Source organism: Hipposideros armiger, unplaced genomic scaffold (assembly GCF_001890085.2).
Source record: "Hipposideros armiger isolate ML-2016 unplaced genomic scaffold, ASM189008v1 scaffold_14, whole genome shotgun sequence".
NCBI classification, from domain to species: Eukaryota; Metazoa; Chordata; class Mammalia; order Chiroptera; family Hipposideridae; genus Hipposideros; species Hipposideros armiger.
The window spans coordinates 2,567,223-2,628,392 of record NW_017731364.1 but is presented as its reverse complement, the minus strand read 5'-3'; the positions used below and the strand labels follow the sequence as shown (position 1 = coordinate 2,628,392).

The window sequence follows — 61,170 nt, the reverse complement described above, 5'->3', positions numbered from 1 at the left end:
GGCGGGGACCACCGGCGGCGGAGCCAGCCCCCAGCCCCGGCCGCCGACTGGGAGGTCAGCCCGGAGGGAGGGCAGCGGGGAGCGGGGGACCCCGGGGAGAAGGGCTCTCGGGCTCTTAATCCCCCTGAAGGTTGCAGATGAAAGACGCTCGTTCAGAGGCCAAGGCGGTGCGGGTGGGGGCGGGGGCTGGCTGGGGCCGAAGCCTTCTCCCTGCTCTGTGGGCTAGGGCTCCCTGGCCAAGGACCCCAAACTGCCAACCCAGGGGCAAGGGGCTCAGGCCCGCGGGAAAGTTGCCCAAGCGCCCCCACAGGGCCTTCATGGAACTGCCCCTGCTCTGGGGATTGAGGGAAGGGTGTTCGTCCCTGCCACCCCAGAGAACAAAACTAGAATGTCAGGCACTTGACATATTCTTTAATCTTCGCAGAAGTCTAATGGGGTTTTTTAATTGTTGCTATTGGTTCATAAATGTGGAAACAGGCTTCCCCAAGGACACCCACCGTTAGAAAGCGGCAGAGCTACAGGGCTCAGGTCATGTCCTGCCCTTTCCACCTCACTACACTCCTCCAGCCCCTTTACCCTTCCTTGTTCTTCCCCATCCTCTTCCGCTGTTCTCCTGGGCTCCTTCAGTCCCACAAGCACAGAGCCACCCACCTGTGGCCCTGGCAAGTGGGATGGGGGTGGGAAGGAAATGTGGTGCCAAGGGTGCGGCCAATGTGGCAACAGCTACAGGCTAAATGCAGGGATGGGGCTGGGCAAGCATATGCCTGGATTGAATCTGAGCTGAAAGAATGTTCATGATGCCCCTGCCCCAGAGGTGGGGCTCACTGCTCAGAATAGAACCAAGCAAGTCAGAGCTGGAAGGGGCCTTCAAGATGATCTGATCCAACCCTCTTGTTTGACAGATGCAACTGAGCCCCATAGAGATGATGGTTCCTACTCCAGATGACACAGCTAGATGGTGGCAGAGCAGGAATGAGAGCCCGGGCCTTCAAATGGGGGCCTACTATGTGCCTGGCACTAGAATAGGTCTGCCCACATGATCTTGTTGAACGCTTCAGCCAACACTGCAAGGTGGAGATCAGCACCATCCATTCTAGAGATGAGGAAACTGAGGCTTGGAGAAGCTAAGCCCAAGGTCTCCCAGCTAGAAAATGGTTGAGCTGGTTTTGAACCCAGATCTTCTCAACAACTTCTCTTTCCACATCCCAGAATATTGGGGCTAAGGAGAAGAGATTGAGGGACGGAGAAAATGTCATGCATTCAATAGCTCTAGAGACACAAGAAGGGGACACAGGCTGGGAAAAGTTCCATCTTGCAACTTTAATCTAGATCAGCTCCCCAAGGCCTCTCTGAAGTGGCCCAAATCGGAGGTCCTTCCTGAATTCCCTTTTGAGAGTGTGTGGGGCAGGGGGGGGGAGCGGGGCGGGGGGAGTTGGCTGCTGGCCCTTCTAGGTTGTAAGGCCCTGGAGATACAAGAGAGGCCTTAATTAACAGGATCCCTCCAATGTCCTACCTGGGGAAGGGTGCAGCTCAGCTCCAGGCAGGTGGAAAGGCCCTATAGCTTAGCTGCCCCATCCCAGAGTTGCTCAGGGGGCACCAACCATGCTGTCCCACCCCAGCTCCACAGACAGATTCCATAAGCTTCATCCTCATACCGCTCCTGCTCCCCAGCCTTCTGGCCCTGCCCTACCTCTTCTTAGCTTCCCACTGATTCCATTCCATTCATTCATCCATAAATGCGTTACACAAAAATTGGTCACGTACCTCCTGTGTGTCAAAACTGTGCCAGGCACTGGGACTATAGCAGAAAGACTGCCCTTTTGGAGCCTGCAGTCTAGCAAGATGGTAGAATTAACCAAATAAATATGTAAATAAATTTATAATTACAAATTAATGTTATGGAGGAAAGTACCAAATGCTTTCAGAAGTTATAACCATAAGAAGTCTGTATGTATGGAATGATTATTGCGATGCTAGAGGCTAAAAATCATTGTTACTAATAATTACCCCAACAGGAGGGCTGAGGGCAATCCCTTATTTGCAGTCATGCCCATACAACCCCTGCAATTCTAGAGTGGGTCTCCAGTCCTCCCCCCAAGTGACTGCCCAGTCTGTTCCAGAGGGCCCAGCTGATATGGGTGGGAGTGAGGTGATTAGATGGTGGCCCCAATGAGAACAGTGCCTTCTGCTACCCAGCTCAGGGTTGGGGGTTGGGGCAATCCAGAGGTAATAAGAACTCTGGGAGAGAGCGTGTTTGCCCAGATAGGTCAGGGCTGAGGCTTGAGACAGAGTACTGGAGAGAGAGGTGGGCTGGGTCTGGAGGAGAGGGAAATGGGCCCAGCGAATGGGTGTTTGAGCCTCTGGCATCACTCCAAGAAGAAATCCCTCCCTGCTCTGCTTTCTGATCTGATCCTGCCACACACACTTACACTTACACACGTGCACTCTCCCTGACTCTTTAGGGAAGGGCTGGACCAGCCTGTGAAAAGTATAGCAGAGCTGGAAAAACCCTACCTGAGGTCAGACAGACTTGGGTTTAAATCCCACTTTAACCAGTTCCTTGACTATGTGACCTCAGGCAAGCTTCCTGGTACCCCTGAACCTCCTGCCGCCCCTCTGTTTGCTGACAGAACAGAAGCTGTTGCCATGTATGGCTGTGAGGATTTGATGAGCTCATGTACGGAAAGCACCAAACAGTACCTGATCCATGATTCGCCATTCATAAATGACAGCTGCCACTCTGATTATATAACATGATAATTAATATATAATTGCAATTAAAGAAACCTCATTCATGCCCTCTGGGCTCCCACCTGGTTCCCTGCGCCTCTCTGGGAAGTCACTCCCACGGTCGACCTCCTGTGAGAAGGAATTTTATAGGTCTGTGAAAATCATCTCTGCAACACCAGAACCTCTTGAGATCAAGGCCAGACACACAGTAGGTGCTCAGCATTGCCTTGGGTAGTTGGGGAGAGGTGAGGAGGGAGGATCTGAGAGACCCCTACATGTGCTGCTGGGGGTAGGTACAGCGCCTCCTGGCTCTGAACTCCAGGCTCTCTGAGCACAAGGCTGGTTGCCTCACTATACTATGTAGGTCCTGGCCCTGCTCTGTGGACACTCTTCACAGGCCGAAGGGCATGACTGTAAAGGTCTGGCTAGTTGAGTCTTCCCAGCTAGCCTGGTAGTCATAGCCACAGTCACCGAGGCTGGTTCAGCCACAGCAGGCTACAGAGCACACCTGGAACCCATTAGACCCGGCCAGAAGTTTGTTCCCTTTCAGCATAAGTAGAGTGGAGGGTTTGTTTTGACTACTTTAAATTGTGCAGATTTTAGGACCTGAGAATTGGAAGCCCCCAATGCCCTAATGGACAAACAGACCAAGAGACAGAGAGCTGAGGTAGCAAGACGAGAGTCCAGTCTCGTGATGGTTCCTTGTCGCTGTCTCTGTTTAGCTGGGCCTCTAATGCTTACTCATGTGCCTTATCTTCCCAGCAACCATGCAAGGTAGAAATTAGAGTCCCTGACTTCCAGATGAGGTGGGGCAATGACTTGCCCAAGGTCACTGGGCTAGTAAGTGGCAGGTCTGGCTTCCATACCAGGCTTGTCTGACACTAAGTTCAGTGGAGGTCTTTCCAGGGACCACCAAGGCTGTGGAGGTGGGGGGGCTGGGGGTCCTGGGTCACTGTCAGAAATAGGAGGCACACAGAGCTGCAGTTGCTCAGACCCTCACCCCAGCCAGGGTACAGGAGCCTGAACTTCTGCACTGGGCTCCTTCTCCCAAGTTGCCAGCTCCTGACCTCAATTGCCCCAGGCAGTTGTGCCCCCCAGGTCAGGGTCAGGTTGACCTTAGAGGAAGGGAGAGTCTGTGGGCCCTGGGCTGCCGCCAAGCCCTCATGAAATGAAAGGGAACCTTGTCCAGTCCCACACAGAGCCCATTCTCTGAGCATTCTCCAGCCAGCCTGGCCCCCGTGGACCAAGACCTGATCCCTCTGCGCCAGCTATTCATAAACTCATGGAAGAGCATCTGTTGCCAGGGGCAGGGCCCTTAGAAGTCTTCAAACCCAGCCTATAAAGTTTACAGTTATGGAAACTGAGGCCCGGGGAAGGGAGTGAATCCCTCAAGGCCACAAAGTGAGCTAATGACGGAGCAAAGACTCAAACCCTGTCCCTTGCTTCCCAGGCCTGAGCCTTTTCCCCAAGATCCTGGGCCTCACCCTAAATAGGCAATCCTGCCTTACCTCCCGCCCTCATAAAGACGTCCACAGCTGCTCTCTGAACCCCTCTTCATTCCCACAGAGGGACTAGTAATAAATGCTTTTGGGATTCTCCATTTCTAACTTTTCAATCATCTCAGCTATTCAAGAAGGGGCTGCATTCTGAGGTAACGAGTGCCTTGTCCCTGGGAATGGTCAAGCAGAAGCTGTATGCCCACTTGTCTTGGAGGTTGTAGAGTGGAGACCCTGCCATCTGAGAAATGGTCTCTCTAGACATTCCCAGCTGTCCTGGCTGGACTCCTCACAGCACTGGGGTGACCCAAGTGAAGATGAGGCCTCACAACAGCAGGGGACCCAGAGGGCCAGCGTGTCACCACAGCATGCATGCATTGACCACATCCTCAAGGGGCTGGCATCTAGTGGAGGAGACAGATTTATGAAGGTACTGTCTAAGATTAGTCAGCCATCCTTCCTCCAGACTTCTCACACTTCCTTCAACAGGGAGAGCCCATGCCTCAGGCAACAGTGGTTCTGGTCCCCACAAGAGCCACCCAGCAGAGTCCAGGCCTTCTTAGGCCTCTGATTTCCTTGTCCCCTGCATCTTGGGGCACGGACCCTTGGAGCTGCTTCAGGATATGAAGTCCTGGAGGAAAGCAAGGCCTTCTGGGAAAGGGAACCCCAGCTAGAGATGTCAACGGAGATCACACCAACCCCTTCTAGCTAGCCCCAAGCTGTGCCCTCAGCATGGCCCAGTCTAGTGGGTCTGTTTAGATCCTAGAATAGGGACCTGGAGAGGCCTGGCCCAATGCTTTCCCACTCCCCAACTACCCACATACACACTTTAGGGGTTTCCTGAGAGCTGGAAAAGGTGAGCCTGGGGGTGGGGTGGGGGGGTGAGCTTAGGGCAGAAGATGAGTTGGTCAAAGCTATTTTCCTGGGAAATATAACATAGTTGCAGAAAAATAATTTTCTAGGAAATAAATACACTGCTGCCCTGAGGCATTCTCTCAGAGGCACAGATCATGCCTCAAAGTCAGCCCCTTTTGCTGGTTGAAATATCTCAATGTATAAGAATGGAGGTCTGGGCCGGCCGAGTGGTGCGTTGGTTAAGAGCTGGCTTGGGATGCCAAAGGGCCCCGGTTCAGATCCCACATGAGGGCCAGTGACGCTGCACCCTCTACAGCTAAGATGATGAACAACAGTTCAACCTGGAGCTGGGCTGCTGTGAGTTGCCGGCGACGGCATAGGCTGCAGCCCCTGCTGCAGTGGGTTGCCATGGGCTACCGTGTGTAGCCAGCAGCCAGCATGAGCGGACAGCAGCCGCCGTGAGCGGCCGTCCAGAAGCCGGCGACTGATCTGCCTCGCCTGGGAAGAGCGCAATGATGGTGCCAACTTGGGCCAGCGAAGCAACGCCCTCCACAACTAGACTGAAGAGCAAATGGACAGCAACTTGTCTGTTCCCCTTCCCCCAATTCCCCAATAAAAATCTTAAAAAAAAAAAAAAAAAAAAGAATGGAGGTCTGGTTGAAATACAACTGGGTGAGACCCAGGTCCACCACCTTTGTGCTGGAGGGCAGCACAAAGGGATGTTGAGGGGCCTGTCAATAGCTACAGGAATCGTATGGGGATGAAGTGAGGGGCAAGCATGGGACATTGTGAGGAGTGCCTAGTGAGGGAGGGCTGAGGAAAGCAATGCTGAGCCTCTGGAGGGAAAGGCCAGTGACTGGCAAGACTAGGGGTGCGGAGGTTAGGACAGTGGCAGCTGATGTTCAAGTGCACATGGTTGGCTGTACTCTGCTGGCTGCATCCTCCTTCCACAGCCCAGACCTTTGGTGATAGCCCACAAGGCACAAGCCCAGAGTGTCCCGAGTGGGGCAGTGGGTACGTGGGACAACAGGGCAGGAATAGATACCAGCCATGGCAGGAGGGTTAAGTGGGAGCAGGAGGAGCACAGACATCTCCAGAGTCCTTGCAAATGCTGGGGGAGGGGGGAGGGTTGTGAGGGTTTCTATGTCACTGGTGTGGGAGTTGGGCCACTTGATTATTATTAATACTTGAGTATTAAAGGAAAGACGTGATCCTTGGAAGGCTGAGACTTGCGAACATCCAAGAGGTGGAGACAAAATAAACAACCACCTTTGACTGAGAATCTGCCGTACCAGGCCCTTTACATACATTGTATCACTCACACATACATGTCTCACTCACCTGGCATCACAGCCCTGCAGGGGAGGCATTATTATGCCCACTGAACAGATGCAGAAGCTGAGGATCTGAGAGGCTATGTGCCCTGCCCAAGGCCACAGTTATTAAACAGCAGAGCCTGGACTCTTAACGGTTGTCCTGCCAGCTCCAAAGCAATAGCCTTTCCTCTGCCAAGCACAGAGAAGGGCCCTAGTGTAGCATCAGGAGATGCCCAAGTAGGACTGAACGAATCCCGCACCCTCATACATCTAGGGAGATTGAAGCCTAGAGAGGTGAAACAACTTGTCTAAAGTCACACAGTTTCTCAGTTGAACCAGGGGAGATTTCAAGGCAATAAGAGTGTTCTGAATTGCTGATCAGTGGGGCACCCCTCTCCCCTCCATCAATCTGTCTCAGCCACCCTGGTTCAGCTCCTGGAGTTGTGAAGTTTTCTCAGGCCCCTCCCCCCCCTACATACACACCTGTTGTTTTGGGGGGCTTCAGGCAGGTCCCCCTGAGCAGGATGCCGCTCCTTATTTCATCCTTTCCTCCCCCAAGGCCCGTTGGATGATCTGCATCCCCTTCCCTGGCCTCAGCCCCCAAGGGACGCTGGGTCTCTGGTTTTTGTCAGGCCTGAGAGCTGGTGGGATTGATTTATGAGAGGAGCGCCTACCCCCACCTCACCCTGAGCCCTTGGTCCTCCTCCCCTTCTCCTCCTCTTCCTCTTCCAACTCCTCCTCCCCTGCCTGACTGCCTGCTCAGTTTTCCACAGAGTCAGGATTTCCCTGGGGCTGGGGGCTCCAAGCCAAGAACAACACAAGACCGGTTCCCCCACCTCCCTGCCCCTCCCATCCCCCTCCAGCTCACTCACCCGTCACAGTGGCCCCCTCCGTTGAGCGGAGGGGTTGAGAGTAGATGTCCAGGCCCAGCCTGACCCCCAAGGAGGGGCCAGAAGCCCACCTCCCTCCCATCATGAGCCATGGCTACCCCCCTTTCATTTCCTCCAAAGTGACTTTCTTCTAGGGCTGCCATTGAGGAGTGCACAGAGGAGGACGTTGGAAGTCCACATTGGAGTTGGGGGAAGACAGAATTCTGAGACCACATTGAAGTGGGGTGGGGGTGTCAAGACCGCCCCCCCCAAGAACAGGACCTAAGACCCACACTCTGAGGGAGCACACAGGTCAGTGAAGACCTGGGAATCCATACTGAGGGCAAAGCAGAGAGGATTCTGGGAGCCTCTAATGGCTCGGGGTGGGGGAAGGGCAGAGAGGCTTCCAAGCCCCCCACATTAGAGATAGGTGGGGACAAAGGTCTTCAGATGGTTAGTGGGCTCAAGGAGGCGTGAGAAAGGGAATCCCAATCAGTCTCTGGTTCCCTCTCCATGGGGTGGGACATGAATCACAAGGGGATAGAGACAGAAAGGACAAAGGCAGAATCCTGTATGATGCAGATGGTGTTGAAGGAACACCAAGCCAGACAGACCCCTATGCTAGGATCTGGGCAAGAAAAAGGGCGTGTGTGGGTGGCAAGGGGCACGGTGGGGGGAGTTTCATGGCTGGTATCTGAGTCCTGCTTCCATCCGGCTCTGAGACGATTTTGGCCCTTGAGGAGATATGGAAGTATGAGGGTGGGATGGCCAAGGAACCTTGTTTCCTCCCTGAGAAGGGGCCAAAATACCCAGACCACAAGAGGCAAACGACAGAGTTTCTCCCTAGAAAAGAGCTCTCTGGAGCTCTGCCTCTGGCTGGTCAGCCAGCTGGACAGGAAGCTACAACTGGATGAGGAGCCTACTGCCCTGCGCCTTGCCGCTTCTTCTCTTAGCCTGTCCCCCAGCCACCTCTCTCCCCAGTCCCCCATCAGACTGGGCCTTCATCCCTCTCCAGGCAGTGTGAACCCCGTGACCTCTCCAAGGTTGCCTCTTTCACACAGCAGCTCCTTTGATGAGTCTCTGAAGGCTTCGGTTTTCCTTCCCTGCAGGCCCCTGCCTGACCCCATGTGAACCCCCACTGCCCACCCCTCCTCTCTTTCCCACCAATGACTGGGGAGGAAAGGCATTCCCCAGATGGAGGGTGGCAGGGCGGGGGACAGCAGCTCTGCTCTGTGAGAAGCCCCCTCAGATACCTCCCCAGTTAAGATGAGGAATGAGAATCCATTTTTTAAGTCACACCTCCCCACCTAGCCTCAGCAGAGTTCATCCTTTACCCAGGAGCTAAGCATACAGCAGGGGACTTAAAAGGGAAACAGAAATTTTGAATGAATACTTGGTAAGATGTGGAGTCACAGGGATTGCTCTGCTTCAGAAGTAGAGCAGGAATAGGAACAGGGGCAGGGACATAGCAGGGTCACCAGCTGAGCAGTCCTAAAGAGTCTCAGTAATGGACCAGACCAGTTCTCTCTAGGACAAGCTAGACGGGTAGGCAGCTGGGGCACCTGGCTTCTCCCTCCTATATCAGAACAGGCAGCCCAGGGGATGGCAGAGAGGCGGCTGCCCACTTCGACCCATCAGAGCTCAGTCTTGGGCTCCTCTTGGGAACACACATCACATTAGAGTCCTGCCAGCCCCTCCCCCTAATCCAGGGCCCAACCTCCTCCACAATCCTTGTAACCCCCTCCCCCCAGGCCAAATCTAGCCAATTTGTTCTGAGACAGGGTTCTGGTTTCATAGCCTCATTTGAATGATTTCCAACCAGAATTCCTGCCTCCTCCTTTGCAAAACTCTGCCCTCCCCTCCCCCAGTTTCCCTCTGCCTAAGCGGCTGCCTCAGCCAAGGCTAGTGTGCAAGAAGGGATGGACACCCCCACCCCCACCCCACCCCCGCACACACTCGAAATGACACTGGCCATCCCCTCTCTCTCTCTGGGCACTCATGGCCTCCACACAGTTTGCAGCCCCAAAAGGGAGGCCCTGCAGGCTGGCCATTTAGCACTCTGTCTCGGGCCTGAGAACATGGTCACTTGGGCTCTGCTGGTTGTCCCCTCTGGGGCCTCAGTTACCCTACCTGTGCCAGGAGCAGATGATGTTCTAGAGCTGAGGCCAGAGCCCAGCCCTGCCTCCAGTAGAGGTTAGCTGCCAAGTTGGAGTAAATCCCCATCCCACTAGCCATCCTCGCCTGCTCCCAAACACATTCTCAAGCACCCAGAGCAGGAAAACCTCCGTGTTTCAGATACCATAGCAAAGGTATCAGGAGGAAGCTGTCCCTTATGCACAAGTAGACTTGTGAAAAAAACTACAGGCCGCCCCTAGAAAAATGAGGCAAAGGTCCCATTCCCCTACCTCTTTCCAGAGTCAGACCCCCGTGGGGTAAGAGAGCTCTTCCTCCAGGCCCTATGCCCGGAAGGCAGGTAGAAAAAATGTCTCCCTTTGTTTATAAAAGAGAAGTCTGAGGCCTAGAGATATTTAGCAAATTGTCTAAGATCACACAGCAACCAGCCACCTGACTGACCTGCAGACTGATGTGTCCACTATGACGGCACACTGCCGGGTCCGGGTCATCCTGGAGGGTACTCCTCAGCCCAGGGGGCCGGGTCCTCCTCCCCCCAGGGGCTGCTGAGCAGTCGTCTGCAAACCCCTCCTCTGGGAGGTGATCCTGGAGACGGGTCCCAACAATCTGTTCTGCAGTTCAGGTGTGTCATTTCCTGAGCCCTCGGGTTGGGGCTGGGGTTGGGTATGGCCCTGCTGGCACCAGTTCAGCATCTTTGTTTCGCACACGCAGAGCTGGGCTCCCGGCACAGGGCTGCATGTGGAGCCAGGAGCCCTGGCGCTGAGTCAAACAGAACAGCACCTCAGTCCTCCCCGTGCCACTCGAGTCTCTCACCTGCTCTTCCAGACTCTTGTGGTCCTTTTCCTCAAGGCTCCCTCGCTAAGATACCACTCTGGTCAAGTGTCAGAAACCCTGGTTCAAATACAAGCTCTAACTTTTACCAGGCATGTGACCTCGGGTACGTTACTTTCCTGTGCCTCGGTTTCCAGTAAAATGGGGTAATAGCATCTTCCTCCTAACCTCAAAGAGTGGTTGTGGGGATGAAACGATGTAAAATGTCTCATACAAGACATAGTCAGTCATCCCCTTCTCCTTCCTTCATATAGCCTGTGTTCAAGTCCAGTACAAGCCCAGTTTAGGAGGAGAAAGTGCCCCCAGCAGACTCAAAACTCCAGCAATTTAATACTACAGATACCTACGAAACCTAAGGCAAGATCCCCAGCCTCTGTTCTTCTATGTGAAAACATGTACACATGGTGGAGATTAAATGAGACAAAAGAGGTGAAAGAAAGTGATGGGGAAGGAAAAGGTGAAACCCCAGTTTCCAGCTTCCTTTAATCCATTCTCCACACTGAGGTCAGGCTGTGGGAAAAGGCCCATTCCTGGGCTGGGGAGGAACCCTCTCCCCCTCTTCCTTCCCAGGGCCATTCGAGGGTCTCCATGACTCATCCCCCACAACAAGCAGCTCTCTTTTTGCTAAGCAGAGAGCTGGGTGCCCTGCCTGCTGGCGCCTGGCCCAGAGAGGGAGGGTCAGGGGCCGTGGGGAGGGTCTGGCCTCCTCAGGGGTTCCACAGCTGACGCCTGCTCCCACCTGCACCTGCCGCTTCGTTCTGCTTAGGCGTTGTACATTGCCCACCACCTGAGACCTGAACATATGGGGGCAGGAAGCAGGAGAAGGCGTCTCAAGGCAGGTCCATGAGGTTGTGCTGGTGGTGCCCAGGTCCAGGATGCCGTTGTCCCTCCCTCCAAACCCACACTTCCTAAACAGACACAGAGCCCAAGTTCCTTAGTTCACCTTCCTCCAGAAAAAAAATGAAACGTACATACTTTATTACTTCTTGAAAGCATTTGTTAAAAGCCTTCTACATACCACATACTTTCTCTGCATGATCTTGTCTCATTCTTTCAGTGACCATGTGAGGTACATGTTATTAGTTGTTCATTTTACAGATGAGGAAACTCAGGAAGGCTAAGTGAGTTGTTCAAGGCCACGTCGCTCCCACGCAGTGGAGCGGAGGACCCACCGTTGGGTGCCTTCAGAGGTGGATCCTGCCTTCTAACTCAGCAAGGTTTCATTCCACCCAGTCTGCCTGACAGCGCCTTCCCAAAACCCCTTCTCTCCCTGAGAATGATATGCCAGCCTCACAGAATGCCCCTCTCCCGACACTGTGCCCCTAACATTTTTGTGACACCTATTAGTTTCTGACTCTAGTCACAACCTTCCAACCCTGGCATCTGCTTAGGTGTTGGGACTCCAGGGTTAGGCCTATTAAAGATACGACAACAGGGACAAAGGAGGAGCCCCCACAGTCACCAGTTGCCTTCTTCCTAGGCTGGTTATTTGGAAGGTGCTTTCTCTAGACATCAGGGCAGAAGAGCAGGAAAGAAATCAAGATGACTAGAATCATTCCAGGATATCTCAGTACTTCGGGGTGAGGATGGGTGGATAAGGACCAAGTTTTGGTGCCTGGTTGTGGTTTTGAGGGGGCAGGGCAGCATAGATTCTATATACCAATGTGGCCAAGAAAAGGCATAGATATATCTAGGGGAAAGGATAGAGACTATAATTTGTGGGTTTTCTTATTCTCTTTTACAGCCCTAAATATAGGAATTTATTCCTTCATCCAAACATCTAAGCATTCATTCATCCATCCAACCACCCATTCATCCAATCATCCAGCCATCTAATCATCTAGTTGTCCATTCATTCATCCTTTCATCCATATACCATTGTCTATCCATTCATCCATCCTACCATTCATCCATTTTTCCATCCACCCATACATTTATCCACTCAGCCATCCATTCACCCATTAATCTACTTATTCATCTTCTCATCTATGCTTGTGTATCCATTTGTCTTTCTATCCTTCCATCCATCCTCCCATAAGCTCATCCATTCACCCATTCTTCCATCTACTTACACATCCATCCATCTATCCATCCATCCATCCATCCATCCATGCATTCTCTCATCAAAACCCCTGCTTGCCTATTCTTGTATCCATCCTACCATTCATCCATCTACCTTTCCATCCACATATCCATTCATCTGTCCATTCACCTACTCATTATCCATTCATCCAACTATTCATTCATGCATACATTCACTTGTTTATCCACCAATCCTTATATCTATCCTCCATTTACTTTCTCATCTACCCATTCATTCATTCACCCATCCATTCATCCACTGTACATACATACATACATATACATACATACAGACATACATACACACATACATACATACACACATGCATATTTTACTCCATCCATCAATGTATTTACCTATTAACTCATTTATATAGAATTAAATAATCTAATAAAGTTCTTAGTACAGTGCCTGGCACAGTAAGCATTCAATAATGGTAATCATTGTAGTTGTTTTTACTCTAAGATTTTATTTGAAGCAGAACAGTGTGGGAGTAAAAAGCACCAGCTCTGGAGTTAGACTACCTGGATTCAGATCTTAGCTCTGCTACACACTCATTCTGTGACCTTGGACAAGTTACTTAATTTCTCTTAGCCAAGCTTCCCCATCTGTAAAATGGAAATGATAAGAGCACATTTCCATTGAGAGATAGAAATGTAGAGTTGTCCTGAAGATTAAATGAATTACTAAATGTAAAACACTTATAGTGGTGCCTGGTACATAGTAAGCCCTCAACACATTATTATTATTATTATTATTATTATTATTATTATTATTATCCATCCATCCCACAGGCATTACTGAGCCTCTGTCTTGTCCCAGACCCTGGCACATCTTCCTGGAAAACATGCATTATAAAGAGATGGTGCCTCCTTTAAGGAGCACACATGAAGGCAGAGAAGACAAACAGGAACATTTACAATGCAGTGTGATAAGAGCTTTCCCATGAAGGATTTCTGCAGGGGCAATGAGGGCCATTCCCCACACCCACCTCCATGTGTTCTCTTCTCTCTACAGCTCTCCTGAGCGATCCTGCCCACTTCCTCTCTGGCCTCCATGCTGTGCCAGGTCCTCCAGCTCAGACCTCACTCCTCAGCTCCAGATCCACATATTCAGTGGCTTTCTGGGCATCTCCTCTTGAAAGCTTCAAACTGAACCCATTGTTCCCCACAAACACTGTTCTTCTTCCTGTACTTTCAGAATCCGTAAATGGTGCCAAAGTACACGTAATTGCCCAGTCCTCACAATCACCCAGGCTCAGACATTTAGTATTTCTCCCCTCCCACATCCAATCAGTCACTAAGCATGTTGCTACTTATCTTTGCAAGATCCCTCCTACCTGTCCTCCAGATCACCTCTACAGCACCTCCTCCTCATCCCATCTCCATCCAGGACCTTATTACCCTTCACCTAGACCGTGGCCTCCTCGCCTCTATGTCCTCCAATCCATCCCACACCTACCTCACTCCATTTCCCAAAACACTGTTCTCAAGATGTCACTCTCCTCTTCAAAGTCCATCAGTGACACTTGGACTATTCCTATGTCACCCTGTCACTTATCTTGCTCTTCCACTGAACTGTAGGAGTCTCGAGAGTGGCTCACTTATCTCCATTGCCTAAGGCTTAGCGACTGGCAAAGAGGAAGCTGCAACAAGTATTTGTTGAGAGGATGCATTACTAAAGTAGGAGGTGAGAATGGAAGAAGGTGCAACTGGGGACTTGAGTAGCATAGAAAAGTCTGCACTAGCTGCTTGGGGGAATTTTATTGGAAATCAGCAAAACAAGAAAAAGATTGCTCAGAGACATCATGGAGAGAATGTTTGAGAGTAGGAATAGTCCAGCCAGGTTGGGCAGGGAGAGACATACACCCAGAAGGACCCCAGATGAGGAGAAAAGGGGGCTGGGGGGCCAGATTTTAAAAAACTGGGCAGCCTGGAGAAAGTGATGGGAGCCTAGGATATCAGACGTGCAATCTCGGAGGAGATGGCTAAGTGATAACCAGGATCAAAGTGTAGCCCACTGTGTTATTGGAGGCCAATAGGGAATGAAGGAGGAGGTGAGAGGTCAATGTCTTGGATGTGAAAGCCAAGGGTCTGGAGCCAAGAAGAATCTGGTTGGCCAGGTACCAAGTCCCAGGAGCCTGACTGTGAACCTGAGACTCAGAAAGGATAACAAAGGTGAGGATGGGAAGAAGGTAGTACAAAGGAAGATTTCAATAATGGTGGTGACTGCAAAAGTAAGTGGAGAAGATGTTGGGAGAACAATGCCTGGGAGTGGTGCTGGGGGTGGCTGCGGGGGAAGGAGTGGCAGGGTGTGTGGGAGGCAGGGGTGTCGGGAGAGAGCCAGCTCCTGTATCCCCCACATTCCTGCAGACGCACCCTTGCCTGGTCCCCTCAAGCAAGCACCACATCACTCGCCTGCCCCAAGTTCAGTGCCCAGAGAAGAGGGGTTCAGGGAGAGTTGTCTCCTACCTCTCTCCTTCTCCTTGTCAGGCTAGGACAAAGTGGGGAAGGCGGTCTTCCCCAGCCCCCCGATAGTCAGGGTCAGGGCAGCCACCTCAGGGGCTGATGTCACAGCAGGCCTTCAGCCAGATCCTGAGTCTGTTTTCATTCCTGCTCCATGAGATGGGAATAATTAATGAGAAACAGAGAGGGGCAGGCAGGAGAAGTGGAGGGACATTGCTGTTTGCCTGTCAGACCTGTGCCCCACCCCCAAGCTGGAACCCTATACCATTCCTGGACTGTATTCCTCACAAGTGCCTTCAGCACCTGGCTAAACCTCTACCCCCCAAAAAAGGAAAGCTGAGGCAGACCGTGCCCATGTGTGCAGAGCCCCCTTCTGGGGTGGTGGTGGTGGGGGGGGGAGAGTGTCACTTCGAAGTGGCCCTGGAAGGGCCTGGGTGTACAATCCAGGTACAGCATTTCTAGGTTCCCCCAAGGTATTCTGATGTAATAGGAAGAACACAGAAGCATGGATGGGTTAGGTTGGATTCGGATCTTGGCTTTGCCACTGACTGGCTCTGTCACCTCAGGCAAGCCATGTAATCTCTCTGAGCTCTTCAGTGGAAACAGGGATATAATGTATTGAGTATCATGTACTCAGACACACTTGTGGACAAATGTGCCTTGCAGCAGGGAAGAGGTAGAGCAGAAGACTATAGAAGTAGCACCCTACAGGGTGGCCAAGGAACACTGTGGAGTTGTAGAGCTGCTGGGGCCATGTGGCCCTCTGGGCTGTGAGCAGCGGCCCTAGCTGGGGATGAATTATGGGGAATGGAAAGCTTGGTCAATGCCATGTCCATGACTTTATCCCTTTCTCATCCTCTGAGCTGGAATGGCCTGTGTGCCCCTAGACAGCCCTGCTGTTACCTGTCCCAAGACCTTTGCATATACTGCTTTCTTCTCCCCTCTTGCTAACTGCTCACAGCCTCCAAGGCTTAATTCAAGTCGCCTTCTTGGACAGAATGCCTAGCCTTGATCCCTTCCTTAGAGCACCTAGTGTTTACCTAGCTGTAGCACTTACCTCATGACATCATACTAGTTGATTTATATGTCAGTGGTCCCCTCTGAGCTGTGTTTACCTCCAGGGAGTGGGGGCTGTAGTGTTCGTCTCCACCGCCCTTGCTCTAATACTCTGGGACTGGCATATAGAAGGGCTCAGTGAAGATATGTTGAATAAATGAATGAGTGAAAGAGGAAGTGAATGAAGATACACATACTAGTATAACCTTTGGGTCAGACACCCAAAGGTTAAAGGGACCTAAATGGTAATGGGGGGTCCAGCTCCCTCCTAGGCATCAGATAACTGGTTAGAGGGCCCCCAGCCTTGCCCAAGAATAACTTAGGTCCCTAGAGCTGTGATTTGGCCCCACATTAGTAACATTTACCTCAAATGTGATTATATACATTTCTTTGTGATTGTTTGAATAGCCTCCATGTCCCTATTAGACTAAGCTCTTTGAAGCAGCAGCTGGCTCTGTTCTTGCTCATCCCAGTATCCCTAGTGCCCAGCACAGTGCCTGGCACATAACAGATATCCAGTAACTATTTGAAGAGTGAATGAATATTGGAGGAAAGGAGCCCCCTCAGCACCCAGATTGAGGATCAGTGCGCTAAAGGGAGAAATGCAGAAACCAGGTTCCCTTAGCAACTTGCTGCATTCTCTACCCCTTAAGGAGCTTGTGCATCCTCATTGCCTTCAAACCACCCAGGCCCCAGCAGCCCTATCCTAGGGAGTGGGGCAGGGCCTAGGTTAAGCCTGTGGCAAAGTGTTCAGCATCTCCATGGGTGGAATGGGGTTGGTGGATTTCCCCAAGTGCCTTGGTTTATTCAACCTCTGCTATATGCCAAGACTATTCAGCATTTTCCTAACTGTTCCTATATTTTATTCAAACTTCACGCTCATAAAAATGGTAGCTGACATTTCTGAGTACTTACCATGATCCCAGCACATACTTTATATATATTAACTGATTTGATGTTTGTAAGAATCTCTGAAGTAGGAATGATTACTACACCTTTTTCTTGATGAGAGAGGGCGTGAGGCACAAAGACATGAACCTGCCCAAGGTCACACACTAGGAACCTGGGCTTTGACCCCAGGTCTGCCTCTATTCTCAATCTGCAGCCCTTCCCACTGCACTATCCCAGGCGCCCCAGATTTTCCAGGTTTTAATCCACAGTCTGGCTACCCAGGCTTAGATCTAAGGGCTGCTCCCCAGGTCCCTGACTGCTGGAGGAGGAGGATGTAGTCAGGGATTGAACATAGCCTAGAGAGGCTTGCTCTCCTGACCTGTCTGGACTCTCTGAGTTCAGGCATAGAGAGGAGCACAAAATGGGTCATTTGGAGCTGCAACCGCCTCTCCAGGGCAGATTGTATGGGGGTAAGGGAGAGCTGCCCCCCCCCCCTCAGTTCAAAACCCCCCTCCCACTGCTTCTCTTTTTAAGCACTAACTTGGAAATCTAATCTTCTGCCCCCAGGAGTGTATGTAATTAACTAAGACTGGGCTGATAAAGACCTCATTCCCCCCCCACACACACACACACACTCCTTATCTGCCTCCAGGAAAGCCAGACCCTCCTGAGTACCCTCATTCTCCCTCTGCCATAACCAGGTTCACCCCTCCTTGCACCCCAGCTCAAGGGTCTGAGGACGTATCCCAGCCCTCTCAGATGAAACACAGGCTGCTGGGTTGGTTAAGCTGCCCAGGTAGGAATGCACTGAGAGAAGCCTTCAAGGAAGGGGGTGACTTTTGTCCTTCCTTCTTTGCATCCTTTCCCCACCTCTTAGCGTGTGTGGGTAGGGAGGTGACCAGGGGGAGTCTTGTAACTGAGGATGTAAGAACCTGAGTAAGGGAGGCGACTTTGGGACCTGGTGCTGGTATGTCTTTGGTAAGTGTAGTGTGCCCCTGCCTGCTGTTTCCTGGGTGAATGAAAGAAGAGAGGTGTGTAGGCAGGGCCTACAGGTTATCTAGACACGCATGGAGAGAGGTACGTGCGGTGTGCGGCACAGGGCGCATCCAACACAGTACCTTACACGCCCCGGATTTCTGGGTTCGAGACGTCCCTTGAAATCACCAAGTGTCCGGATCACTGTGCGGCTCTCGGCCCCCATTCCTCCTTTGGAGATCAACGTCCACGATCCTGCCCTCCCTGCGGACCCAGCAGGGGGTGATGTCTTACCTCTTCCGGAGGAATCCCCTTCCCAGACGGCCGCTAAGATGGTTCGAGTGGCGGGATAGGGCAGTGAGGGGATTACTCCAGGAGACATGGGACACGGACCCTCCCCCATCCCGGAGCCTGAGAAGTAGGAAGCCGATACTTGAAAGGAAGCAGGAGATTGGAGCGCCTCTTCCCCTTTATCTGAGCCCCGAGCCCAGGGAGGCGGTGCGGGGTGTGCAGGACGCCACTCAACACTGCGTCCCCTCCCCCGGCCGCCTGCGACACCTCGCGCCATTGACAGCTCCGGCGCCTGGGCCCAAGGCGAACTCGGGCCCCCACATCGTCCCCTCAATACCCCCTGCCCTCGGCAGAGTCCCCAGCCAAGGAAGAAAGGAGGCCTCGCAGAGGAGCTCCGTCCCCACCCTCCCCGCCAGGGAGACACCGAGGGCCGGAGCTTTGCGGGGCGCCCCTCCCCCGGGCCAGCTACTGCAGCGCTACACTGGGCTCCGTGGGGGGAATACTAAGGAGCGGGCACGGACCGAGCGCGCAGCGGAGGGGCGGAGGCGGCTCCGGGAGCCTGCGCCGCGCTCCCACCGCCCCGATCCCCTTCCCCCAGCCAGGCAGCCGCCGCCTGAACGCAGAACGAAGCCCCCAACCTTCTACTCCGGCCTCCTCTGCCCTCCCGGGCCTGGTCCCCTGCACTTGAAAGTGCTGCCCGGGGCCTCCAGACCTGCTGCTCTGCCAACGGCTAGTTACCACCCCCACTTAGAATTTCCCTACGGAATTTGGCCCACCTGAAAACGTCTGGGAGATGTGTGGGGCCGCCATTTGTGATCCGGGAGATCTAGGAGGCCTTGTCCACGCCCCTCCCCCTAGCAGGTACAGCTCAGGACCCTCTAATTTAGGTTATGCAGATACCTTGGGAACCTGTTCCATGCCACGCAAAGGGTTTACTGCCCAAGGGCCCCTCCTGTCACTGGAAAAATGACTGCACCTTCCACTCCACCCCACCACCGTTTCTGCATCCAAGGGGGCTCTGAGTGTCCCCCCAACCCCACCCCCACCCAGCGTTTTCCCCTTTGACATTACCAGAAGCTGTTTTCTTAACCCTCTCCCTGGTTCTTATTATTTATCCTCTGAACCTTTCAAGTGTTCAGGCAATCTTTGGGTGGGAACCCCAACCCTGGGCATCACTTAGTACTGGCTCAGCGACTTTGGGCAAGTTACTTAACCTCTCCCTTTCCTCCTCTGTAAAAAGATAAAAATACTTCCTCTCCTGGCTGGGTTGTTGTGAGATTAAATAAGATCCGTGTATAAATGGGGCATTTTAGCTTAGTTCCTGGAGCACAGTAAGCGCTCAAGAAGTAGCCACACTTCTGAGCTGATGTTTGCTGAAAGGAGCTGTCCTCTGCATTTAAACACCAGCGGGCTCTAGTCCCCTTTGTCCTTGGCCATGTGACCCTGGAAGCTGACTAACCTCCCTCTACCCTCAGCTCCCTCAGAGACAATGGATGTGAAAAGACGCTGTCTGTAAAACACCATCCAGACTCAAATGTCTGCCCCCCACCCCCCACAACCCTCTGAGGTAGTACGGGCTCTACTGTCATCACCTCACTGCCAAGCTAGTTAGATGCACTGAGGCCGAAGCACAAAGCGGAAGTTGAGCCTGGATAGGCCTGGATCTGGTCTCCCAGTGACTCCAGGGAATTCTGAGAGGCTGGCAGCCAGGGATTGTGAACTTGAGGGCACAAGGCAATACTGCCTTGGGAGGTGCAATGAAAAGGTGCAAGAGCATCATCGTATTGCCTTTATTCCGCTGACGGCCCATCTGGCCCCACTGCAGGGCACAGGGCCAAGCTTTTACACGCTCACCCACACTCTCTGTGCAGGCCAGTGCGTACACACACACTACACACACACACACACACGCACGCAAACACACTCTCACACACATCTGATTTCTGGCTCTGAGAGTCAGTCTCTGGGGGGCAAGGGCTATTCCTTAGCCTGCCCCTGCCTGCCCTTTTATGACAGCACCACGGGCGGGGATGGGGCAGGGCCCTCAGCCCCCAGAAAAGTCCCTGTGCAAACTGGAGATGCCAGCTAGCTTTGGGATGGGGGTGTCACATTTCTCCGTTCCTGGAGTCCCTTCCTCCAGTTCCTGAGGGAGGGACTGCTCTCTGCCTACCTGGGGGGCCAGACCCCCACCAGGGCTGGGCCCTATGGAACCCAGGCTTATCCCCCACTTGACCTTGCCAGGACCTCCAGCACTGAAGAATAGCCAAGTCTGAGGTGGTGGGGATCCCCCACTGGAGAGCAGAAAGGCCTGGGCCCCTGAGGGGCTTGAGGAGGGGTCATCACCCCCTCTCCTAATCCATCTTCAATATGAAGAGGTTTGGGGCACACTTTCTGGGGAGGGAGTTCAGGCCTGGAGGAGACGTCCCGCTTGGACCCTCCCCAGACTTTCATCTTCTGGGCCACAGCCTACGGCCAGGCACCCAAAAGTCCAATAGTCCAGCTGGCTGGTCAGAGTCCCTGCGTAGTTCTTGGGGGCCGCCCACCCGGTGAGAGTCGGGTGTCAGACCTGCACGGGCAGCGTCTGGTTCATCTGCAGCCGCATGTCCTGGATACTACTGAGGATCTTCTTCTGGTGGCCAGCCAAGGTGACTCCGATCCGGAGCAGGTCTCTGCAGATGGACCAAGGGCAGGTCAGTCCCTCCCCTCCTGCCGACCACTCTGGGCCCAGCTCAGAGCTCCCTGACCGGCCCCTCCAAATCTAAGGCACACTTACTCTGCGGTCATCTGGGCCACCAGGTCAAAGGATGCGAAGCCCGCACTGACGAAGCTCTCCTTGTACCGCCCCATCTTGATGGCATCCAGCCAGTCACCAACTGTCGTGAAGGTTGTGTAATCTGGGACTGTACGGTCCAGGAGGGGCTGTGACATGCTGTGGGGAGAAGAGGAACCTGGTGACATGCTGTGGGGAGAAGAAGGACCTGGCAGGAGAAGCAGGGATAGGGCTGCTAGCTCGAGACCAGGGTGGGAGCGGAAGCAGAGGTACTGACCCAGACTGGGCGCTGGCAATGACCTTGAGGCTGGCAGCGTTGCGGATGAGCTTGTCTAAGGTGTTGACAATCTGGGAGAACTTGGGCCTGAGGTTCCGGTCCCGCACCCAGCAGTCCAGCATGAGCTGGTGCAGTGCTGTGGGGCAGTCCATGGGTGGGGGCAGCCGGTAATCCTGCTCCACGGCATTGATGACCTGGGCCGAGAGCAGGAAAACCTGGAGTGAGCCACCACTCTGCTCCCCAGCCAGCTCTCACCCACCAACTGCTCTGGCTGGCCCCACTCACATCCTGGTTGCTCATGTCCCAGTAGGGTCGCTCTCCATAACTCATGACCTCCCACATGACGATTCCATAGCTCCAGACGTCACTAGCAGAGGTGAACTTCCGATAGGCTATGGCCTCTGGGGCAGTCCAGCGGATGGGGATCTTCCCGCCCTGGTGAGGGGGGCACACGCCCTTCACCCTATGACTCGGGGCTGGTCCCCAGCCCCGAGCCCCTGCCTGGTTGGCCCCACCCCCAGTCTCCCTCCCAGCTGCTTCCTGTACCAGGGAGCTGGTGTAGGTAGGATCGGAGGGATCGTCCTCCAGGAAGCGGGAGAGGCCAAAGTCCGAGACTTTGCAGACAAGGTTGCTGTTGACAAGGATATTGCGGGCAGCCAGGTCACGGTGCACGTAGTTCATCTCAGACAGGTACTTCATCCCGGCAGCAATGCCCCGTAACATGCCCACCAGCTGGATGACCGTGAACTGTCCATCGTTGAGCTGGAGGCAACAAGCAGGCTCAGGTGGGCCCATCACCTCCCTCCTGCCCAAGGGCCTGCCTGCCCACCCGCTCCAAGTCCTCCAAGACCATGCTTTGCCTATCCCTGCAGCCATGTCCAAAGGGCAGTGAAAGTAAGAAAGCTGCCCTGCTGTGTGGCAGGCATCTTATACAACATCTCAGCCAATCCCTACAAGGACCAAATAGTTCTTACCACTCCCATTTTGCAACCAAGGCAGCTGAAACTCAGAGAGGTTAAGCAAAGCCTGAGGTCACACAGGCAGTAGGGGCCGTCAGAATGAGAACTCTGGTCTTTCTGGCTCTCAAGGCCCCACTATTTCCCTGCACCACGCCACCTCAACAAGTATTGCATAGAGTTGAATAAAGTCTGTGCAATTTGTGGAAGGGGATGGTTTGCCCAACCCAGCTCGCTGGGACAGAGGTAGAGTGAGGGACTGGGGGCTGGCTCTTACCCGGAGGAAGGAATCCAGAGCACAGTTCTCCATGAACTCGGTAAGGATCATGACAGGCCGACTTTTGGTGACCACGCCCTCCAGCCGGATTATGTTGGGGTGGTCAAACTGACCCATGATGGAGGCCTCACTTAGGAAGTCCCGCCGCTGTCTTTCGGTGTAACCCACCTTCAATGTCTTGATGGCCACAAACACCTCCCGGCGGCCGGGTTGTTTCAGCCGACCCCGGCACACTTCCCCAAATTCCCCTGCAGGGCACAGGGCATAGGTAGTAAGCTATTTCTGGGATCCTTCCTGTACCCAGTCTATCTCACCCCTCTCTTGGGGTAACAACCTCCTCCCTGGCCCTTCCCCACCCTCTCAAACCCACCGTGCCCCTGGGGACTCACCCGCGCCAATCACCTCCTCAATCTTGACACAGGATACATCGATCTCCTTGGCAAACTCCCGCACAGCCTCATTAGGGTCCTCATAGGTAAAAGGGTCGATATAAACCTTCATTCCAGGAGCAACTAGAGGAAGGGAAGGTGGGCATAAAAGGGGCACAGCTCTTCAGGCTGGAGGCGGTGAGGGAACGCATCGGCTGGCACCCTCGGGCGGTCACCCCTGATGGGAGCACAGGCCGTGACCTTCTTGCTAAGCGAGTTTTATATTCCTCTCTGCTGAAGCCATAACTCCCCCCCTCCCCCTACCACCATCCCCTCCATGAGAACTAGTGACCATAAGAGACACCTGGGATTCTTCTTTCACTCAGTTCTCATCATGTCAAAACCTTTCTCAGATTTGCCCCTCCCCTCATTCACACTGCCCCTGACCTTGTCCAGGCCTTCAACACTCAAACTATTGCAATAGCCTCCCAGCTGGGCTCTCTACCTCTGGACATTTCACACCAATCTACCTGCATACCTGTCTTCCTAAAACAATACTTTCATTGTGTTCCTCTCCAGCTTGAGAGCCTTTTGCATTACCTATGGTGGAATCAAGTCCCAACTCCTCTGCCTGCCTTTCACGACCCTCCAAGGACTGGCCGCAATTACCTAGCTTTGCTTCCCAACAGTTGTCAAACCAGTCTTCTCACTGCCCCCACAGTTGGGCACTTTCCCCACCCCACCCACTATCATCTAGAGGCTCCTCTAGCCAGGAATGCTCTCCTCCACCTCTCTAAACCCTGCTCATCCCGTCTAGCTCAGCTCAGTCCAAGGCCACCTCCTCCAGGAAGCCTTCCTCTTCTCTGAACTCTTACTGCCCTTTATAACAGGAACAGCCGGCTTAACACTTAATTGTTCTCTCATTGTTTCCTGTGTGTACGCATCTTGTCTTTCTCACAGGACTAACTGCCTTGGAGGACAGGGGTCACATCTCATTCATCTCTGAGGCTGGCAGGAGTGAGGTAGGGGCTCAGGAAATGTCACTGATTGGAAGCAGGAGGGGGCATCTCCAAGCCCTGCTGGGGCCAATGGAGCTTAGGGAAGCCAGGGTGAGGAGACAAACTTACTGTATTGCTGCAGCTTCTCTGTATACTCTGAATCAGAGCCATGCCGCTGCTTCCTGGAAGAGGAAGGGGAAAGGGAGTCCTGAGACAAGTCCCACGGCTCCCTTTGTTCAGGGGACCCTTGGACACACAGGAGGGGCAGAATGCACAGGGGACGGCCCAGTGCCCGGTCACATGGTCCGTGATTACAGCAGCCACTGGGTCTCTGGGCAAGAGACTCAGTAGATTCGGTGGTGATGGGCGGGGGCATGCGGACGTGGGTGTGGACTGGAGGGCCTTTCCAGCATGGAAAACCTGGGCCCAGGAAGGCTGTGGCTCTGGGCTTGATGTGGGTGATGGGTCATGTGTGTAGCATGCGGGCTCTGGGGTACTAAAGGGAAGCTCTAGTCAGCCACGGGAGCCATCGTGGGCCCGAGAGTACCTGAGGCAGACGACAGCGATGACCACGACAGCCACCACAAAGACAAGGCCAGCCGTGGCAGAGCCCACAATCAGGGGAAGCTGCTCCTGGAGCTGCTGGGCACCGGAGCCTGGAGACCGAGAGGACACTGGTGAGTGCGAGGACAGAAGGTATGGGCCAGGGCAGGGGTAGGTGGAGGAGCGCATGTACCTCTCTCGCTTGTGGTCTCAAACTCAGCCGGGCGGCTGTACTGCCCGTAGCCAGCTACTGTGCGGGCGCGAACCTGGACCACATAACGGGCATCGGGCCGCAGGCCATCCAGCTGCACCGAGTTCTTCTGGCTGGTCACCGTGGAGGCGATGCCCTCACTCTATAACACCACAAGGAAGGAGGCATCTCAGTGGATTCTGAGGCCAATCAGCCCCTGCCCACCCCTAGGCCCACCCTGTGGCCCTCTCAGGGCCGAGGCCTTACTCCCAAGGGCCCCTGATACTATCTGGGGGTAATCTTCTTCTCCCAAGGCCTCCTCCTGACCCTTGAAGCTCTGACCTTCTCAAAGTACTTCATCTCGTAGTCCAGGATGACGCCATTGGGCCGCTCTGGGGGTGCCCAGGACAGTGTCAGGCTGCTGCCTGAGCTGCTGTGCAGGTGGAGTGTAGGCACTTCGGACGGGGCTAGGGGAAGATCGGAGGTGGGGGGCTCACCACAGGCTCCTTGGGCTCTGGCATCCTTCCCAAGGACCTAGTTCCCATGGGCCCCTTGGTGGTGTGTTGGTAGGCCCTGAGCAACCTCAGCTCTGTGTGGGAGAAGATGACCCAGACCCGACCCTCCTGAGTCCCCTCCTCACCAGCCTGGTTGGTGGTGATATTCACAGCCGCATAGCGGGGGGGCAGAGGGCTCTTGCCCGAGACACCATTGACTGCCTGCACCTCAAAGGTATAGCGCGTGTGGGCCAGCAGATGGCTGATGTGGACCCGGCGCTCTGTCAGGCCCAGCTGGCGAGGCACAAACTCCACGTTGTCATCACAGCGTGAGCAGGCTGAGGCTCCCCCGGCCCCTGGGCCCCCACGGCACTTCTTGCAGATGACGTTGTATAGGAGGTCTTCCCGGCCACCCAGGTCCCGGGGCTCACTCCACTCAAGGATCAGTGAGGTCTCATTCACATTGGAGATCACACCCCGGGGTGGAGATGGCACAGCTGTGGGGAAGGTGGAGGGAAAGGGCAGTGAGCTAGGGGCCCTAGTACCACCCTTCTGCCCAGAGTTCCTGCTCATTCTAAGCTGCTTCCTACTTCCTTGCTGGTGCCTCTGCTTTAATAAACAGAGTACTTTCCCCACACTTCTTCACTGGGCTGACTTCTATTTAGCCTTCATGGCTCAACTTGAAATGTCACCTCCTCTTGAAAGCCTTCCTTGATTCATCTGCTCCCTGTCCTCTGCACTCCAATAACACAATTCCTGGGCATCCCTCCAGCCCAGCACTTAGCACATTATATGGTCATTATCTGTCTTCATATCTGTTTCTCCCACCAGGTTGCAAGCTCCGTTAGGGCAGTGCCTATATCTTATTCTGCTCCACATGCCTGGTGCTTGGCATAATGCCTGGCACACCAAAGGCCAGAGCGGAAAGAACGCAGGACAGCAGGCTGCCCCAGGGATGTGAGGCCCCCTCTGTAGTTATAGTTGTGCCAAAAGAGCAGCAGTTCTATGCAGAGGAAGGTGGACTGGAAGGCCCCAGCCAGTTCATGATGTTCAGCTGGGAGCTAGTAGGTGCTTATTAAATGTTGGTGGAAGGACTGAGCCAGCTCATGTGGATTCTGGCTTAGAGCCAGTCACTTCCTAGCTGTGCCGTGCTGACAACATCTAACCTCCTGAGCCTCAGTTTCCCCATCTGGAAAATGGAGATATTCATAGTGACTGTTTAGGCCCTCCCAGGCCAACCCAAAGAGGCCAGGCCTGGAGTAGTTGAGTGCAAGGACACGCATTCACTCACTGGTACAGGCACTGTCTGCCGAATCCGAATCTGCACGATAGAAGTTATTGTGGCAGGTGCAGATGCTTGCGGCTGGCGAGGTGGTGCGGCTGTTGGGGGGACAGGGAAGGCAGGGCCCCTCTCCTTGCTTCGCCTTGTAGCTCCCAGCGGGGCAGGCTGTGGGGGAGAAGAGGATAAATGTGCTCACCTCCCTTCCCTGCAGACACCAATCCTGCACACTGCCGTGAGAATCTGGCCCTTCCCCAGCACAGGTCTTGGCCCCTCCACCTCCTAGGCTGTGGGGGCCATGATGGTATTGCCTAACTCAAGCTGCAGCTACAAAAGGCCCTTTTGCCCCGTGGAAACCCCATGTCAGCGGATTCCTCCCTGCCCCTGCCCCCCCCACCCCCCAGGCCTCAAGAACTAAGACATCAGCCCTATAACTTGGACAGCCCGGGCTTGTCAAGGCAGGGAAGAGAGAGTTGGGAGGAAGAAGCGGGGGAATGTGAAGAGGCAAGGGATGGGAAGAGGCCACTAGCAGCTGGCAGCACCCTGTACTCTGCTGGGATGCCCACCCCTCCCTGAAGCTTAAGGAAAATCATTCCTGAGAACCCTCAAGGACACCCCAAAACAGGTGGGAGGTGGGGGCCTCTGAGTTTCAGTCAATCTCTTTCCCTACCCATTAGGAGCTGGGCAGTGGCTCCTTTCGGCCTTTGGGGAGGACTGGGGGCTGAGGAGGGGTGAGAAAAGGAGAGAAAGACAGCAGGCAGGAAAGCTGGGGTCGCCTGGAGTTCAGAGGCCTCAAAGCATCCAAGACGTGAACCCCAGGCTTTACAGAGAGCCTAGGGCTCAATGCCTGAGCATCCCTTCTTCTCTCTCTCTCTTGTCATCTACACTCGGACCCCTGGACCTGGGCTCTGTAGGTTCTCCAGATCTACGATGGCCATAGAATTTATTATTCAAACTGGAATATTTTGAAAGTGAAAGGGGACATTAATAATAACCATGTTAGGACAATGGGCATAAACCAGGAATGTCCTGGACGCACTCAAGTGTGTGGTCAACCTATCCATAAATGACTGCCTCTGGGGAGGTCATCCAGAGTTGGGGATATGCCCTTCTCTGAGGTTTAACCTGCCCTTGCTAAGGTGATATTCCATCCAAGCTCTTTGAGCCTGTGGGGGGAAGGGGGCAGAGGCCAGGCCAGCCTGGTTGCTATGGGAACCAGCATGCATTTCCTGCCAGGGACCTGCAGAGTGTTAGCCCCTCTTCAGGCTGTCAGGCTCATCACCCCCACCCCCTTTCACTATTTAGGAAGAGGAAGTCTGGGGGCAGGTTCCCATAGAGAAGTGGAGAGGAGCTGAGCAAGGCACTATTCACCTTCTCAGGACAACACTGGGCCTCATAGCCAGGCTGGGGTTGCCAGGCCCCTCATATGCTGTGCTTTGCTAACAGCCAGCTCCCACGTCTCCAAGCTACAGGCTTCAAGTGCCAGGGGGGAGAATGGGGGAAGGGGACAGCAGACAAGGTCCTGAGCACCTCATCCTGCATGGTAGAGCACTGGACAAGGCTTTAGTCCCAGTTCCCACAATCCCAGCTATGAGGCATTGAGTGCAGAACCTCTCTGAGACTCAGTTTCCTTATTGGCAAAATAGGAGACATGACTGGACTCGACCTTACAAGTTTGTGGTGAGGCTCAAATGAGCGCAGTCTAGTACATTGTTAAGGTCTTAGGAGTCTTGGCAAGCCACCAGAAACAAGCCTCCTATACTAACCTCCTCATGTAGGAAATAAGGACAAAACAATCCCTGATCTCCATGCATCCCAGGGCTCCTGAAAGTCATAGCTAAGCTCACACAGTCTTTGTGCTTACCATGTGCCAAGCACTGCTCTGAGGGCTTCACATGCATCTATACACGTAAGCCCCATGACACCTCTACGAAGGAATCAACATTGTCCCCATTCTGCTCATGAGGAAACCGAGGTTCAAGAATTAAGTGACTTGCCCAAGGTCTCACAGGTTCTAAGAGGCAGAGGCAGGACTCAGATCTCAGGAACTGGGCCCCTGTTCACTGGGCATAAATACTGCCTTTCAAGGAGCAGATGAGGCCCCAAGGTGAAAGGGCCAAGCACACGGTGCCCACATCCTCTGTCCCCACAGCTATACTTCTAGGGTGAGGCCTTGACTTGGGCGTGAGGCAAGAAGGCATCTTTGCAGCCTCCTGAGTCTCTGACCAGGTTCTCCAGGGGCCTCCCTGTCATGGATTCTCTATGTCTCTCTTCCTCACTCTTTAGTTTCATTTTTTTCTTTCATTATCCTGGTATCTCTCCTCATTTTCTCTCATCTCCCTCCTTGCACCACATTCTCTGCATGTGATACCCCTCTTCCCTTTCCTCCCTCCGCCCCAGACCTGATGCCAGACTACCTTGTCTGGCAGGTAGCAAGCAGTGGGTACCGGCAGTAGGCAGTTGTAGCCAAAGCCCTTCCCTCCCTCTCCACCCCCCAGGCCAGTCCCCACTCACGACGGCACTGGGACTCCTTGGCAGCTGGTTCATGGCCGGTGGCACAGGTGCAGGCACCCACAGGCACCATCCACTCCCCATCACCGTTGCAATAGAGCTTGAGTGGCACCGACACCTCTACAGCATTAGCGATGCAGGTACCAGGGGCAATGACCAGTGAGGTGGGCTCGGCCCCAGTGAGGGTCTCAGGGAAGAGGGCGAAGCCTGCGGTGGTGGATGCACACTTCTTATAGAAGGCACGCACGGAGATGAGTGACATGCAGGCGCCCTGGTCCTGGAAGGCCAAGTAGAAGCCGGCCTTGGACAGTGGCCCAAAGCTGCGCACCTTGGTGTTGACACGGCCAGTATCGAGCTTCGAGAAGCTCTCATCGGGCGCGATGGTGTCCACCTTCACGTAGGGGTTCTCCATCCAGAAGGGAGAGAAGGCTGAGGCCACGTCGCTGTCAGCCTCATAGTAGAAGAGGTTGAAGGTCTCCTTGCAGGAGCCGGGGATGTTGGGGATGCTGTTGCAGTCACGCACAGTGAACTTGAGCTCCACGTAGACGCGCTGCACATCCCGCCGCCAGATGAACCCCGTGCGAAGCCAGTTGTTCTGGCTTGACTGATGCACGTTACACACCTGGTACGTGCGGATGGGGTTCATGGCCTCATCGTAGCCACTCACCTCTTCCCACTGTACATGGACCAAGTGAAAAAGACAGGGAGTGAGCACCAACATTTGCCAGGTGCTGACCACATGCCCAGATCTGCTATAGTTACTTCACAGAGATCCTTCTGCAGTGTAGTGGCTGAACGCTCAGACTCTATGAGTTCAAATCCCAGTTCTCTGCTGGCTGTGTAAATATAGGTAAGTCACTGAACCTCCCTCCGCCTCCATTTTCCCATCTGTAACATGGCAAGAATAAAGATGTACAAGGAATAAATGACTTTAAATGAATGAAGCACTTAGAACAGGGCACTTAGAACAGCTAAATAAATATTAGCTATAATATTTATTATTTCTGTGCCTTAGTTTCACTGTCTGTATAAAAGGGCTAATTGGAAGTATATGAGGCTATAAGGAATTAAATCAGTTTAATACATGTAATGGGCTTGTAACAATGCCTTATATAGAGCAAGCATTCAATAAATATTGGCCATCACATTTATCCTTTACAATCACCCCTTGAGAAGGTGCATCTGCTATCCCCATGCCAGAGAAAAGGAAGCCAAGGCTCACAAAGGCAGAGACTTGCCCAAGGTCACACAGTCAGGCCTGGTGAATGAAGGCTTGTAGTGCCTGTCATTCAACTCCAGTGTTCCAGAGCTTAAGGTGCAATTGTGGACACTATCTAGGGAGGTTAATTAGAATTTTTTTTTTTAAGATGTCAAGACTACAGGAATTTAACAGTCAAGAAATGGAGACTCAGAAGGGTACACTGCCTTGCTCAAGGTCACAGAGCAAGTTAGAGCTCTGGAACCAAGGTTTCCTTGCTCCCAAGCCAGTGCTCTTCCCAGGGACCCAGGAAGGAGAAAGATAGTTGGGGCAGGAGAGGGATAGGAAAAGGCTAAAGACAGGGTGAGGGGGAGGCAGAGGGAGAATGGGACAAAGCTGGTTTATGTGGGAGGGGGGACATAGGCAGACTGAAAGTGAGAAATAAAAACAACCACAGAGATGGGCCATCAGGCAAAGAGGGCAGGTGATAGGTGAAAAGGACACGAATACGGCAGGAGATGAAACTGGCAAGCAAAGGGGGAGGGCAGGCAGACCTTCTCCAGCCCTGATGAGATGAGGACGAGGGCTGCTAGAGATGCAAAAGGCAATCGACACTCCAGAGAGATGGTGAGGAAGTCTTACCCCACTTTCTGGATGAGATGTCCATCCCAACTCAGACGTCACCCATTTTGTGTCCATGAGGGTCTCTGGGGCAGCAACAGAAGAGAAAAGATCAGGGACTAAGCTCATGATGGGAAGAGGTCATCCAGGAAAATCCAGAACACCAGAAACTGATTCCCACTAGGCACCACCCCACTCCACCCCCAAGTCCCCAAACCCTCAGCTCTCCTGCCCCGGAAAAGACTCTGAAGCCATGGCCAGAGATGTCACAGCCCCAGAGATGTCAGGTCAGGCCAGCAGAGAGTGGGTGTCTGCTGCTGACCCCAGGCCTGGGTTAATGAGGCAGGAGCAAGGGCTGGTTCACACACCTACAGGCTCTGCTAATCTCCACACAAAGCGGCCAGCAGGGCCTTTATCCTAGAACAAAGGGCTGTGTGCTTCAGACCCTGCTGCTCAGGCCTCCCCTGACTCTATTCTCAATACAAAGGCCCAGCTCCACACACACTCAGGGGAAGGGGAGGACAATGACAGGCCAGAGCCCACTCCCACCCAGCCTCCCACCTCTGGGGGATGGGGCAGGAATGCTCTTTGAGGGTGAGGTGAAGGCCACCAAGACCCAGCCCAGCTCCCCAAGAGCTAGTGCACTTCTTTCCACAATCCTCAGATAAAGTTACTGTTGGTGTACCCCTTTTACAGATGAGAAAACTAAAGCCCAGATAAAGTAATTATATGGCCTAAGGTAAAACTGGTAGGACTTGGTCCACAGCTAACCCCTTAACTAGGATACTCTGACTGCAATATGCCCTCTGTAAAAGGGGACCAGACAAAGCCTGGAAAGTGGCTGTGTATCCTGTAAGTCACAACCAAGCTGTCGCCTCCTCCAGGAAGCCTTCCCTGAACCCCTAAATCAGGGTTAGATGCCTTCTTCTGTGCATCCTGGGCCAAGGGATTTGTCACAGCACCAATCCTTTTCTGAGTTGAGATTTTTTTTTATCTGTTTCCCTTTGCTTGGTCACAGGAGGAGCCCATTAATGTTTCTGATATAAACTTGCTCCTCTGGAAACCTGGTTCTGGATTCTAGCTAGACAACTCTGCTCTCTGACAGTGTGACCAAGATCAGATCTAGGAGCAGGAAAGAGAGGAGAGACGTGCCAACTCCTTTCTTATAGCCTGGAAGACAGGGCGGCCAGCAGTTCTCCCCTTAACTCTGAGCTAGAATGGGGCACAGTTACCCCAGAACTTCTGGAGGCCTCTACATTAACAGCGGGGCAGGAGGAGGGCACCCAAACCCCACAGGCTCTAGGCTTGTGGTCTTCGCTGCTTCTCTGCAGTCTGGGTCTGAGCTGAGGGTGCTGGATAAGGCAGCCGTGGCCCCTCGTCCTTATGTGAGGCAATGGGGGCAGTCAGGCAGCAACCAGTCACTTCGGAGAGGGAAGCTCCCTCCTCTCCCTCCTCTCCCTCCTCTCCCTCCTGGCAGCAGTGCTGTTCCCTGGAGGGCAGGCTGCAGGGTGAGCTCTCCCAGCCTCATCATCGGTGGCCTGACAGGCCCCTTTGGCAGACAGACAGATAGACACAGACATTCTGCAGGAGGGACAGGAGGAGAGAGGAGATGGGCAGAAGCAGGGGCCCAGAGACAGGCCAGGAGGAGGCAGGCAGCCGGAGCAGAGGCCTCCTAGAGGTGGCTGGTGGGCGGCACCGAGCAGGAGGGATGTGCAGAGGCGACTGGCTAGGACCAGACAGCCGGGATGGCTGGCGGCGGACTACAAAAGACAGTGAGATGGAGAGACAAGGAGGCCCAAGGAGACACAGACAGAGATGGAGGTTGCCAAGTGGCCTCTTCCCCAGCCAGCTGCCCAGAGTAGTCCTGTCCCTGGGAGTCGGCCCAGCCAAACGCACCCCTCCCCCAGCCAGCCAGCCAGTCCGCCTGCTTGTCTGCCCGCTGCCCGCCACCAGCCAGCCCGCCCGAGCAGGCAGGGCTCCCACCGCTCCCTCGGCTGCCTCCCCCCTCCCTCTCCCTCACTTCCTTCTGCTCAGCCTGTGCCAAACCCATCTGGAACTGTTTAAACCCAAATATTCAGCCCCCTCCCCCCTCCAGCCAGATTCCTCCACAGTTTAAAACAAGCCCAGCGCTGGCTCTGAGCAGAGGGAGTGGAGGGAGGGGACCGGTGGGGAGGTGGGAGGCTGGAGGCGGGCAGGAGAGAGGGGGAGGCTCTTCATTTCTGTTTAATTTCTGGGGAGCGAGAGAGGGAGGGAGGGGATCGGCCCTTGGCCATCGCTCAGCCTTGGCCATCGCTCAATCTCGGCACATTTTTCCCATTAATGAGGAGAGGACTTGGATTTCGAGTCATGTGTGCCTGAGGAAGGGCTCCGGTCACCCTGATGAGGAGGGGGCTTGTTCTCTGGGGGAGAGGAGGGGCCTGCTCCCTTCAGCAAGAGGGAGACCCTGAGGTTCCTGTGTTCCAGCCTCAGGAAGGCCCTTGGGGGGGGGAATCCCAGAATTCATCTGTCTGGGGCATTGGGAGAGAGAGACCCAACCCAATAGAGCCCACCTTTTCTCCGCTATGGTGTGTGTGTGTGTGTGTACATGCTGGGGTTGAGCTAAAGGATATGGGGTACAGGGGATAAGCACAAAAGAAAAGTGAGTGAGCAATCTCCAAACTCCCCAACTGCTGACTGCACCCCTACCCTCCTCTGTCCCATCCTGTTGCTGCTGGAGGGAGACTAGAAAGCCGCTGGCAGCTCCCAGATACAGGGCTCAGGCAGGGAACCCCAACAGCCCCCGCAATGTGAGCAGGAAAGTGGACATCAGGCTGGGGGCTTTCTAGGACAGGGCCTTCATATGAAGAAGCGAAGCAACACCCCTTTCAGGTTTCCACTGAGCAACGGAGGAGAACAGCCACGTGGCAGCAGCTGTGTGGCCCTCGCCTGCGCACAAACACACAGATGCACACATTTCACCCAGTTCTCAGTGGCTGGGCTCATCCCCACCACTGGGGCCAAAGAGTGACAAGTCAACACATATGGTGGACAAAAAACACACAAAGCCACAGCCGCCTGCAAACATACACACGGCTTCACACACAGCTATGGTCTGTCTTTCTCAGACACATGGGTGCATATGGTACAAACAGATTAGACTCCTTTAGACATTCATATACAGTGAATCTTTCCTACACACAGATTTGACTTGCCGTAGGCCAATACTCACTCTTACAGTCTTCATACATGCAGATTTCCTGGGACTTACGCATACACAGAGGGCACATGCACCCAACAGTGCATTCTCCTTACACGCCCAACTGCACATACTATTGCCAGTCACAAGTCACAGTCTAGAGTGTAGTCAAGTGCAAACACAAACACCAGTTGTCCTGTGCAGACTTGGTGATGGTGCTCTTACAAAGTCACACAAATCCACATCGGCTGCACACATACAGGTGCCCATTTGCACTGAAACCTGCCACAGGAGCATGCAGACACAGTGTAAGTGTTTAATATCTAGAGTTTGTGTGAAGCCTCAGAGGTTCATCCTTCATGCATATAACACACACACACATATACACACATTGCAAGCATGTTCTTTCTATGTGACAACTCTTTAAGTGGGGTAAGGGAAGAGTTAGGAGAGGGCAGTGTCTGCTAAGAAAGCAGAGGTCCTGGGGCAGTCTTGGCCAGAGGTGCAGGGAAGGAGCAAGCCCCAGACCTGCTTCCTGTGACCCTGGCACAGGCAAGAGCTGTCACAGGGCAAGAAGATGATTCTGGGTGTGGATGGGTGCAGCCTCTCCAGGCATAGCCCCTGTCTAAGCAGCAGGCCATTTCTCTGCCAGAACAATGGCACTAGCCCAAGGGCCCCTGAGCCCTAGGGGAGAGTGTGGCATCATGATGAGATCTAGGGCAACACTTCCACACATAAGTTAGGGACCCAGCAGGAGGGGAAGCTGTGTCTGAGGGCCTCATTGGGCCACTTCGGTGCAGAGGCACCAGCTGAGAGCCTGCCACCTGCCAGACCCCACAGCAACCGACCCTGGGAACAGTGATGTCAGTAAGACCCAGGGAACCAAACTATTCTAGAAACAGAAGCAAGATGCCTTCAGCCCTGGGATGTTGAGGTGGCTGGAAAGGTCATGCTCCAGGGCTGGGCCAGCAGAGCAGGGGCAGGCGGACAGAGAGGCTGTGGTCCGGGCAAGAGGGCACACCCTGGAGCGCTGCCTGCAAGGAGAGGAGGAACTTCATGCTGTCGCTGAGTTGCACGCTCCCCAACACATTGGGTCCCTCCTCAGCCAACCAACCAGAGGGATCTGTCCCGTCTTCTCTCATCCCACCCCTTTCATGGGTTGGTGTATGTACACGTGTGTACCAACTTGCATACTCAGGGTGGTCAGCCTGAGGAGCAAGGTTTCTTGAGGGGGGACCCTGTCATGGACCTGGAGGAGACTAACCCACCCAGGGCCACATCCTCCACCCACCCGCCTGCCATGGCCCCAGGCCCTCAAGTCTGGGAGGCGGGTAGGGAAGCATCTCAGAACAGAGAACACATTTTTGTTTTTCATTCTTCCCCTCAGATCATGGGGATTTATAATTAAATAAACCTGAGAGGGAGGAGAAGGGAGGAAGAAACACAGGGCAGGGAGCCCGGATGCCTCAGTGCTCATCTATGCCCCCCACCCCAGTCCTGGCCCTGCCAGCCAGCCCGCGGGATGGATGGACAGCCAGCCTTATGTGAGGCCTCTGAGCCCTTCCCAGGGATCCGGGCCACAGTGGGTCCGGCCAGGAGTGTGGGGACAGAAGGCAGTTGGAGACCCAGTGCCAGAGCCAGCCCTTGGGACAAGGGTCCTCTCCCACCCCATCAGGTGCCCAGCTGTACCCAGGCTTCCCCCACCCCCCAACACTACCACTCCCCTCCAGCCCAGCTGCCCAATCCCGACAAACCAGTTTGACTCAGCACAACAGGCAGGGCTACAATTTTCAAACTATGCAGGCCTGGTGATTCAGCCTCTTCATGCTGTTTAATTAGTGTAAGGCCGGGTGGTGGAGGCCGTGCCCACGGCAGCTTCAGCTTTAGCTTGCTGCCGCTGAGGCCACAGTGGCGGCAGGCACAGCAGTTCTGGCTAAAGGGAAGGCAGTGACGACGACCGAGCAAACTGGTTCCCCCAAATACCTGCCGTTGTCCCTCAGCAGCAGCTCTGAAGTGCCAGCTCATGATAAACAGGGAAGGAGGGAGGGGGGGCGCCAGAGGCAACTCAAATAAGTGAGCCAGCCACAGAAATCCCAGCCTGTTCTCCCCTCTCAGCTGCCACCTACACAGCGGTCATTATTGCTGCTGCCTGAGAAAGACATGGACTCACACACTGCCTCTTTCCCTCAGGGACCGGTTCCGCTGCAGCCACTACTCAGCTACAATCTCATAACTGTTTCTCTTTACTCAAGAGTCTGTTCCCAGCAGGGACCTCCCCATCATATCTCAGGTATAAGGGCCCTGTGGTCCAAACAGCCTTCCTCATTCCACACCCCATTCCTGGTCTGCTCACCTACTGGACTCCACTCCCACACCCGTTCTTGGTTCTGAAAGGGAGAATGATCTTGGCCTGGGGCAGGGGGGTGCTGGGGAGCACTACTCAAAAGGAGAGTGAGCAACAAGGTGGCCTTGTTTCCCTGTGTCTGTCAGGAAATCCGAGGACAATTTGTGTGTGGTGGGGGAGGGGGTAATCAATCAGGAGAAGGCGAGGGGGTGTTTCTTCAACCAGGGAGGACAAGCAAGGACCCGGGCTCCATCCTCGTGGAAAACTGATGAGATATTTGGATACAGAGTTTTGGTGAACCCCAACTATGCAGGGAGGGAGGAGCAACTGGGTGCTAGATGGTATCTAATGAGTGTGTGCATGAGGCAGCACCCTCAGCCCAGGGACCCTGAGCCTGAATATAATATATAATGACCACCCCCCACCACACACACACACACACACACACACTGCATGCAGACAGCCAAAGTCTACCCTAGGCCAAGGGCAAACCATATCCTAGTAAAGCCAAATGGAAGACTGGAGCAAGGAGGCTAGATCCCCTGTCTGTAAAGCTTGGGGCACTGAAAAAATCTTCAGTGCCTGCCTCTGCTCACAGCGCAGGACCTTCAAGCCTACCCATCCCATCCTTCCAGCTCCAGAACAGGGGTGGGAGAAAGGCAGGAGTCAGGGACAGCTCTGTCCCATCCCATCCCTTCCCTCCTAGAGCTGAAGGGATGGGGGTGGGGGGACAACTTCCCCCTCTCCAGACCAACCTTCCTTCCCCACCTCCCCATCATCCTGCCTATAATTGCCCTCCAGCTGGGTTAAGGGCACGAACATGAATTTTCACTTCTGATGCTCCCCTAGGAGCAAACCCTAGAGTAATAATAATAATAGCTAATACTTGAAAAACAATGGCTACTAAGCACTTTACACACATTATTAAGGATTCAATCCTCACAACAGCCCTAGGAGGTGGGTACTAGCCAATCCTATCTCACCTGTGAGGGACAACAGCAGGGTGGGTAGGGGTACCATCAGGGCAGGGGTCAGTACCTACCTGGAGGCATCTCTCTTTTTTCTTTCAGTCTCTCTCTCTCTCTCACACACACACACACACACACACACACACACACACACACACACACACACACACACACACGAATGGAAGACCCTAAAGTCTGAGGTTGACAAAAGGAACTGGTGAAAGCTGCACTTGGGAGACACCGCTGCTTTCTAGGGGCACCTTACACTGGCCTGGCCTCTCAGCCAGGGAGCAGCACTAGATCCCACTTCACAGCTGGGGTGGGACGAGAGGGGTAGGTAGGGTAGGGGCGACAGCTCAGCTGGTCTCTGCCTCCTAGTCAGTCCCTCAACAACTTGGCCTGGAGGCCTGGATGCCAGCTCCCAGCTAGGGCCTGCCTCGGAGGGTCTAGCAGATTGTGAGGGGTGAAAAGGACGCCGAAAGGGAGGAAAAGAGGGAGGGAGGGAGGGAGGGAGAGGGGGAGCCTCCTCAGGTAGTTCTTGCTCACCTGATCCAAACCACACCCCCACCCCATTCTCAGCACTAGCACCCACCACACCCCACAACAAGGGCCCTGGGGCCTGGCACACATAGCCCCATAAACGTGTGTCCCTGTGTCGCCTCTCCTGGCCTAAGACACAAACCTGGGAACTCCAACAGGCTCCCTGGCTCACACCCTGGAGGCAATCAACAACAAAGCCCCACATTGGTTTCTCACGCCAGCGATCCTATCACACATATGTGGGTGAGTGTGCGCAAGTGTGGGCGCGACCTCAGTGTGTCTGTCTGGATTTGCATGTGTCCGTGTGAATCGGTCTGTCAGCACTAGTGGGCTCAGAGATAAAAGGGATGGGGGCTCTACTTTTTTCCCCTGGAGGAAATTAGAAAGCACCCGAAGATGCCTTTCTCTTGGAACTGTGTGTTCTTTTTTCCTTCCAACCTTTAAGTTTACCCACTGTGAACATATGAACAAACTAAGTTTTACAGAATTCATGTTTTTGTTCCTAAACTAAGAGAGTGACTAGATCTGTTAAAGATGCCAAAAATAAGTACTGCCTATATTCTAATTTCCCCCAAATTTCTGTGGTGTTCTTCCTCCACATTACAGAAGGTTTTTCTTCCCTCATTTAATGGCTCCAAAATTTTTAAAATGTGTGTGTGTGTGTGTCTATTGTTTGTGACCAGTGTCAATGCTTCTGTTCCCCTCAAGCTTGTGTCAAGTGGCATGTGTGTGAGCTCTCCCACAAGGGACTGTTCCCAACACTTGGGATGTTCACCCAAGTACAGTCATTTGGAAGTTGGAGCTACCCTCTCAGCAGCAGTCTTGACAGGTTTCACAGAACCTATTGAGAAGCCCGGCCTTTTCCCACTAGCTAATGGGTAAGGCATCGAGATGCTTGCTACCCGAGCCAAACCTCACCACCTCAGGGATTCAGTGATATCTGAGCACACGGGGGTGTCTTGCTAGAAGGTGGAGGGGAATCCGCAGAGCAGTGTGCAACGCCGGTGCGCGCACTACCTCGTGTGCCGTTGGCGCACGCTAAACCATAAACAATAACAGGCCCCCGCCTCTCCACCCCCGCAGCCATCCCCTGACAAAGCGGGGTGCACGCACTCACACCCTCACAGTTAACTCCAACGGGTTCCTAACCAACGCCGCCCCCCAAGCTGGGGAGTCCTGCTTCGCCCCCTCCACCCGCCACAACTCCGCAGCAGCTCAAAGCCCTCGCCTTGCCTTGGGTCTCCCACACTTCCTCGCCTCTCGGTGCCGAGGGCCGGGTTTCTCCGCGCGGTACTCCCACAAAAGCTCACCACAGGGCCAGAACTCGGGGACGCTCAACCCGAGTTGAGCTGCCCGCGCGACCTTGCAACCCGTGGACCGCCGGCCTCGGAGCCAACGAGGGCCTCCGAGGCGGCTCCGGGGGTGTCCTTGCCGCCTCAACCTCCGGCCCCTGGAGCGGGCGAAGGTGGGGGACCCTCCTCCGACGTGCGCTCAGCCCGCATCGGACCCAAACCACGGGCCCTCTCCGGCCGACGCTCGGGCGACAGGGGCACCTTAGCCCTTGGACTCGCTCCCCGACGCCGCTCACCTTCTAGCGCTCGGCAGCCGGCGGGCAGCAGCAGCGGCAGCAGCAGCAGCGGAGGGAGCAGCGGCAGGAGCCCCGGGGGCAGCGGTGGCGGCGGCGGGTGGGCTCGGGCCATGGCTGGGGCGGGCTCCGGGAGCCGAGCCCGGCCGCGCCGAGCCGCGCCGGCGGGGCTGCGGACTCCCCGGGGAGGGTCCACTCGTCGGGCTCGAAGGAAGGCTTGCGCACGGTCCCAGGAGATCCGGGCAAGAAGGGGGTGCAATCCAGGCGGGTGGCTCCGGGATCGAGGCGGCGCCCCGAACCGGCGATGCTGGCAAGTCGGTCCCGCGGGAATCTGGACGGACCGGTCCAGGAGGATCCCAGGCGCGAGAGAGCTCAGAGCCAGAGGACTCGGGGAAGGCTGGCCGGAACGAGAGGGCGCAAGTGGTCGTAGTTCGGGGTGTACAGTAATCCGGCGGTCCGCCGCGGGCCCGGCTCTGACCCAGGGATCGGGGTGCGTGCGCCGTCCGGGGTCGGAGGAAAGATCTTGCAGCGCCGCTCACGTACTCACTTCTGCTGTCCCCAGCGCTGGCGCGGCCGCTCTGGGCGAGAGGGGCGGGACCGGCCACCTGCCTGTCAAAGCTGCGGCCCCGCCCCTAGCCACGGGTCGCCCACTCACAGACCTTCAGGAGCGCTGGTTCAGCCCCGAGAGGACTCTGCGAGAGTTTAATTGGCCGCGCCTCTATCAGGCCCATCCTCAGGGTCTCCGAGGCCTGGAGTGGGTGGGACCAAGAAAAAGATGAATTAGATTGGGCGGAGCAATACTGTCCATCAGAAGGAGAACCCCGCCTCTTCTCACCCATTGGCTATTAGTAACCGAACCTGAGTCCGAGGAGCTGCCATCCAGTTACAACGAGCCGGGCGCGCCCCCCTGTGGCCCGTACATGCCCAAGGACGCCTCCATGTAGCTGTCTGTTCCAGGAACGTCCAGATCCTAAATTTAGTTTAGGTACTACCAAGGGGCGGCGCCCACCGGGACATACCCTGCGACCAGGGCCTTCTTTCTCATTTATTTATGCATTCATTCATTCAGCAGTGTATTTCATCATTCTTTGAGTCAAAGACTCTGGTGCTACAGCAGTGGATAAGACAGGTTTGTGTTCTCTTGGAGCTAGTTTAATAGTGGAAGCAGGCATGAAGTCATCACAGCCGAGTGTAACAGGTATTATGAAGGAAGGACAGAGTTGGTGGAGCACATGTGAGGAGGACGGCTATGTCTGGCCCTGAGGAAATGACATTCAAGCTTAAATATGAAAGATGAGTAGTAGGTGAAGGATGTGTATTTTGGGAGTGGGAGTGGTAGCTGTTTCAAGCAGAGTAAACACACTTTGTGTGAAGTCCCAGGGGCAAGAGAAACTGATATTCATTGAAGGAATCTGAAAGAAGTTCAGATCTTGAGTGTAGAGGCTGGGAGGCGTTGAAAGGAGACTTAGAAGTAGGTGTGGAGGAACCAGAGGAATTGTTTTCAGACTCATTAGGCCTTCCTAAGAGCTAGGGTTTGAAGCAGAGGCATCACCCTGTCTGATTAGCAAGGCTGCTTTGGGAAGGATGAGTGGGAGGAGGCAAGGGTAGAAATCAGGAGATGAGAGAAGAAGCTGTATAATGGTCAGGTAGAGGAAGATGGTGGCTTAAGCTAGGGTGGTGACTATGAGGATGGAGAAAAGTGGACAAGTCTAAGATGTTTTAGGAAGTAGAGTTCATGGGATTTGTGATTGAGTGGTCGAGAGATTTGTGGTAGATGGAGACATCAAGGAGAACCTCCAGGTATCTGGTTTGGACAAATAGACTTTTCTGCCCCGTTTGCTCAATAAATATTTACAAAGCGCAATAAACACTCTAAAACAATAGGTCTCTTTTAGTAAGCGGTAGATGTTATTATAGCCTTATTTTACAAACAAAACTGACAACTAGAAATGCTTAGTGACTTGCCCCAAGTCACAGTGCTACTAATAAGTGGCAGGGGTAGGATTTGAACCCAGGACTGTATAGCTTTTAGACTTATTTCACTTCATCAGAAATCTGAGAATCACCCAGGTGCTTGTTAAAAACTCAGAATCCTGAGCCACCCACCCCATCTCAGATCTTGGGACTCTGAATCTCTGGGATACGGGGCCCAGCATTCTGTATTTTAAACAAGCATTCTATGTGATTCTTATACACACTAAAATCTGCGAATCACTATCACCATGCAGCCTTTCACCGTTGTAACTGGAAAAACAGCCCTCCATGGTCCCTCTGAGCCTTTCCCAGCTACCCTAAGATTTCTGGAGGCAGAGAATGAGAAACCTGGTTCTAGGAGGCCTCAGAAGTAAGATGGTAACATTTAATCATCTTACAGTGAAGTACCCTAGTTCCAGTCCTGGAAGCCCCATTGGAGTAAATGAGGTCATGGATCTAGTGCTCAAGGACCTTGCTCTGAGAGAGGTCAGTTTTCCTAGTCAGCAGAGGCATGTGGGGTACATGGGGCTGAGGCAGGGGTAAAGGTAGGGGTTCCATGAGACAGAGACCCAGATTCCACACCTAACCCCAGGTACGTCTGCCACCCAGATCTGTTCTCAAGACTTAGAGATGTCCAGCAATATCATTCAAGGCCCTAGACCACAGGAGGAGTCTTGCAGATCATCTTGTACAACTCTCCCACTATAGAGCTGGAAAGCCTGAGACTCAGAGATAGGACTGCTTGCCCTCCAGTTCCCTCTGTCCTGGGGTGCTGGTTGGAGTTGGGCAGGTAATATTTCAGCAGGTGGCCCAGCAGCAACACCTTTTAGCTGAAGTCCTGCTCGTTGTAAGGCGGATCTGTGAAGCCGGCACTCCTGTTTGCTCAGCATCTGTGCCAGGCTAGACCTCGCCCTGGACAAACACAGCCTGCCGAGAGGCAGGCACCGAGCTCCTTTGTTCTTGGGCCTGATAGCAGAGGCAGCAGGGCCAGCAGGTAACGGAGGGCCTGTCCTCACCGGATGTTGGCACCATGGTTCCCACGGGAATGCTTCCTGATCAAGAGACCGACCGGCTGGAGGGCACCTGGGTACTGGTAATAACAGCCTGGCAACAGAGGGGACATGAGAGGGGGCTGGTGGAGGGACGGGAACTGAAAGTCAGGCCAGATAAGGAGAGCTGGAACACCTCCATCCCTTCAGGGATAGGGAGACAGAAGGTGCTAACCTTCTCACCTTTTCAGGCTAAGAAGATACCGAGGAACCCAAGGAGCAGGCTCTGACCTTTGATTTGGAATGAAGGAAAACAAGTCCACACTGAGGTCAGGGTGCTTCTCTCTGAGCCTGTCATCCTTCGCCCATTTGAGTTTTGGAGGAAGTTTAATGTAGAAGCAAGAGCTTGGGCTTTGGCATCAGAAAGACCTAAGTCCAAATCCTGGCTCAGCCATTTACCAGCTGGGGAACTTATGATAAGAAGCTGAACCTTTCTGAGTCCAAGTATCCACAGAAATGAAGGTGGGATGATAATCATAACTTCCTTGTAGGGTTATTGTGATGCTCTGGCTACAGGGCCAGGAGCACGGCAGATACCTGATGAATGGTCCCTATGATAATTAATACCCTGTCCTCAGAACTATGCTGGAAACACTGTCAGTTTGGGGACATCTAGAGGAATGTGTGTGAATTGAATTGGAGCTCAGTGCCCCTGTGGCTGTGACCAACTCCAGATTCTCTTTTAAGAAGATCATAAATATGTATCCCTGGGTTTGTGGGTTGGAGAGAGCTGCAAGAAAGACAAAAGTGGGGAAAGAGAGCTTTGGGGCAGTAAGTGATGGTGGGATTGGTTTGATGAGAGCTTTTTGGGTTTTAGTCGAGGACCAGGGTGAAAGCAAGGAGGCCACAGGCCAGAGTTGATGGTAACAAGGCTGGGGACACAGTATGATGGTCTGAGCAATGGGGTGTGTGGTCATTTACAGGAAGCAAAAGAAAGACTTGAGGAGGAGCAATTTGGGACTAAGGACAGAGTATCATTTTGGATCGGCTGTTTGGGAGAATTGTCGTACATCCCAATGGGCTCATTGAGCAGACAGCTGAGCTCACCACTGCCATCTCCTCCAGTGACCCCTCCTAGCCATCTAAGCAGCCTCAACTCTGATCTGTCTCTGTCCCTTGGAGGCACCACCTCAGGGCCTTTGCACTGGCTGTTTCCTCTGTCTACATGATCTCTTCCAGCTCTTATACAGCTGCTTCCTCTCAGAGTTGGTTATGGACAGCCCTTGTCAATCTATCAGAGTTTGCATGTGAAATTTCACTGACTTGTCATCCCTATAGTGGACAAAGTTCCCTTGCTTGCTACCTGTGTGACCTTGTGTGACTCTTTTAAAGCTCCTTGGGCCTCAGTGTCCTCCTCTGATGTCATCCAAGATGTAGGGAAGTCTTCCCACCTCTCCTTTATGGGCCGGGTCTCCAGTCTATCACCTTGCAGACATGCCAGATCCTTCCAGACAGGGAGCTCAGTTCCTGTGTTTCTCTGGAGTCACAACCACTCCTGTACTTTTCAATCTCTCTGCTCCCTCCGTTTTTTCACCAGCCCCAGAAGGCAAAGCTAGAAGGGACCTTTGACACTTAGTCCAACAAAACCCTGATTTTTAAGTGAGGAAACTGAGCTCAGAGAAGAAAAGTCAATGGAGCCAGAAATCCAACAAAGGCTAGTTGTCCACACCCAGCGTGCTGGCAGCCGCCATCCGTCTCCCCTGGATTCCCGCCGGGGCCTGGGCACTTGCGTCAGCACCTCCTTTCCATGATGGGTAGTGAGGGGCTGCAGCTTCCTTCTTCTTGGGCACATTCCCAAGCCCCAGGAGGTGGGCGGCCTGGCTTCCCTCCTGGCCCTGGGCAGTTGTCGGAAGAAAGATGCCCTGTGGATTCCTGGCTCCTTCCCCAACTTCCGAGCCACCTATTCAAAGGAGGTGAGAAAGGTGCAGGGCCTCTTCCTCCACAGTTGCTTTTAGAAATTGCCTCTGGTTGTTTGGGCTAGGATGAGGCTCTTAGCTGTTCCAAAGACAATTAACACCCTGTTGGCCTCTTCTCCCCTTCATCTTCTTTCGATCTTACCTGGATCATCCCCTCTACTGTCTTGAAGTTATTCTGCAGTCAGTTCTGGCTTCCCTTGAGGATGGGTGGAGGAGAAAATGGATGAGTATTGACTAAACACCTCTGTGATCTTAAGTGGAGGTGCTTTAAACATCTCCCAGAAAGGGGGACGCTTCGCTTGCCTTTGAGCCTGCCTGTGCAGAGCTCTTGTTTGCAAACTGTCTTTTTTGGTGGAGAAGCCGTGCTTCCTTTTCTAGGGGCTATTTGGGGAAACACTAATGTTTGCAGGAACAGAGAGAGTCAGCTCCCGACTCAGGAGGACAGCAAGGACCCAGAGGGATCGAAAGAGCTAATTAAAGACCAATGCCCATAGACATTTGGGGAAGGATAAAAAATGGAAAAGACTGGGGCATTCATGTTTAATTAGGAAGGAAGGAATATCAAAGATTAAGAGAAATTTTAAAGAGACAGGCTTTAACTTAATACTTAACATTTCAGTCCATTTATTGAACACTTACTGTGTGCTGAGGGGCACAGGCATAGCTGGGCAGCAACCAATTCTGCCAAGGAGAACTCCAGAACAGGGGTCATGGAAGGTTTTCTAAGGAGGCAGACTCTGAGCTGAGACCAGGCTGAGGCCTGGAGATCAAGAGGAGTTGGCCAGGAGAGATGACACAGGGAAAGGGCTGAGCGGCAGGGGTTCTTGGCCCTAGACACGCATTGGAATCACCTGAGGAGTTTTAAAAAACGAAGGATACCCACCCCCTAGAGATCCTGGTCTGGGACAGGGCCTGGGCACTGATGGGTTTTAAAAGCTCCTCAGATGGGTCTAAAGTTGCGGGGAGGCAAGAAGAACCACTGGATCATAAAGTCTGTGTTGGGTTGGAAGGACTATTCAGGAGTCACTGGTTAAGGTCAGCAGTGGCACCATTGCAGAGGCCTACACCAGCCTGAGTTAATGAGTTTGGAGTTCAGCCCAAGGGGGATTGGAAGCCTCATTGGGTTTTAAGGTTTCAAGCAGAGGACTAAATCAGTCACATTTGCTTTTTAAAACAATGCCTTTTAGTCTAGAATCCCTTCCTCCCTTTCCCCCCTCACCGGATGTGGAAGGACCTCTAGGGAGCCCCACTGAGGACCATCAGGATCAGTGGGACATGTTCTCCTTTCCTCTGCAGAGCTGGAGGCCTTTGCCAGGCCCTGCTGCGGGCCTCTGGGCAGTGAGAGTCCTTTGGACGTGCCTAGGTAGGTAAGGCTTGCCTGAATGCCAGGCCCCTTCTCCCCACTTGTCCCCGCTCCCAGCATCTGCCCAGGTACTGGCTCTGGCCAATTTCATCCTGGGCTCCTTTCCCAGCACAGCCAGAAATGGCACCTGATCTGTCCCAGCGTTTTAGCAGGCACAGTATAAGAGAAGCATTTTCTTCTCCCTGATTTCTGAAGTTGCCACTCTGGGGTCAGACCTAACTGCCTTTTCCTCCTCAGAACGCATTTTGTCAGGCCTGTGTGGGTCCCTACTGCTTCTCACAGATTCCTGCTCCCAGGTGTAAGGAGGTACCACAGCGAAAGAAAGAAGGGCTGCTGAGTCCGTCAGACCTCGTGTGGAATCCTCTCATTAGCTTTGTAACCTTGAGCAAGTCATTTCATCTGATTCTCCTTTCCCTCATTTGTAAAAATAACCATGCCAACCTTAAGGGACAGTTGTGAGGATTAAATGAGAGAAATACATAAAAGTCTTAATGGAGTACACAGCACACAGTAGGTCTGCAATAAATGGTATTGCCATTTACTGTTATTAGTTAATGTTAATTATTATTACTAGTGCTGGGTGCTCTGCTAAATTACAGAATTTCTTTGGGCTGTAGTGTCCTCTTTTGCAGAATAAGGAGAAGATGTGACACCCAGCTTGCTGAGTTGCTGTGAATACAGCATGCAGGCTGTTTGAGAGACTTTGTATTAGATTTGAAGGCTACACATGGGCCAAGAATATGTTGAATACCTAACAGGCCCTTCAGACCTTCCAACTCTGGCTCAGTTATGGACATTGGTACCATTACTGGCTGGTAGATTGACAGGGGCCTTTCCAAAATGTATCAGGATAAAGCCCAGGAACTGTCATAAGATCACCATAGTCTGGCACACAGTGCTTGGAGCAAAGCCCAAGGTTTGCATCCCTTTCGAACGCTCTAAGACAAATCCTCCCAGAGACAAACCTTCATCAGTGGTCATGACCATAGATAGGGTAGAAGTCAGCTCTGGTTTGTGCATTTTCTCCTTCCTTCTTTCTTTCATTCATTGAACAAGAATTAAATGAGGTGAAGGGCCTAGTTAATGGAATTTGACCAGAGGACACAGGAATGGCCAAATCTGCCCTCCAGTCATTTCCCATGAAGTTCTCAAGGCTGTGAGGATAAAAATAAATGAGACACCAAAGTGCCACTTGATTATTAGCTGGGGGAGTGCATGGTTTCCCCATGGCAGGCCTCTCTGTCAGCAGGTGGAGCACCTCCTTCTAACTTACAGCCCAGACCGGTGCTTCCCAGGAGCTACTAGCCCAAATGAGGGGCCCCTCCAAGTGCCCTGATACTCGTGGGGAAAGAGAAGTATCAGGAGAAGAGAAGATGCCCCAGGAGAGCCCAGGTTGTCTTATCGACCCAGTGGCACAGGCGAAGGATGCAGAAGGGTTACAGGAATGTGAGTGAGTTGTGATATACCGTGACCCTGTCCCTATCTGTGCCTTGGAAACTGGCTGAGTAACTCAGCATTGGAAGTGGGGTGTGGGGGACGACAAGGAAAAGGGCCAGGAAGGGAGGGGCTCTCCACCTCCCACAGGGATACAACAATGACCAAGTCAGGCATGGTCCCTGCCTTCAGGGAGCTTCTGGTCTAGTAAGGAAAAGCATTACTGATGAGATTAAATTATTACAATTTAATTTTTATTAAAATCCTATGCAGAAGAAACGTGTGATGTTATAAAGCAGGTTCTGGAGGCCAGGCAAGGCTATGCTCAGGAAATGCCATGGTTGCTGAAATGTTAAGACTGACTTACCTGGGTAAGGCAAGGTGGGGAGAAGGGGCAGAGCAGGAAGAAGAGGAAAGAATCGCATTACTGCACAGTAATTAATGAGACATCCTCCCCGCTATTTTCTCACAAAATTGCAGAACCCCAGAAAGTGTCCTGAACTGCCCCGAACTGCTGTGATCCCCAGGCTCGCTTCTCTGGACTTTGTCAGGACACGGTGCACTTGGGGGGGGGGGACACCAGCTATGCCCAGGGCTCTTTCCCCTGCCTGAGATTCCATCTATCGACTGGCTCCTGGCTATCTCCATTTGGGCATCCTTCAGGCACCCCAAATCCATGATGTCCAAAATTACGGCCATCTCCCTTCTACCCCGAACCCCAGCACTCCCTCCTTCCCAGTTCTGTATCTCAGTGAAGGATAGTTCCATCCACCAGGTGCCCACACCAGAAACCTGAGTGTCTGTGTTGACTCCTCTCCTTCCTTCATACACCCTATTGGTTATCACTCATTACAGATTTTAGCTACTTAACATTTCTTTTCATGCTCTCTAGTGATTCATGTCCTTCTATTCACCTTAGCTACTACCTTGGTATATGTTAGTCCTTCTTATCCTGCCTGTTTGATTGCAATTACCTTCTAACTTGCTCCTGAACACTATGTTATTCTGTTAAATTACCATTTGTGATTGAGTGAAGTGCTCCCACCAGTCACCCAACCCTGGTATAGAGATGAAGAGTGTGGTCTCTGCATCAAGCAGGATGGGTTTAAGTCCTGTTAGGCACCATCAGTGTGACCTTGAGCAAGCCATATAACCTCTCTAAGCCTCAGTTTCCTCACCTGGAAAATGGAGATGAAACAGTGCCTGGGTAGGACATGGCTGCCGTTTTAGTCACCCTCAATATACTTCCCTCCTTTTCATCCTTCTCTTGGGTGACCCACTTGTCCTCAGCTCCACATGCCGGGTTACCAATCTTAGAGCCTGATCTCGATCACAGGGGTAGGCATTAGCCCAGGTCAGGCCGGCCAGAGCCTTCTCCTGGAGGCTGGACTCTCTTGAGAAGGCACAGGGACTGAAGGTAGCTGGTGGTGAGCCAGAGCAGCAGCGCCCTTGAGAGAGGGTCCACACACAGCCATGGCAAGTCCCAGTCCTGTCCCAGTCCACCCCAAATCTGGCTGTTCATCTTTTCTGACCCTAAATCCTAAAATCTACACAATAGCCCTGTTGCCAGGATGAAATGGGGTCATACCCATCAAGGCCAGTTCCAAGACTATTGGCTGTTGGTATGATGGCCTCCCACCCAAGTCATCCTGGAACCAAAGCCTGCTGGGAGATGAGGCTCAGTGGGGGTCATTCAGTGGACAGTGGGCATCCAATAGATGGCGAACCACGTGAGGACAGAGAATGTGTCCGGTTTGCTGACTGGTGACCTCCCCCCACCTCTCAGAACTGCAAGGTGTCTGACATTTAGTAAGTGGTTTTTAGAGATGCCAGTCGTCCCTTTTACAGGAGCAGCCCTGGTCTCCAGTTCTGAATCTGTCTTCCTGGGAATTCCTCAAGCTTCAATGCTACTGCTCTGGATGTCTGTTATTTTTGTCTCTTGAGGATCACCTCAATCCCTGACTCCAATCATATGATTCTAGTGGACTCTCCAGTGAGTGGACCCCAGTGGTGATTGAGGGCCTAGGGGGAGACCACGCAGCTGCCTTCAGTTCCCAGAGCTGAAATGCTGTGACTTAGGGCTTGCTGGTGACCATCCGCCCCCAAAATGGAGACAAGTCTGTCTGCATAACAAAAAATGGGACAGAGAAGAAATGCAGAAGTTAAAAAGAGTCTTGACAATATCATCTGGGCCTTTCTATCCAGTCTGCTCCTGGGACTAACCCTCTCTAGGCGAAGGATGGATTCTTTTCTTCATTTATTATAACAAACTTTTATTGAGCTCCTAGTGCATGAAATAAGGAAGATACTGTCACCGTCCTTGAGAGAGTAATTGTGCTGTGACGGGCATGTGTATGTGCATGTATACACACACACAATGAATAATAGAGGAAGCACAAAAGCGGAGTGTCACTATCATCTGGGCCAGGGTGGGCGGCAGCTCAACAAAGACTTTGTGGAGGTGGTTACCCCCAGAGGAGTCTTGAAATGCCACTGGTAGGAGTGATCCTCAATGGATCTATACTTTAAAGTACAAGGCTAGGCTGCTGAGGCTGCTCAGCTGGAAATCCTTTGTGACTTACTTCTAAGGATAAGCCTTTATTGCGCGAGCCCGCTGCTGAGCCGGAGGCCTTCACTTGGGAAGTGGCCCAATGCTGGAAGGGAACCACTGGGCTGCCTCCCACCACAGATCTCCCATTGTGTCCTGTCATTTCCTCCGGAAGTTTTCATGTTGGAAGGCTGCCCTGACCTACCTCTTCAGGTTGATCAAATGGCCCAATTATCTATCTAGGATCCCAGATTGTCTTGAACTGAATAGATGGGAGTGGGGAGGGGGGCTGTCTAGAAAAGAAAGTGCCAGAGGGAGTCCAGCCATCCACAAGCTGTTAACTGGAGCCGGCTGCCCACAAAGGATCCCTTTGTTATTCTAGGAGGTGTCACAAGAGCTTGGCCACAACTCACGAAGTACATCCAGGAACTGTTTTCATGAAAGGGCTGGCAGGGAGCACTGTCTGGTGGCCTGGAACGGATTCTGATCTTGAGGAGACTGGGAGGGGGAACCCCCACCAGGCTTCCCGGCACCACCTTTCCCTGGAGCTGTCCCATGGGCAATGACCAAGAAGCACGGTCAGGACTCCACAGTAAGAATGCGAGACCTTCTCAGGGAAAGGGCTTCTGGGTTGTGGTCAGCTCCCTCCCGAAAGGTTCTGAGGGCTTCGACTTCCATCTTCAATCTTGTTTTGGCAGCAACAATTGCAGATCTTCCTCTCTGGTTTCCTCTTCGGCTTTCAATCATATCCACATAGACCACCGCAGAATATGCAGAAATCTGAATACTCTGGATAGGAAATTGGCTTAAAGTGCTACTTTTATATTTTGTATGACTGTATAATTTATCTTTCAAACCTGAACACTTTGAAGAGTCAAAGGAGGTGCTAGTAGTAATTTCGCTGGGATAACTGACATGAGCTGGGACCACCTCAGGCAAACCCAGAAGTTTGGGCTCCTTATTTATTCCCTCGAACAAAAGGTCAAGACAAGAGGATGATGCCTTGAAACAGATTGCTGGTGGAGATAGCCAACAAGCCAGTCCAAATTCCTAGTGTGCTTCATTGTCTCCATGTTTCATTGCAGGATGTTCTGAATTCATAACGGCACAGCTTGCCTTAGCGACCTCCATCCAGACTTTGCTGAGGACTTCATAGCCAAGAAAATAGTCTAAATGCATTCCCTGTGTGACTATTCTTCCATTGTTGTTGTTGGGTTTTCTTTCTTACCACAAAAGGATATTAAACACAGAATAAGAAGGTAGGCTTATACATGTGACATCTGGCAATACCTAGTGTAGGCAAGGACATAAAGCAACAGAAACTCTGGCACCCTGTTGGCATGAGGGGACACTGTACAATGAATTTGAAGAGCACGATGCCCTCAGCCCAGTAATTCCACTCCTGCGTGTACATCCTTGTGAGACTCTCAGGTGTGTGCAAAAGGATACCTGAACAAAAATGTTTGTAGCAGTATTGTCTATAGTATCGATAGTAAAAAAACTGGTAGTAGCCTAAAGGTCCATCAACAGAGTTATGGATTTAAAAAATGATGGTAACGGGCCGGCCGAGTGACGCAATGGTTAAGAACTGGCTTGGGACGCCAGAGGGCCCCGGTTCGGATCCCACATATGAGGGCCAGTGATGCCCTCCACAGCTAAGATGCTGAACAACAGCTCAGTCTGGAGCTGGGCTGCTGTGAGTCGCCGACGACGGCGTGGGCTGCAGCCCCTGCTGCAGTGGGTTGCCATGGGCTACCGTATGTAGCCAGCAGCCAGCATGAGCGGCCAGCAGCCGCAGTGAGTGGCCGTCCAGAAGCCGGCGACTGATCTGCCTCGCCCAGGAAGAGGGCAATGATGGTGCCAACTTGGGCCAGTGAAGCAACGTCCTCCACAACTAAACTGAAGAACAAAATGACAGCAACTTATCTGTTCCCCTTCCCCCAACTCCCCAGCGCTGTTCCCATCCCCCCAATTTCCCAATAAAAATCTTAAAAAAAAATGATGGTAACAACAAACCAACCAATTTAGAAAAATGGGCAGCGGATTTAAATAGGCTTTTTTCCAAAGAAGCTATACATATGGCCAACAGGTACATGAAAAGGGGCTCAACATCACTAATTATTGGGGAAATGCAAACCGAAACCACAATGAGATATCACCTCACACCTGTTAGAATGGCTATGATAAAAAAGACAACAGATAGTGAGTGTTGGTGAGGATGTGGAGAGGAAACCCTTGTGCACTGTTGGTGGGAATGTAGATGGGTGCAGTCACTATGGAAAACAGTATGGAGGTTCCTCAAAAGGTTAAAAATAGAATTACCTTATGACCCAGCAATTCCACTTCTGGGTATTTATCCAAAGGAATTAAATCGCTATCTCAAAATCATATCTGCACCTCTGTATTCATGTCTGTCAACAGATGAATGGATAAAGAAAATGTAGTATATATATCATTGTGAGTATATATATCTCACAATGATATATATATATATATATTCCATAAAAGAAGGAAATCATTCTAATTGCAGCAACATGGATGGACATTGAGGGCATTATGCTAAGTGAAATAAGTCAGACAGAAAAAGACAAATACTGTATGATCTCACTTACATGCAGAATCTAAAAAAAAGACTGAACTCATAGATACAGAGAACAAATGGGTGGTTGCCAAAAGCAGCAGGTGGGAAGGTGGGTGAAATGGATGAAGGGAATTAAAAGGTACAAACTTCCAGTTATAAGATAAATGAATTCTGAGGATGCAATGTTCACTATAATGACTATAGCTAACAATACTGTATTGTATATTTGAAGTTGCCGAAAGTAGATCATGAGAAAAAAATGTAACTATGTGTGGTACTGGATATTAAGTAAACTTATTGTGGTGATCGTTTCACAAGATAGACATATATCAAAGCACTATGTTTTATACCTAAAACCAATACAATGTTATATGTCAATTATATTTCAATAAAAAATAAGAAGTGATGATAATACATAAATTAGATATATATATATCAACATGGATAAGTGTCAAAAATAATTTTGAGAGAAAAAAGAAATCTGCAAGAGGATTTCTTTACTCTGATGATGTCTACAAAATAGAATACTATGCACTGTTTATGAATCCTTGCATATACGGTAAGGTATATAAACATGCATGACAATAATAAACACCAAATTCAGGACAGTGGTTGGAGGGGAGAGAGGTATGGGGAGTCAGGAGGGAAATACAGAGGCTTCAACTGTACCTGTAATATTTTATTTGTTAAGCTGGATGGTGAGTAAGCAAGACGCCGTAGGCTTTGGACTGAGATAGGGCTACTTTCCAATTCCAGTCCATTACCTAACTTCAAGTGCCTTAGACACACTACCTAACCTCTCAGTGTACCCATTTCCTTCTCTGTAATGGGGGTATTCATACTCTCCCATAAGGTGCCTGTGAAAATCCTTTCATAACGTTTTGTAAGGATTTGCTGTGTTCCTTATGTAAAGGCACCATCTGGGCTCCTTGGTCAATAATCCTGGCAGCAGGTGTCCCAGAAATGGGTACCCACGGCTGTACCCGTGGCCTGGGGTGCAGGTGGGCCTGTGTGATTATGCCCATTCATAAAGACACCCTGGCTCTGCCCTGGTGTTCTCTGGCCAGGTACACTGCTCAACAAATCTCTCCTCATCTCCCTCCCTCCTTCCTGCTCATTCACAGGACTAGAGAGGTAGATGCCACAGTCACACTCTCAGATGACAGAAGTGGGTTTCAATTCCAGATGTCTCAGAGACAACGCTCTTTCCAAATAAGTGGGGAGTCCACAACCTTAGCCACCTTAAAACCACCTGAGGATCTTTCAAAACCACCAAAATTTGGGCTTGGGCCTGGAAATCTCCGGACACCGTGACCACATGGTTCCCTGGGTGGTGCTGACACCCAGCAAGGGTTGGGGGTCTCACACACTCCAGTTCCTGTGCACTCTGCCCATCACATGTACCCCTAGTCCAAGCATCCTTGTAGCGCTGGAACTGCTAGCCAGTCCAGCTCCCCCTCAACCATGCACTTACTGACAGTAGAGCCTGCACCCGTCATCTTTTTATCCCCAACATGCAACACACTCACAAGCAACACATTCACATGCTTTTAGGAGTGGAAGAACTGATACGGAAGAGGAAGCTTCAGGGAGGCAGACGGACTTGGCCTGCCCAACACTTGAAGTATCGACGGAGAGGACTGCCCACCAGGTACTAAGCTTCTCCCTGGAAGAAGTGCTCCAGAAGAAGCACAGGGTGACACTTTCTAAAGAGCTACTGCCTTTGTTCAGATTCTGTCTGTGTATCTCGCCACTGCCAATAAAGTGGGAATTTCCTCCTTGCGTTTCTGTTTCTGCAGATGCAGAATTCTGGAATAGGAAGGCAGCGGGAGATCACCTCCTCCAGTCTCCACCCAACCTCTCAGCAGCAGCTCAGTCTCCATGGCAGGACCTTACCCCGCATTGAGCAGACAGCCTGGATAGCTTCGATTATTAGAAAAGTCTCTCTTCCTTCGGAGGGAAATTTCATGCTCTGCAACTCCTATCAGTTGGTCCTGGTTCCACCCTCTGGAGTGGCATCATTCCTTCATTCCACACACAGGGTCTTATAGGACACAGGAAGGAGTTCGGATTTTATTTCAAGTGAAATGGGGGGGGGGGAGTGGCGGCAAATAAAGCATTCTTAAACAGGGGTGAAGCACTGTGATCTGATTTATTATTTTAAAAGAACATTCTACTACGGTGTGGATTCTGGATTGTAGGAGAGTAACAGTAGAACACAGAAGGTGGACTGGGAGGCTAGTGAGAGCATTCAAATGGAGGATGATGGTGGCTTAAGCAACGGGTAGTAAGGATGGATTTGAGATGTGTTTTGAACCCAGAACTTGCTGGATCCAAGACTTGCTGATGGATTAGATGTGGGTATGTAAGCATTTGCCTGGTATGAGAATTTTGACCTTTGTGTGTGATCTTGTTTTAGGTACCCTTGTTTTCATTAACAGAATCGAACCATCTGTTGAGTCATTTCTGTCTGAGAAGAAAAGAGAGGGATCTGGTCTCCCGACCTCAATCCTCTCCCCAGACTGACCCCAGCTTCACCCCCACGCAGCTTCGGCTCCTACTGACCTGCGCTCTCTGCAAGGCAGAGGAATAAGCAACAGCAACAGAGGCCAAACCTGGCTGGATTCCCAGGACAGACTTGAACTTGTAGGCGCAAGGACTGGCGTAACCTCAAACCTTGAGAAGTTCAGAGAAAATCCACTAGAGGGCAATGCAGCACTGCCCAGAAAAACGCAAGGTGTTTTTCCATTCAATCAACAAAGTACTATTGTATTGAGCACCTGTTTAGCCAAAGCCCTGGATAAGATGCCCAGATACAAAGATCAGGGCACAGGTGCTGCCCACAGTCGAATTTGGGGGAGCAGGAGAGAGCTCAGAGCCCATGGAGGTAGGTGAGGAGATAGCACCCAGGAAGGATCAGTCTGTGGCTTTTTCTGGCTTCTGGGGACTTAACTATAGGACACACACATACATACAACACGTAAACGACACATATATACAAACAGTACACATACACATGTGCACCCACCACAAAAACCGCGTACATACACCCTGCGGTCTTGGGCTTTAAGCACCTGTGGGGAGGTGGCTGTGGGCAGACGCTGGGCTTGCAGAGGAGGTAGGCTAGGGACTCCCAGGAGAATGCAGAACAGAGTAGCAGTGAGTTCACAACTTGAGAGAACAACCCCCAGAGCCTCCAGACAATCCACACATCATTAGAGTCACTGTAAAAGAGCCTATTAAAATGCACACATGTTAACCACATGTAACCCAAGGGTTACATGAACTCATCGACACCCACTAACACATTAGTGCAGATTTACTGAGTGCTGGGGCTGGGGCGGGGAATCTTTTGTCAGAGGGTCACAGGGGACGAGAATGACAGCCAGCCTTTCAGAAGTGCTGACTATGTGCAGACACTGTGCCAGGGGCTTGTGTGCTTTCTCTCTCTTGATAATCACAGCACCACTGGGCCGTGGGCTCCAGCATTATCCTGTTTTCAGAGGGGACACCAAGGCTGAGACAGTAGGTGGCTTGCCCAGGATCACATAGCTATTTAGGCAGAGAAGCTGGGATGTACCTTGTGTACAAAAAAGGGGCCACGTACTAAACCTGACAAGTTCAGGGGAGGCCTGCATGGTGGGCCTTACAAACTCAAAGACGGAAAGTAATCCACATAGGATGGTTTGAACATAAAAATTCCTAACTAAAAGCAGGTCATGGCGGATAGTCAAATTCTAGGCCTGTAGCTTCCTTGACAAAGCTCAATCTTTACCTTACATGAGCTTGTCTATTGTGTTTTTGTGTCTAAGAGAACATACCTTTGAAATGTCAGAGTAATCCCCTTTTCCAGACCCCTCAGGGCACACCCACTGCACCAAAGCTGGAGACCATAGAACCCCTCATTGTTATTTTGTTTCCCTCATATCATTTCTATGAGTGCTGTAAATGTTAATTATTAACTATCCTGTATCCACCAATATAAAAGAAGTGCATGTCTCTCCCTTTTACTTTTTATCCCAGAGATCCCCCACTTTGCTTTCTCCCACCCCCTTAATCTACAACCAATGGATTTCATGTAACCTTCCTTACATCTCCTCCTTTGATTCTAACCTATAAAATAAGCTGCAAAACTACCTTTCTCCGGAGCATTTTCTTAATCCACTGAGATTTTGCTTCCTGGCAATAATCGTCAGTTTGGCTCAAATAAACTCATAAAAATTTTCTACAGATTTGGACATTTCTTATGTTGACACCCTAAAGGAACTCATAGTTAGTTGAGAGATATGTACATAAGAGGATCCAACAAGATAACCCCGCAAAGAGTAACTTCATTTCTTTCTCTGTTTCTGTCCCTTCTTTCTAAGAACGTAACACATTTACTTTGTAGAGCTGCACCTGTGAAGGAAGGGGATGCTCCCACTCAGGCTGCCCCATTCCAATGTCTCCAAGTGGCCCTTTGGTACCTGAGATGCAAACAGCTCTGCCCCCTGAGCCATGTAACCCAGCTGACATCATGGTGCTGACGATTTCAATGATGAGAAAAATTGCCTTGTGGGGTTGGTGGCAAGCCCCTGTGGAAGATTCACAATGAGACCCCTGAGGTTCTCCATCAAGGTCATGTCATCTGCAGCAGAGAACTATGCATCAACCAACAAAAACAAATTTCCATGGAGCACCAAGTGACCGTGCAGCCAGAACTGCCCACTGTGAGCTGGGTCTTGTTAGACCTACCAAGTTGTAAGGTCTGGCAGGCCCAGCATCAGTCCACTGCAAGAGAGTCAAGTTACTGCGGCACTTGGGTCAGCTAGTTCTACACTGTGCTTGGGTGTCTTCACGTCATTTATGCTTCGTGTGTGTGAATATGGTGTGCGTGAGCAAGCCCACACATGTATGTCTTTCCTTTCTAAGGAGACTGTGAGCTCCCTGAGGAAGGCAGCCTGCATGACACCTCTTGTGGGTCTCCCAGTGCCCCAGCCAGTGCCAACCCACAATCTAATGTCCCAGTGGCCTTGGCTGGGCTGCACAAGCTTTGGCTCAGGCGGCTGGAACCAAGGCCCCTTTCCACACAGCCCCCACCCTACTGTACAACCACTCTGCAACTGTTTTTCCCTGGAGTCTCCTCCCCTACCCCAGAGGAAGCTGCCACAATCTAGGTGGGGACACCAGAGGCCACCGGGCCTGGAATGTCGGAGGTTATCCTCAAGCCAAGATCTCACCCAGTGCCTGGCTATCCTCAGATCCACACAGTGCCCATAGGAGCACCAGAAAGAACCCATCGCTCCTTGTCCCTGAAGCCTGCTTCCCCATCAACCCCCTCAGAGCAAGAGCTCAGCCTCTTGTGGTACCTGAGACTGAAGGACAGTCATCAGAGGAGTAGACATCCCCTGAGACACACCGCATTCTACAAGACAAAAGGGAGTCGTGGGACAAGGGTTGGCATCTGAGAAGGAATTTCTCACTTAAACAGATGGAAGCTGTTGGAAACCAGCTTCTCTCTTCTGAGAAGTTCAAGAAGGTTCCATAGGGTTGTAGATTGGAAGGACCAAGAGGCAGGGAAGCCTGGGCCTGGGAGAGGCTAGGAGGTGGCTTTGGGAGAAAGGAAAGAAAAAAAAGGAAGAAGGGAGGGCTACCCTGACACCTGGTGGGAGGGCTTTGAAATAAAGAATGAACAAGTGACAGAGAACTGAAACTCTACAATAGCCTTCCGGGGTGGGTCAGCCCTTCTGGAAAGGTCATCAACCAATCAATCAACATGAGTAGCCCATCCCTCCCACTCTGAGTTCAAGAAAGGTTAGATTTTTACCATACTACTTAACTTTCTATCCTACTTCTTTTTTTTTTTTTTCCTTTTACCTGAGAAACTAAGAGAATTTTAGACATTTGGAATTACCTGCCTAAGTGGAATCCCCACTCCACCCCAACCAACCTGGCAAACATAGAATCTAAAATGATATAAACAGTATTAATGAGGTTCAATGAGCTATTTTTTTGGAGGGGGTTCTGCTTTTAAAAGTAATGCATCCTTATTTAACCTCTCCAAACCCCTGTTTCTTCATTTGTATAACAGGGATATTAACAAAATATACCCCATAGGTTTGCTGCAGGATTACATGAGACAAAGTATGCAAAATGCTGAGCACAGTGTTTGATGCACAGTAAGACTCAGTAAATGTTAACTATTATTTTGTAACAGCCAAATCACTTCCAAAGCTAAGGTCCAATTTGTCAGCTTGAAGTTTGGCCCCTTTCTGCATCTTGAATTTAATGGCTGCTAATTGTTCACAAGCTAAATTTTCACTTCCTGCAGCATTTTTCATAGACTCTCTCTGAGAGCAAGCTCTCCTAGTAAGTACAAAATGTGATTCAAGTTCTAAAGTTTCTATTTTTGTCCCATCATTTTTAGAACTATCTTTCTCCATCAGCGAAAGAATTGGACAGATAGTCTATGAGATCTTTTCCAATGAAAAATTCATGTCTCTGTTGTGTAAAGCGAGGAACTGCCTGTCCACTCAAGTGTTTTCAGGGCCAAATATCAACTAAAGCAGATTAATATTCTGTAGAGAATAATTTGCAAACTGAGAGAGCTGAACCAAAACATTTAACATCCAATGGTGAATGTCTTATCAATAATGAGGTCATTTGCATGCAGTACATAATTCAGAGAGGAAGCAGAGCCTTGTCTGCCTAATTTAGCAAACTTTAAAATAGAGAAAAGAATTAATCCTAAGGAATTGATCCATAATGCAGAGGGGAAAAAAACCTTTAAGATGTTCAGTAAAGCATTATTTGCAGAGCCCCAATCGATATATAATCTATATCTCTAACAATAGAAGATAGTTATGTAAAATTTTGCTCATTCAAACATTTGGAATATTATGCAATCTTTAAATGGATTTGGCACAAAGTGCAGGTTATGGCCACCTGCTCTGGCCTTAGGCTGCCTGAGTTCAACCCAGGCTCCACCTCTTATGAGCTGCATGACTTGAACAACACACTCAATTTCTTTATATCTCTGTTTCCTTGCTTGTAAAATAGCAATTAAACTAGTATGCACCTCAAAGAACTGTTGAAGATTGTAAAGCTTTTAGAACGGTTGCTCATGAATAGTAAATATTTAACACACATTAGCTAATATGAGATTTTAATAACACAATGTGACAGAGGCTGCTAACTTATTATCAGACCTTTTCCATCTTCTTCTAGGTCCTCTGGCTAGCCTCCCTCTTGTTAGGTGTGACTAAATTCAAGCCCACAGAGAGAGAGCAGAAGTGATGCCTCTGCCAGGCCTGGCCCGTCGAAACCTCTCATGCACGGTCTCTAAGCTTTAACCCTGCTGCTAGCTTGAGGCAGACACATGAAGTGATTTTGGAAGCCATGTTATGGAGATGGTAGTAGCCAAGATAGATTCTTAAATCACCACTTGGAGGAGAAATGCCTACAGATCATGAGCATCCATGTTGGAATTCAAAAATGTGAGAAACATTTTTGTGTTAAGACAGTGGGATTTCAAGATTCATCAATTACAGCAGCAAACATGATTGCACAAAGGAATTTTTTTATGTTATGTGAAAAAATATAAGACATAAAAAAGATATGCCAGAAACTGTGAGATGTCCCCCTACCTGCAATATTTGCTCTTCCCTTCTTTTTTTTAATTAAGGAAAATTTAAGTACCGTGAAATGCAAAGATGTCAATTGTATAACACAAAAGGTTTTGATGAATTTTTACTCCTATGGAACCAACACACTAACCAAAATGTAGACTATGTCCATCACCCTAGACAATTCCTTTGTGCCCAACCCCCATGGGCAATGACCACTCTAATTTCTATCATCATAAATTAGTTTTGCCCCTCCTTGAACACCATATGAATGGAATCATACATTATGTACTCATTTATGTCTGATTTCTTTCACTTAACATAATGTTTTTGAGAATCTTGCATGTTGCTTCATATATCAGCAGTTCATTCTTTTTTAACAGTTGAATAGTATTCCACTGTATTAATGTGCCACAATTTGTTATTCATTCCCCTACTGATGGACATTTGGGTTAGTTCTAGTTTTTTACTATTGTGAAAAAGCTGCTACAAACATTCACACACAACTATTATAGATTTTTTTGTTTTCATTTCTCTTGGGTAAATATCTAGAAGAGGAATTGCTGGGTGTATTGGTTTTCTATTGTTGCTGTAATAAATTATCACAGCTTAGTGGCTTAAAACAACGCAATTTATTATTTATAGTTCTGTAGGTCAGAAGTCTAACACAGGTCTCAATGGGATGAAATCAAGGTGTTGTCAGAACTGCCTTCCTTTCTGGAGGCTCTAGGGGTGTCTTAATTAGCTCAGGCTACCATAACAAAATACCATAAAACTGGCTATTTAGACAACAGAAATTTATTGCGTCACTGTTTTGGAGACCGAAAGGCTGAGATCAGAGTGTCAGCACAGTCAGGTTCTGGTGAGTTTCCCAGCTTGCAAATAGCTAACTACCTTCTCTCTGTGTACTCACAACGATAGGGGGTAGGAGTGAGGGCCAGGACGAGCTCTCCGGAATCTCTTCTTTCAAGGGTGCTAATCCCATCATGAAGGCCCCACTCTGATGACCTCATCCAACACTACCTCCCAAAGGCCTCCCCTCCAAATACTATCAAATTGGGGGTTAGGGCTTCATCATATGAATTGTGGGGGGACACAATTCAGTCCACAGCAAGGGTTAATTCATTTCCATACTTTTTCAGCTTCTAGAAGATGTCCACATTCCTCAGCTCATGGCCCTGTTCCTCCATCTTCAAAATCTACAACAGTGGGTCAGTCCTTCTCACATTACATCATTCTGACCTCCTCCTCTGCTCCCCCTTTCGGCTTTTGAGGACCTTTGTGATTACACTGAGCCCACCTGGATTATCTGGTGTACTTTTTTAATCAAAAAATCACTAATTTAATCACATCTGCAAGGCCCCTTTTGCCACATAATGTAATATAGTCACAGGTTCCAGGGATTAGGATGTGGACATCTTTATGGGGGATATTGTTTTGCCTACTACCCTTGGTCATAAGATAGGTAGGTATATGTTTATCTTTATATAAGAAACTTCACGGGGCCGGCTGAGTGGCGCGTTGGTTAAGAACTGGCTTGGGACACCAGAGGGCCCCGGTTCAGATCCCACATATGAGGGCCAGTGACACTGCCCTCCACAGCTAAGATGCTGAAC

The 61,170-nt window shown here is 51.6% G+C and overlaps 1 protein-coding gene across 3 annotated transcripts; it reads right to left on the bottom strand.

Moving 5' to 3' along the window:
* Window positions 1–19,767: 19,767 nt before the first annotated feature.
* EPHB3 (EPH receptor B3) lies at window positions 19,768–39,653 on the bottom strand. Of its 3 annotated transcripts, XM_019667638.1 has the most exons (16): window positions 39,089–39,653; window positions 30,495–30,559; window positions 28,658–29,330; window positions 26,156–26,311; window positions 25,011–25,361; window positions 24,713–24,837; window positions 24,374–24,533; window positions 24,185–24,293; window positions 23,767–23,819; window positions 22,661–22,783; window positions 22,272–22,519; window positions 21,585–21,800; window positions 21,324–21,473; window positions 21,039–21,232; window positions 20,765–20,920; window positions 19,768–20,660 (listed from the first exon to the last, which is right to left on the bottom strand). In XM_019667638.1, exons 1-16 carry the CDS (start codon window positions 39,198–39,200, stop codon window positions 20,552–20,554), a joined length of 3,000 nt encoding a protein of 999 aa, XP_019523183.1. In that variant the 5' UTR covers window positions 39,201–39,653; the 3' UTR covers window positions 19,768–20,551. The 3 variants fall into 3 exon arrangements, with proteins under 3 accessions (XP_019523183.1, XP_019523173.1, XP_019523193.1); XM_019667628.1 differs by having other exon boundaries at window positions 20,450–20,660; window positions 21,324–21,800; XM_019667648.1 differs by lacking the exon at window positions 19,768–20,660 and having other exon boundaries at window positions 20,771–20,920; window positions 21,062–21,232.
* Between the last annotated feature and the right edge of the window lie 21,517 nt (window positions 39,654–61,170).

Bases quoted from the DNA above. Each gene is read 5' to 3' on its own strand.
- EPHB3 (XM_019667628.1), bottom strand. From the start codon at position 39,200: ATGGCCCGAGCCCACCCGCCGCCGCCACCGCTGCCCCCGGGGCTCCTG. The intron at 24,838-25,010 runs GTGAGGAGGGGA...ATCTTCCCCTAG, and splicing joins TATCACCACCAACCAGGCTG to CCCCGTCCGAAGTGCCTACA. The intron at 22,784-23,766 runs GTAAGTTTGTCT...CCCTTCCTCTAG, and splicing joins AGAGAAGCTGCAGCAATACA to TTGCTCCTGGAATGAAGGTT.